Source organism: Pezoporus flaviventris, unplaced genomic scaffold (assembly GCF_033815535.1).
Source record: "Pezoporus flaviventris isolate CSIRO_AGI_PZ_B2104156 unplaced genomic scaffold, CSIRO_AGI_Pfla_v1 ptg000164l, whole genome shotgun sequence".
Taxonomy (NCBI): Eukaryota; Metazoa; Chordata; class Aves; order Psittaciformes; family Psittacidae; genus Pezoporus; species Pezoporus flaviventris.
The window spans coordinates 1,343,595-1,415,683 of NW_026892712.1; the positions used below are offsets into that span (position 1 = coordinate 1,343,595).

The following is a 72,089-nucleotide window of genomic DNA, read 5'->3' on the forward strand; positions in this document are numbered from 1 at the left end:
GAGGAATGTTGGGCAAAGGTGGGGGAAGTGGATTCTTCTCTTATGGGACCGGATCGGTGTGTGTGTGCTGTGGGAAGTTTTGGACGTTGGAAGTGAGACTGCCGTGGGGGGGAAGAGTGCCATGGGATGGCTCCGGTGGCTGAATTGGAACTAGACTGACACGGGACTTGGGGAATCTACCCTAGGAGATCCACTGGTTAAATTAAAACTAGGGACTAGAGGAAATAAAGTGGAATTTTAGTGGATACAGGAGCAACTTATTCAGCGTTAATTCAGAGGGAAAAGATTTTGTTACAGATGTGGGAGCTACTGGCCACCAAGAGAAAAAAAAAAAAAAGGCAAAAAGAGGCATTCTTTCTGAAACCCTTAAAGTACAAATTGGGAAAACAAATAGGAATGCTTAAAATTTTTATGCATGCTAAATTCTCTGAAATCTTTAATACAACAGAAAAAGCAAACAGGAGGACCTTCCTGAAATAGAAGAAATCCTTAATCCAGGTATATCTGGGAGTATGGCATCTGAAGTTCCAAGTAAGGCAAAAAAAATGCTTTGCCTGTTAAAAGTACAAATAAAAAAGGGGGCCTGCCTAATATCCCCTAAAATTGTAGGAAAGGGAATTAAAAAAAAAAAATCACTGATAAATTTTAAAATATAAATTCTTAATTGACTGTGAATTGGAATATAGTACTCCTATCCTGCCAGTAAAGAAAAGTTGCAGATTGGTTCAAGATCTCAGGAATCAACAAATTTGTAGAGGATATTCAGTAATAGCTAATCTGTACACTTTATTGACTAAATTGAATCAGAAATGGTTTGCCGTCTTGGATTTAAAGGACACTTTCTTTTGCTTACCATTGGCCAAAGAAAGTCAGAATTCATTTGCTTTCGAATGGGAACATCCTGACACAGTAAGGAAAACCCAATTAACTTGGACAGTATTACCTAAAGGGTTTAAAACAGTCCAACAATTTTTAGAAATTAGTTAGCACTGGAACCAGGATCATGGAAACCACCCACTCAGGCAGGGACTCTGTTACAGTATGTGGATGACCTATTAATTGCCACAGAAACAAAGGAAGAATGTGTCCAGAGAATGGTGGGATTATTGAATTTTCTGGGACTGAATGGGTATCGGGTAACCAGACAAAAGGCCCAACTAATCCAAACCCGAGTTTCCTACCTAGGATGACAAAGAAAACTTGGAACTGCTATTTGGAAGCCATTTGTCAAACTCCATGACTGTCAACCATCAAGGAGCTCCAGAAGTTCCTGGGAGCGACTGGATGATGCAGACTTCGGATGCATGATTATGGTGTTCTGGTAATATCCCATATGAACTGTTAAAAGAAACCCCTCTCTCTTTGGAATGGACTGATTCAGCAGAGGAGGGCTTATAGAAATTTAAAAGCAGAGCTAACGAGAGCTGCAGCTCTGTGACTTCTGGATGTGACTAAACCCTTTTGGCTATATTCCTATGAAGAACAGGGAATAGCTTTGGTGGTCCTTACTCAGAAACTAGGACCCTGTAAGAGGGCAGTGGTGCGTTTTTCAAAACAGCTGAATGAAGCGAGCAAAGGATGGCCCGGATGCCTAAGAGCTGTGGCAGCAGTTGTCATGAATATTGAAGAGGCCCACATATTTACCTTGGGACAAAAATTACTATACTAGTGTCCCGTGTTGTATCAGCATTCCTGGAACAGAAGGAAGCCCACTAGTTATCTCCTTAATGTTTTTTAAAATACCAGGCCACCCTGTTGGAAAAGGGCAAAGCCTTTATGATAAAACAATCATATAAAATAATAGAAATTATTATGTTTGAGAAATTTATAAATCAATAGTGGGGTTTTGTATATTAGAAAATAATGTAACTTTGCAATTTTGTATCACGGCTATTCTGTAACCAGTGTTGCAATGATAGTCTTAGTAGCAAAAACCTATGCATATGGGTGGATTTAGAAAGGTATGTACTGGAGACTATACCCAAGTAGAACCTATGCATAAGGTAGCCAGAAGAGCATACCAGAAGCTGATAAGAAAATGCTAGCATCCACACAAGGGTTGGGATATATCCAAATAAGGAAAAGGTGAAGAGGACAACCTGAGGAAGACTTCTTACTTCACCTGAGGAAGACTCCTTACTTCATCGGAACAACCACCAGACGACCACCAGAGGGGGCTGCGCAAGCGTAGAAGAGGCTGATGTTGTAACATTCCTGATGTGGCAATCCTTAATGCATATGCATTAGCTAATGTTGTAATCCTTGCTAAATGTGTATAAATTGCAAACGCAATGTGACGAGGTTGGAACCAGATTTGGGTGCGTACCCCTGGTTTACCAGTGCTGCAATAAAGCACCTCATATAACCATTCCGGTGGTTATGCGTTTGTTCCCACGCTAACATTTTGGCGACCCAGATGGGACCTCGCAGGCATTGCCGAGGTGGATCGCGTCTCGATCCTGCTCCAGCCGGCACCGAGAGATTCTCGGGGAGCCATCAACCACGACCGACCTCCGCTGCTCACAACAGACCTCTAACATGGTAAGAAAGGTGCTTTGGATTTGGGTTACGGGTCGTTTTGTAGTAAATGTATGGTACTGACCTTTGGTAAAGGTCTGGTAAAAGCCTGCCTGTTATACGCAGCGATAAAGCTGAGTTTGGCTGGGCTAGTAGTAAAGCCTGCCTGTTAGATGCGGCAAAAGCTGCGCTTGGTTGGGGCTAGAGAGCTCTCGGGGTAAAAGCCTCAGCGCCATCCATTAGACAGTAGCGAAAGCTCTGCAGGTTCGGCAAACGTGGTTTGGTATTGGTATTTGTGCTGCAGGATCAGCATCTGTCTGTATAAATTCTGTAACGTATCGGGGGGTGTGTGCGTGTTGTGAGAGAAACTTGTTTTAGAGATCTCTTTGTAGTTACAAAATGCCGCTGACTCCTAAGTCGTCTCCGTTAGGTTGCATCTTAAACCATTGGAAGGAGGGTGGATTTGGGCAAAGTATGCGGAAAAGTAAACTAATTGATTATTGTAATGTCTGGTGGACGCAATATGAACTAGAAGATCAGGAAAAATGGCCTGAGAATGGAACTTTACAGTATAATACTATCTTGCAGTTGATGTTGTATTGTAAAAGGGAAGGAAAATGGGATGAAGTACCATATGTGGATCTTTTCTTTACCTTAAGAAACAATGATAAGTGGCAGAAATCTTGTGGAATAATGGTTGTTAAGGCAAGCAATGCTGAAGAGTGTAAGGGGTGTGTTGGAGAAAAGGAATGTGTGAAATGCCTTGCCTTAGAGAATAGTCGGTGACATCAAAAGGATGAGGAAGATCTCGGTTTGTTAGTAGCTCTGCTAGTGACAAATCAGTAAAGGGGGGAGCAGGAGGAAAGCGATAGTGATCTTGAGAGTGAGGAAGGGTGTGAAAATAGGGGAGGTCAAGAAATAAATTCCTCTGTCACCCCAGTCTCACACAGAACTCGCCGGAGGGGAGGGCGAGAAGGAAAAGCACAGCCTCAAGCAGCTAGTGCGGTGCTTGCTCCTTTAAGGCACGGAGTCGGAACTGAGGGACCAGTGTACATTAAAGTACCTTTCTCTCCCGGGGATTTGGTTATATGGAAACAATCAGCAGGAACATAGAGAAAATCCTGATAAAGTAGCTCGAGTAATGAAAATGATTATGAAAACTCAAAACCCGGACTGGGATGATATACAAGTGCTTTTAGATACCCTTATGGACTCGACAGAAAAAGAGATGGTGCTGCGAAGTGCTCGGAAGAGGGTCCGGGAAGATATAAGACAGGGATTAGTAATGGGAAATATAGATCAAAACTTCCCGATGGAAGACCCGATGTGGGATTGTAACACACAAGGAGGAATGAGAAATTTACGGAGATATCAAGACTGGGTAGTTTTCGGAGTACAACATGCTATGCCCAAAATGATAAATTGGTCAAAATTGTATAATGTTAGACAAGAAAAGGCAGAATCACCATCTGCCTTTCTAGAGAGACTTAAAGAGACAGCAAAGAAATATGCGGATTTAGATGTAGAAACGGAACAGGCTAAAGCACAATTAGCCTTGATTTTCCTGGGGCAGTCTCAAGATGATATTAGAAAGAAACTGCAAAAACTAGAAGGGGCAGATTTGCGGAACCTGGACAGACTGTTAGAGGTGGCTTGGAAGGTGTATAATAATTGGGAAAAAGAGAGCTCCTGGAGACAACAACAAAATTTACTGGCAGTGATACAGGGAACAGAACAAGGTTTCCCTAACCCTAGGGGAAGGGGACAAGGAAATATGTGAGGACGGGGACGAGGCAGAGGATTTTATAATCCAAGGATGGGAATGAGCACAGAAAGAATAGGATATAATCAATGTGCACTTTGCAAGCAGTAAGGACATCGGAAAAATGAATGTCCATCGGGGGGGAAGCAGTTCATGTCTCCAAGAAATCCTTTTGCAGGATCTGACATAGCTAAATCAATGGTGTTGGGGGAATTTGATAATCAGAGCTGACTAAGCCAAGTAGAAAATAAGGAGCCCCTTGTAAAAACGCAACTAGGAGAGGAAGAAGTAAAATTTTTTAATAGATACAGGGGCCACTTATTCAGTTTTAAATGATTTGCACGGAAGAATAGGAAAGAAAACTACGACAATTGTGGGAGCCACAGGGAAAGAAGAAGTACAGCCATTCTTACAACCCCTAGATTTACGATTTAGAGGAAAAGAATTAAAGAATTGACACATGAATTTTTATATGTGCCTGAATGTCCCATTCCTCTATTGGGATGGGACTTAAGTAAATTGGATGCTACAATTGCTTTTGAAAACAGCAAATTGATAATGCAAATCCCTGAATCCAAAACAGGACAGATCTTAGTTCACAAAGACAAACCTATTCCACAAATTCCAAAAGAAGTGGAACAGGCTGTAATACCGACAGTTTGGGAAACTGAAATCCCGGGAAAATCAAAAGCAGCTCAGCCGATAGTAGTGGAATTAAAAGATGGAGCTAAACCAGTAAGGATTAAACAATATCCATTAAAACTAGAAGCAAGATATGGGATTATAAAGACAATTGAGAAATTTTAAAAATACCAAATTTTAGAAGAATGTGAATCAGAATATAACACGCCAATTTTCCCAATAAAGAAACCAAACGGTGAGTATAGATTAGTACAAAACTTGAGGGCAATAAATGAAATAACAAAAGACATCCACCCAGTGGTGGCAAACCCTTATACATTGCTAACATCTGTGAAGGAAAAATATAAATGGTTTACAGTAATTGATTTAAAGGATGCCTTCTTCTGCATTCCCCTTGACAAAATTAGCAGGAAACCGTTTTCATTTGAATGGGAAAATCCACAGAATGGATGGAAAACACAATTGACATGGACCAGACTTCCACAAGGATTCAAGAACAGTCCAACCCTATTTGGAAACCAACTGGCCAAGGAATTGGAAGCATGGACCACCCAAGGAAAAATACAGGTACCAAGATGACAATACCTTTTGTTACAATATGTAGATGACATTTTTATTGCAACAGAACAAAGGTCCCTGTGCATAAAGGTGACAATTGAAATTCTGAATCAGCTAGGCTTGAATGGTTATAAAGTCTCAAAAGGAAAGGCACAAATTGCATGCATGACTGTGCTGTATCTAGGATGTGAAATTTCACAAGGGCAGCGAAAACTGGGAATAAATCGCATAGAGGCAATCTGTGCCATCCCAGAACCATGAAACTTGCATGAACTAAGAATATTTTTGGGCATGACAGGGTGGTGCAGATTATGGATAATGGACTATGGACTTATTGCCAAACCTCTGTATGAAGCCCAAAAATCACATGCCTTTATTTGGGACAAACCACAGAAAGAGGCCTTCAAAAATCTGAAGGAGGCGTTAACAAAATCACCGGCATTGGACTCCCAGATTTGACAAAAGATTTTCAATTGTTTGTCCACGAAAGACAGAGGTTGGCATTGGGAGTATTAACTCAGAAACTCGGAAACTGGAAAAGACCGGTGGGATATTTCTTAAAACAACTGGATCCAGTGAGTGCAGGATGGCCCTCATGCTTGAGGGCAGTAGCAGCAACTGTCATTTTGATCCAAGAAGCTAGGAAATTAACTTTGGGAAAACACATCGATGTGTTTGTGCCACATATGGTAACCACTGTTCTAGAACAAAAAGGGGGGCATTGGTTGTCCCCTAGCCGGATGATGAAATATCAGGCAATCCTAATGGAACAGGATGATATAAACTTAAGAACTACTAATCTGCTAAACCCAGCAGCTTTTCTAGGAACTGACCTAGAAGAAGGAACTCTTGAACATGACTGCATAGAAGTCATCGAACATACATATGCAACCAGAGCAGACTTAAAGGATGTACCTCTTGAACGACCAGACTGGGAGCTCTTCACAGATGGAAGCAATTTTGTGGAGAACGGGACACGATACGCAGGGTATGCTGTGACAACGCAACAAGAGGTAGTCGAAGCCAAAGCACTACCTCCTGGAACATCGGCCCAACGGGCAGAATTAATAGCTCTCATGAGAGCATTGGAACTGAGCAATGGCAAAAAGGTAAATGTATGGACAGACTCAAAATATGCATTTGGTGTGGTACACATTCATGGAGCATTATGGAAAGAATGGCGACTTTTATCCTCACAAGGGACTAACAAAGTATCAAAAGGAAATTTTAGAATTAATAATTGCTGTGCAAAGACCTAAACAGGTAGCCATCATGCATTGCAAGGCGCATCAAGGAGGAACTTCAAAGATATCTGAAGGAAATACATTGGCAGATCGGACAGCCCGACAAATACACTCCTTGGAGGCCCCAATCTAGTGGACAGGTAGAAAAGATGAATCAAACAATAAAGAAACAGATCAGTAAAATATGTCAGGAGGCTAAAATAAAATGGCCACAAGCATTGCCTATAGCTCTGCTAAGAATCAGAATAAAACCCAGAAGCAAAATGTCAGTAAGCCCCTATGAGATCCTCTATGAAAAGCCATACCAGGTGCCGGAACCCAACCCTAATACCCATATTAAAGGGAATCAGGATGTTTATAATTATGTGCTGTCTCTCGGTAGAACCTTAGCTCGACTGCGGAGCACTCTGGCGTGGAATAGGCCACTGTCCCTGCAAAATCCAGCACATGACATCCAACCAGGAGACCAAGTATACATCCGGAACTGGAATGAAGAACCATTAAAAGAACGGTGGGATGGACTGTACCAAGTACTGCTAACTACATTTACAGCAGTAAAGGTAGAAGGGGTGGATTCTTGGATACATTATACATGAGTAAAGAAAGTTCCAAAGGTTTGGGAAACACAGATACTAGGCCCTACAAGACTAAAGCTGAAATGTAAATAAGATGTCTGGGTTCTGTTACAAAACTTTGATTGTCATTTGGTCACTAACACAGCTGACATCTGTTCCTATCCTAGGAATTCCTCAGAAAAATGTTGTGACAAAACTTAAAACAAGATGCCATTCTGACCTGCAAGTTCACAGAAACCATTCCGATAAGACCAACACTAATAAAGGTAGTTTGGGAAAAGGTAAATGGTCCTATAGGACTGAATCTGCAATTGGCCACAGAGAACTTGAAGTTACGGGAAAAAGGACTAAAAGATCAGCAAATTCAGCACAGATAATCCAATCATATCATTGAAATTCTGAGGAAAATTTAACGATAGGTCTGACTGAGGATTTCGCAAAAATGAAAAACACGAGCAGAATAACAGCATGTTTGCCGATACCCAAAGCGGCAGGATAACTGTATATTCAAGCCGACCAGATTTGAAAGAAACCTGGAACGTGCCCTGGAATTGGCTAAAGACAAAAGGATAAATATTTGGACTGATTCTAAATATGCATTTGGTGTGGTCCATGCACATGGTGCCATCTGGAAAGAACGGGAACCTTTGAACACACAGGAGAAACAGAATAAACATGCTATGACTACTGAAAGCTGTTCAGCTACCTGAAGAAGTAGCTATTATGTACTGTCAAGGATATCAACAAGGTGAAATTTGGCTGATTTTAACAATCTAAACTCATTCCCTTAATCCCTGACAGCAAACTAACAATTGAGAAATCTAAACCTAGATATTCAAAGGAGGGTAAATAATTGATTGGAGATCTCAAAGGAGAGGAAAACAAAGAAGACTGGGTTCAGATACCTGATGGGAGAATTATAATCCCCTAACCAACTCTGGACGCTAGTTCAGGAGGAACATAATAAAACTCATTGAGGTAGCAAGTCTTTGTATAAATACTTAGATGAACAAATTGAAGGAAGGAATCTATATAACATAGTTCAATTAGTGACAATATCAGCTCTGTCTCAAGAAAGTAGAAATCAAATTGGTACAACTGACAGCACTGGCACATAAATTTTTCTGAATTATCAAGACCAATATTTGTTAGTGTTAACAAATACTTTTTTAAGGTGTCCAGAAGCATTCCCTTGTAGAATAAATAATGCAAGACAAGTAATTGGAACATTGTTAAACAGTATAATACCTTGTTTTGGAAGTACCAAAGGCAATTTCTTCTGACTGAGGCTCGCCCTTTAGTGCAAAACAGTTACAAGAAATTAGCCAAAATTAGAGCTTGATTGGCAACTACATGTTCCATACAGACCTCAGGCCAGCGGGCAAGTAGAAAAGATGATCAAACAACAGATTAGTAAAATATGTCAAGATATTGATACCAAGCTTTATCACTGGCTCTATTAAGAATTTGAACTAAACCTCAGTCGAAAGAAGAGGCTATCCCATGTAAAATTTTATATGGAAGACCATATCAGTCCCAGTTCAAAGGAGAAAGTCTTCTGGAAGTGGGAGAAGGTTATCTCCTAGAGTTTCTGATCAATCTGGGAAAGCAATTAGAGGAAATAAGAGACTACTGGGGACAAGAGCGAGAGGCATGGATTATCCGACTCACCCTTTTAGATCCAGAGACTGGGTTTAGGTTAAGAATTTTTCAGGAGATACTCTACAGGAGAAGTGGAGCGGACTGTACCAGATAATGGAACAACCTTTCTTCAAAAACGAAGAAAGCACCAGAACCAGAGAAGACATGGCGGATCGAACCTTCAGGACCTTCACATATGAAATTGTATCAGTCATAATTTGGATTTATGTGATAACTGACATACCAGCTTGGGACCAATACTCATACCTAATTAATATTAATTGTTTTAATATTGATTACTTGTGGTATAACAAAATTTTCTTCCTGAAATTGTAAATGATCTATGATAAATTATGAAGATTGGAAAAAAGAAATGAAATATAAATATCAAGTAGAAACGGGAAACTATTTCAAAGACTCTGGATGGTAATGGCAGTATATAAAATGTTGCAGGAGAATTTTCAAAAGGACAGAAAAAGGGGTTATAATAGACATTTGTTGGTACTAACATGCACCTTTTCAGGTTGGCCAGAAGCCTTTCCAACTAGAAGCACACAAGCCTAGGAAGTAACAAAGATTGTTATAGGATGATCGTGGGGATTTCGAAAGTATGTGCTGCATGAACTTATCTGACCATTCTGAATCAAATTCATGCTAAGTTGAGAAAATTGCAGGAAAATATGCAGGAGCTTAGAATTGTTGGAGGTGGAATGGATGAATGGCTAAATAACTTAGGAGTTACTGGATGGTTCAGGGAAATACTGAAACAAGGCCTTTTAATCTTGGCTATAGGACTACTCATTTTAATGATTGTACCTTGTATAATACAGTGTATATCAAAATAACTTCATAAATAGATAGAAGGAACATGGATAGCTCTGTCATGAATAATATAGTAAAAGAATTAACTAACTTTATAGAAAAAGGGGGGATTGATGCAGAGAGTTGACCAATGTACAGGGGAGTTGTATAAGGGGGTTGTACGGGGGGGTTGTACAAGCCGGTTAGAGGAATTTGCTTGCTTAAACAAAAGTATTGTCTGTTGTTAATGCCTGCTAAGCAGAACAAAGACACCTGGTCCTATTGATAAGGAAAAGCAGACACTTGGTCCTATTGATAAGGAAAAGCAGACACTTGGTTCTATTGATAAGCAGCTATTGATAAGGAAAAGCAGACCCCTGAATCTACTGATAAGGGGGACAAGCAGATGGTTTATGGCTGGGATACCGACCAAACCCTAAGGCCAGACATGAAGACTAAAAGGTGAAAAGTGCAAGAAGAGGAAGACTCATTTACTTCATCTTGAGACCCCTGCCCATGACCAGAGGGGGCACTGCGCAGGTGCAGAGGACCTTCTAGCTCATTATAATACGAAGCGGGGATAGGACATGAATATGTATAGGCATGTTGTGCAACCTTATAAATGTAGAGGGAAACAACACTGAGGCACGCATGACTTTGAGGAATTATCCCCGTGCGTCTCAGCACTGAATAAAAAGCATACCTACTTTACAACTTTAACGAGTTGTGGAGTCAATCCGCGCATCAATTGTACCTTGCATAATACAGTGTATATCGAAATCACTTCATAAATCAGTAGAAGGAACATGGATAGCTCTGTCATATATAATATAGTAAAAGAATTTACTAACTTTGTAGAAAAAGGGGGGATGGATACAGGGTTAACCAATGTACAGGGGGGTTAGAGGAATTCACTTGCTTAGACAAAAGTATTGTCTCTTGTAAATGCCTACTAAGGAGGACAAAGACACCTGGCTCTATTGATAAGGAAAAGCAGACACCTGGTTCTATTGACAAGGAAAAGCAGACACCTGATTCTACTGGTAAGCAGCTATTGATAAGGAAAAGCAGATGCCTGAAGGGGGAGAAGCAGATGGTTTATGGCTGCAACACTGACCAAACCCTAAGGCCATACATAAAGACTAAAAGGTGAAAAGTTCAAGAAGAGGAAGACTCATTTACTTCATCTTGAGACCCCTGCCCATGACCAGAGGGGGCACTGTGCAGGCGCAAAGGACCTACTAACTCATTATTCTAGGAAGTGGGATAGGACATGAATATGTATAGGCGTATTGTGCAACCTCATGAATATATATAACTTTAGAGAATAAATGTAGAGGGAAACAACACTGAGGTACCCATGACTTTGAGGAATTAACCCCGTGTGTCTCAGCACTGAATAAAAAGCATACCTACTTTACAACTTTAACGAGTTATGGAGTCAGTCTGCGTATCAGGTAGGGGTCTTCAAGATGAAGTAAATGAGTCTTCCTCTTCTTGAACTTTTCACCTTTCAAGTCTTCATATATGGGTTTAGGGTTTGGTTGGTGTCCCAGCCATAAACCATCTGCTTCTCCCCCTTATCAGTAGATTCAGGCATCTGCTTTTCCTTATCAATAGCTGCTTATCAGTAGAATCAGGCACCTGCTTTTCCTTGTCAATAGAACCAGGTGTCCTTGTTTTGCTTGGTAGGCATTTACAACAGACAATACTTTTGTTTAAGCAAGCAAATTCCTCTAACCCCCTTGTATAACCCCCCTGTACACCCCCCCTGTACATTGGTCAACCCTCTGCATCATTTGGACTGATGAAAATAAAGATTATTACTTCTTTTAATTATAAAAGAAGCAGCAAACCACCCTACAGTTCTAATGCAAGGAGCCCAAGTCAGCAACTAAAACATTGAGAGCATTTCCTTGCCAGCCCAGCAAACATATCAGCTACCATTTCAGAGTCCCTAGGATTGACAATCTGATTGACCTGTCATGCCACTCAGTGCAGACTCAGAATTACTGTGTTCTGGCTCATCAAGCACAAAGAAATAACTAAACAAAACAAAACCAAACAAACAACAACACCCCCCCCAAACCCCCAAAACAAACAAAACCCCCCAAAAACAAAGAAAAAAACCCAAACAAGTCTAAACCACCAAACACTCCCCTCCCCCAAAACCAAAGGTGTTGCTCAGGTGAAATCTATTTGAACCAACACATTCTTGCCATATCAGTACAAGTGCTTTGTGATAGAAGCCACTCTAAGCACCCTTCAGTTCCCTGATGTCATATTAGAAATCAGTAGTGTTAGAGATGTGAGCAAGGTACTCTGCTTGTGCTGCTTCAAAAAGTTTGGAATGAGAAGAAAGTCCCAAAGCAATTCAACAGGACTAGCAATTCAACAGGTGCTGCTGATGCAGAGAGTTGACCAATGTACAGGGGGGTTGTACAAGGGGGTTAGAGGAATTTGCTTGCTTAAACAAAAGTATTGCCTGTTGTGAATGCCTGCTAAGCAGAACAAAGGCACCTAGTCCTATTGATAAGGAAAAGCAGACACTTGGTCCTATTGATAAGCAGCTATTGATAAGGAAATGCAGATGCCTGAATCTACTGATAAGGGGGAGAAGCAGATGGTTTATGGCTGGGATACCGACCAAACCCTAAGGCCATATGTGAAGACTGAAAGGTGAAAAGTGCAAGAAGAGGAAGACTCATTTACTTCATCTTGAAGACACCTACCCACAGGAGGAAGACTCAGTTACTTCATCTTGAGACCCCTGCCCATGACCAGAGGGGGCACTGCACAGGTGCAGAGGACCTTCTGGCTCATTATAATACGAAGCGGGGATAGGACATGGATATAGGCGTGTTGTGCAACCTTATGAATATATATAACTTTAGAGAATAAATGTAGAGGGAAACAACACTGAGGCACGCATGACTTTGAGGAATTATCCCCGTGTGTCTCAGCGCTGAATAAAAAGCATACCTACTTTACAACTTTAACGAGTTGTGGAGTCAATCCGCACATCACTGCATCAAATACTACTCATTCACCATGGAGCTGACTGCCCCATCCTCCATACAGTCAAACTTTAAAGTATTTAAAAGTATGACCAAAGCTACAGTCATGCAAATGGAGTTCAAGAAAGCCCAAAAGCTGTATTTATTCCATGGGTATCTTTTTAGCAAGATGGGGTACTTGTGGTTTGGGTTTGGTTTTTGTTTTGTTTTGTTTTGGGGGGGGAGATGTTTTTAAATCTTGGTTGCTTAGTGAAAACAGTAAAAACAAGTGTCTGATTATATTTAAGATTCATTCAATACTAACCAGAAAGAAATGTGGGTAGGAATACATTTATAGCAATACTTTAAGTAAAAAAAAACACTGGTTAATCAACTTGGAAGAGAAAGGGTTCAAACCAACAACCATCTCAAAAACTGTTCTCAAAACATTAGGACATGGTGAATTTGCTCATGGTACTTACATGATTGCATAAGGATCCTCTATTTTGGCCTGATTAAATAAATGACTGCTGCATAGCTTGACACTGTCCACCACTTTACTTTTGAATAGCTGAATATCTTTTTCATACCTGCAAGGGGGCAGTAAGTAATGTTAAGTAGTTGCAAGGCAGCACAGGTTTGCTCTAGAAGACTTGGCAAAGCCTCAACTTTAGTTCCTAGTGCAACCAACTCTGGACATAAAGACTGTGAACTGGTAAACAGTTTTACAATCCTCTTGTTTCTGCAAGTCTATGCAAAAAACTCCTAAGAGACCATGTCTATACACATAGAAGATACTTACAGCACTGCAGCCTCAGGGTTCAGAGGAGTAGTTGTATCAATCTTGTAGAAGACTCTGCGAGCATACATTAATACTTGCCATATGCGATTATGATTTCGCCTAGAAAGAACAAAACACAATGAAGAAAGGAACAAACGTTTTTCAAATCATAAATCAATGTAACCACTAAACTCCATTTCGCAAATGCTCTTTTCACATTCAGTTCACCAGATAAAGGATCTACTAGCAGATGGAAGACAGGCAGATCAAAAACCAAGCACTGCATTGGAAAAAAGAAATTCATTGTGACAGCTTTAATCCTAATGCTAAAACCACCAAGTGAAAGTCAGTCAGATGTTGCTTCCAAATACTAATTAATTTTAAAATAAAGCAACCTGAAGTGATTTATATCAGCTGTGAAACTGTAATCCAACACACCCATGGAGGGTCTGGTCCTCTCTCACATACTTATCACCAAATCAGAAAACTAATCCAGCTAACTGCACATGCAGTACCAACACAGGTAATAATAGAAGATCAGATCAAAGGAGTTTCCCTGGTTTAGCTATTTGACTGAAAGCTTTTCACATACTTGAGCTACAATCAATACTTTTGCCATCCTATGCATTTTTAAGCAAGCTGTGCAGTAACACCACAGTGTCTTCAGTTCTGTACAGCTAGTTTCCTCCAGTGTTTGTGCATTCCTCCAAAAGAACTTAGTTTCGGCAGGAAGGTTTGAAAGCCCTATGCTAGCAAAAGAATGATGGCTGTATGAGACACACTGAAGTCTAATCTTTGAAAGATACTGTTTCCTACTACTTCTGTCCAATATATTAAAGATGATAGCTTTACACAGAACTTGACACCAAGCAGACAGCTTCCCAACATAGCCACTTGTTCTCAGCTACAGCACCTATGCACCCCTAATCTTCCTCTTAAAGAAATCTGGCCAAAAGGGCCAGCTGCTCTGCTCTGGAGAGTCAGACTGCCACAAGATTTTTTCATTTTTATTTTTAATTGATGTAGGAACTTGGATACTTTTACTCATAGAGAAAAAGAGAAAGCAGAGATGGAAGGTAACACCATGCTGTCCATCTCCTCCTTTCTTTGTTTCACCAATGCTCTCCTCAAGTTCTTTTAGTTCTTTGTTTTAATGTAATTTAGAAGCAAGACAGGCAAGAAATCCTGCAGTACTACAGCAAGCACAGCAGAGGTGCCTGGATTTTATGTTCCACTGTATTGCTACTCAGAATTTGGATACTTCATTCAGTGTTTCAACCTTAACTTCCTTGCTGAGAAATTAGCAGCTCAAGAGCTGAGGTAAAGAACCAGTTGATTACTTAATACTCTAATGTACCTAACCTCAGGAAGTTCACTCTACACCAGGCTCAGTAATCAGAGTAACATGATTCCTCCACAGATGTTAGGAAATATGTACAAGATACTGCAAATGAGCCCAACCAACTGAAAAAAAAAAAAAGTTCAAGTGATGCAGAGAGTTGACCAATGTACAGGGGGGTTGTACAAGGGGGTTGTACAGGGGGGTTAGAGGAATTTGCTTGCTTAAACAAAAGTATTGTCTGTTGTAAATGCCTGCTAAGCAAAACAAAGACACCTGGTCCTATTGATAAGGAAAAGCAGACACTTGGTTCTATTGATAAAGAAAAGCAGATGCCTGAATCTACTGATAAGGGGGAGAAGCAGATGGTTTATGGCTGGGATACCGACCAAACCCTAAGGCCATACATGAAGATTAAAAGGTGAAAAGTGCAAGAAGAGGAAGACTCATTTACTTCATCTTGAGACCCCTACCCACAGGAGGAAGAGTCATTTACTTCATCTTGAGACCCCTGCCCATGACCAGAGGGGGCACTGCACAGGTGCAGAGGACCTTCTGGCTCATTATAATACGAAGCGGGGATAGGACATGAATATGTATAGGCGTGTTGTGCAACCTTATGAATATATATAACTTTAGAGAATAAATGTAGAGGGAAACAACACTGAGGCACGCATGACTTTGAGGAATTATCCCCGTGCGTCTCAGCGCTGAATAAAAAGCATACCTACTTTATAACTTTAACGAGTTGTGGAGTCAATCCGCGCATCACAAGGAAATGAGACACTAACTGGTCCACTAGCTTTAACAAGAAGTCATCCTTAAAACACTAGGAAACAAGAAAAAACTCAAGACACACACAACCACTTACCGGACAGTCTCCATCTGGGTAATTATCAGGAATTTAGATAGTAAATTTAAACACACCATCCTGGTAGGGCCCATGTCTTATGAATATTACACCAAACCACACTGCAAATGAGAAAGTTTGCTTGAGTGAAAGAATTTAAAAATACATATAAATAAAAATTTTAAAGTTGAGTTTAAACTTACTTAATGCTGATTGGTAAGATGGCTGCACATAGACACCTGGCAATTTCTGCTTTACAACCAAGGTACTGCAATTAGAATCAGCATTTAGAACAGCTCCACAACTACACTAAATCCACAGCAAGCTGACAACAGTAAACCCAGAGTGTACCACCAATAGCTTAACATAGGAGACTTCTTCCACAAATGTACACTCAATTCCCAAGGGCAGATTGCTCACAGGATGAGGTGGCAGAAAACTAGGAAAGCATATTCTTCCCATCTCACTTTTCCTACCCCTCTACTTAAAGAGTTACCAACAGGAAACATTGATTCTCCTGATAAAAGTGAAAGTAAAGAAATAGAAATAAATGCATCTACTAGGGAGAGAATTTAATGCATGTCTACTGAAATTTCCACTTTCATACTGACTCCCCAGTTTCAAAGTAAATAAAAAAAAAAAAGAAACTCAGTAAAATAATTTTGAATGCAGATTTGCAGTCAATTGTAGTTAATTCTGAAACATGACCAAACTTTAACTTCAATTTTAAACAAGTAGTTTTTCAGGTTTAGATAAGACTACTTTGCAGGTCAAACACAAATTACACTGACAACTGACAAAACGTAACAGAGGATAAAAGGGAGAGTCAAGAAGCAGGTATATTAGAGATCTGGATTGAGTGACTCCAGGCATCTTATCAGCAGGATGGACTAAGTAATTTTCCCAAACTTGCACTTATTTTCTATTTCACTTCTTCTCATGATAATCCAGTCATCAATAACCAGTGCATTACAAAATGATTTGCTACCTCTCCTTTTGCCTTTTAAGAAAGCCTGTTTGATAAACAACAGTATTGCTGGGGCAAAATGTGCTATTTTCACTATTTTTAAAATAAATGAGCACAAGAGGTGGTTAGTAAGTTTACCCAGCTGTAGTTGTATTATATGCAGATTTTACTAAACACTATAAATGATAAACCAAAGTTACTTCATAGGTTTTCCAGTTACTTGACATATAGATGCATTAAATCGAACTCTGCATGCTTGCACAAACAATTTTAAAGCAAAATACTAACATGGCTCCCTGTTTACCATTTCCATAATATTAACTTTTATTTCCCTATTAATGAAATTATTAAATTAGAGGAGTTTACATTATGCTACCAATATATTTTTGCATGCTGCAGAAGAAAAACATCTTTTTTTGAATTAAGTAGTAAGGGTCAGTTGCCTGAAAAAAAAAAAAAAAGAAGATATTAATGTTTGGAGAGTTCTCAAATTCAATGTAATGGTAAAATGCAAGAACTGAGACTGTCCTGGGTTCAGCAGTAGCAGTCATTTTTCTCAGTCTTAGTAGCTGCTGCAGTGCTGTGGTTTTGACTTGCAGCCTGGAAACAATGCTGATAACACCGATGTTTTTATTTGTTGCCAAGTAATGTTTACTCCAACCAAGGACTTTCTGAGTCTCATGCTCTGCCAGGGAGGAGGGGAAGCCGGGAGGAAGCAGAGACAGGACACCTGACCCAAACTAGCCAAAGGGGTATTCCATATCACAGCACATCATGCCCAGTATATAAACTGGGGGGAGTTACCCAGAAGGGCTAGATCGCTGCTAGGGTTGGGCTGGGTATCGTTTAGCAGGTGGTGAATGGTTGTATTCTCTTCCCTTGTTATTTCCCTTATTATTAATATTGGTGGTAGCAGTAGTGGTTTTGTATGATACCTTAGTTACTAGACTGCTCTTATCTCAACCCATGGGAGTTACATTCTTTCGATTCTCCTCCCCAACCCTTCGGGAGCGGGGGGAGGAAGAAGGGGATGGGGGAGTGAGCAAGCGACTGCATGGTTCTGAGTTACCAGCTGGGCTTAAACCATGACAGTTCTTTGTGGCGCCCAACATGGGGCTCGAAGGGTTGAGATAACAGCAGATCTGACTGGAGTGCATCTAATCATATTTGTGATAAGCATTCATTGTTTTGGATTAAAAGTCACTCATCACAATGCTGATTTATTGGCTCTCAAAGTTGTTGCTCTTGATCTCGGAGTTTCAGCATGTTGTACCTTACTTAGAGTTGGTATTTGCTGTTTTAGCCGTTTATCGGCTGGGGGACCTTGTTTCACTGTACTTTATGGTAAAGACTCACTGATCATGAAACTGCTCTGGAATGCGTTCCCAGTGTGGTCATCTTCTCTATACTTTCGGAAACATATAACGGTGTTTTTTTTGCAATTACACATCTTTCTTTTTCCTTTCCTTGGGGTGTCAACCTATGGAGAAGGTATTTCCTCACACCCTCTGCTCCCCCACCAGGCTATTTACAGTGGGAGTAGATTCTGGAGGAGTTAAAGATCCTGAATATCCTTTCAATCCCTCTGAAAGCACCCTATTCCTTTTGCTGTGGACCAGCTTGTTGCTGCATATGCTCTCTATGTTTTGCCTACGGTGTAACCAACCTGGGTTGCTGGGTTTTGTATTATTCCAGAACCAGAGATATGAGATACAGGAGTTTAAGCAGGACTAAGAATGAAGTACGTATGTAAAAAAAATCAGCCCAGCCTAATACCAGGGAAACAGGGAACTGATCTAGAAGCTTTATAACTGGTGCTAGATGGAATTCAGTTACTGACTCCACCTTGCAGAAAATACACTTCTTCCAGCATTATTAAGCAACTTTTCATCATAGAGATGCTTATTTACAGGCTATTAAGAGCCGTTTCTATCTCCAAATAAAGCATTAATGTAGCTCTAGTTCAACTACCCAATAACTTTCAGAGATTTGCCTGCACACAGATCTTTTATCTAGCTGTTTGCCAGTAAAAAGTCCTGCATTGGTGTTATCCTAAACTTATCGTTAAATTGTCTCCTGTCTCATTCACCTGTTAAAATACTATTTATGATGGAGAACTAATAACCTCAGAGCACCAGCTTCCCAGAGGAAAGTCACTTAAAAAGCTTTTCCAAGTGTTTTAGAGTTTATTTTTACACTCACTCCTTCCAACTATGCTACATGGAAGCGAATGATATCAGTACAGGAAATTTACCTGCAACTGATTATGCTCTCTTGTGCCTTCATTACCCAATTTACTATCCCACATTAATCACAAAAAAAAAAAAATACCAAACAAAACAACAACAAAAAAAAACACACCAAAACCCACCCAAAAAAACAACCAACCAAAAACCCCAAACAATCAAAAAAATTAAGATATAGACAAGTAACTGCACATTTAAGTTAGATTGCTTATCCTACTTTTTGCTATGGTGAAGGTCTGCAGCAGACAGGGAGAGCCAAGTCTTGATATGGGTTAAGTGGCATTTCTGCGTAGAAAAGCCATTCAATCTTAGACAGGGCTACAGCATCTACTATGAGGTTCCTACCAGTAGGGCATCTTACAGTGCTATAACTACTGAATCCATCAGCTTCCAAACAGAACCTGATACACTTATTTTACAAAATGCTAATAAATACATTCAAAATCACCATCCTGCCTCCTTAAGCAATCATCATTCACAGTGCCTCAACTAACAGCGTGCTGCTCAGTCTGTTATGTGCTCTACTAATTCCTGCTACTACAAGAAGAGAAAGTAACAGCAACTCTCCTAAGCAGCTTTCCTCCCATGGTCTTTTTAGAGGTATATTTACCTCTAGTGTTTTTCTTCTAATACAACAGCAATAAAAGTATAAAATAAAAAAAGGAAGAAAAAGAGACAAACTTGTGGAGAAACATTATTTTTAATGCTGTTCCTTGGAAAGGACTTTGAACTTCTACATAGTGCTGCATTGCTCAGGTCCTGTAACACCAGATCAGGAAAGCACAGCCTTATGCTGACATTCACCAGCACTAAGATACACAGGACAAGAGAACAGTCAAGCTCATGGAGTGCTTCATCATCCCTCTAATATACTTAAAAAGAAAATTATCACTAATTGTCGTGGTTTAAACCCAGTCAGGTAACTTGTTCACTCACTCCCAGTGAGTGGTGCCGAGCTGACAACAATCAAGGTCCGTGTCCGTCTCCCCCCCCCCCCCCCTGCACCGGGGCTCTCCCCTTCCCCGCTCCCGGAGGAACGGGGAGGAGGATCGAGAGAGTGCAACTCCTACGGGTTGAGACAAGAACAGTCCAGCAACAAATCACCACCGCTAATATCAGCTAAAACAATGATAAGGGAAAATAACAAGGGAAGAGAATACGATACCACCGGCCAAGAAAACGAGTTCCACCCGGAAGCCCCTGTCCTTCCGGGTAACTCCCAGTTACCCCCCACCCCGGGCATGACGTGCTGTGGTATGGAATACCTCCCCGGCTAGCCCGGGTCAGGCGCCCCGTCTCTGCTTCCTCACAGCTTCCCCTCCTCCCTGGCAGAGCATGAGCCTCACAAAGTCCTTGGTCAGGGTAAACATCACTTAGCAACAACCGACAACATCGGCTTCACCAACACTGTTCTCAAACTAGAAGTCAAAACACAGCACTGCACCAGTTAACACAAAGGAAAAAACATGACTGCTACTGCTGAACCCAGGACATTATCCACCCCTTATTCCATACCATTCACGTCGTGCTCAGATCCCACATTTTCAATACACCATCGCTCTCCCACATATATACATCCATATACATACAGACCAAGAGGAAAAAAAAATCATTTTCTTAGTGCATGGACCAATCCCTATAATGCTGCCGAGTCCATTCGGTCCATGATGTTCCAAGTTCATTCTCTGTTGGGATGATGGCTGGAGGAAAGTCAGGGCCAGTCGCTGGTGACCTGGAGACATCTAGTTGATGGGCTATAAAAGCATTACACAGCAGGCAACAGCATACAATTGAGTTCACTGGCTGTTTTCCCCTAAAATCAAATCCCCTTGAGGTATACATCGGACTTCCCCATCTTCCCACATTACCCACCAAGTATATCCAGGTCCCTGAGCAAAAGCAATCCCACGAGTGGGTTTGCCTTTACCTGAAGCAGGAATAACCCAGACTGTCTTCCCCAGCAAATTCTTCATATGCACCACGGGAACTTTGTCCCCCTCTACAATATGTAAAAGTTCTGACTGGGCTGGGCCAGCCCTGTTGGCAGATCCTCTGGTGTTGACCAACCAGGTGGCCTTTGGTAAATGTGTATCCCAATGCTTGAAAGTTCCCCCACCCATTGCTCTCAGTGTAGTTTTTAACAGCCCATTGTACCGTTCAATTTTCCCAGAGTCTGGTGCATGGTAGGGGATGTGATATACCCACTCAATGCCATGCTCTTTGGCCCAAATATCTATAAGGTTATTCCGGAAATGAGTCCCATTGTCTGACTCAATTCTTTCTGGGGTGCCGTGTCGCCACAAAATCTGTTTCTCAAGGCCCAGGATAGTGTTCCGGGCAGTGGCATGGGGCACAGCGTATGTTTCCAGCCACCCGGTGGTTGCTTCCACCATGGTAAGCACATGGCGCTTGCCTTGGCGGGTTGGTGGCAGTGTGATATAGTCAATCTGCCAGGCCTCCCCATATTTATACTTCAACCATCGTCCTCCATACCAAAGAGGCTTTAACCGCTTGGCTTGTTTAATTGCAGCACATGTTTCACACTCATGAATAACCTGGGCAATAGTGTCCATTGTTAAGTCCACCCCTCGGTCACGGGCCCATCTATATGTTGCATCTCTGCCCTGATGGCCTGAAGTGTCATGGGCCCACCGGGCCAAAAATAATTCACCTTTATGTTGCCAATCTAAGTCCATCTGAGCCACTTCAATCTTAGCCACTTTATCCACTTGTTGGTTGTTCTGGTGTTCCTCAGTGGCCCGACTCTTGGGTACATGGGCATCTACATGACGCACCTTCACCACCAGGTTCTGCATCCGGGCAGCAATATCTTTCCACAGTGCAGCAGCCCAGATGGGTTTACCTCTGCGTTGCCAGTTGCTCTGCTTCAATTGCTTCAACCACCCCCACAGGGCATTTGCCACCATCCATGAGTCAGGATAGAGATAAAGTACTGGCCACCTTTCTCGTTCAGCAATGTCCAGGGCCAGCTGGATGGCTTTCACCTCGGCAAATTGACTTGATTCACCCTCTCCTTCAGCAGTTTCTGCAACTTGTCGTCCAGGACTCCATACAGCTGCCTTCCATCTCCGATGCTTTCCCACAATACGGCAAGAGCCATCAGTAAACAAGGCATACTGCTTTTCACTTTCTGACAGTTTATTATATGGTGGGGCCTCTTCAGCACGCACCACCTCCTCCTCTGGTGACATTCCGAAATCTTTGCCCTCTGGCCAGTCCATGATGACTTCTAGAATGCCTGGACGACTGGGATTTCCTATTCGAGTTCGTTGTGTAATTAGTGCAGCCCATTTACTCCATGTAGCATCAGTTGCATGATGTGTAGAAGGAGACCCTGCCTTTGAACATCCAGCCCAGCACGGGCAGCCGGGGTGCCAGGAGGAGCTGTGCTTCAGTGCCAATCACTTCCGAAGCAGCTCGAACCCCTTCATACGCTGCCAGTATCTCTTTCTCAGTTGGGGTATAGCTGGCCTCAGATCCTTTGTATCCCCGACTCCAAAAGCCGAGGGGTCGACCTCGAGTCTCCCCTGGAGCTTTCTGCCAGAGGCTCCAGGTAGGACCGTTCTCCCCAGCTGCAGTGTACAGCACATTTTTTACATCTGGCCCGGTCCGGACTGGTCCAAGGGCTACTGCACGAACTATCTCACGTTTAATTTGCTCAAAGGCTTGTTGCTGCTCAGGGCCCCATTTAAAATCATTCTTCTTCCGGGTCACATGATAGAGAGGGCTTACAATCGAACTGTAATTTGGGATGTGCATTCTCCAGAACCCCACTGCACCCAAGAAAGCTTGCGTTTCTTTCTTATTAGTTGGTGGAGACATTGCTGTTATCTTGTTGATCACATCTGTGGGGATCTGTCTACGTCCATCTTGCCATTTTATTCCCAAAAATTGAATCTCCTGTGCAGGTCCCTTGACCTTACTCCGTTTTATGGCAAAACCGGCTTTCAGCAGGAGTTGGATTATTTTCCTCCCTTTCTCAAAGACTTCTTCCGCTGTATCGCCCCACACAATAATGTCATCAATGTATTGCAGGTGTTCTGGAGCTTGCCCCTGTTCCAGTGCAGTCTGGATCAGTCCATGGCAAATGGTAGGGCTGTGTTTCCACCCCTGGGGCAGTCGGTTCCAAGTGAACTGGACACCCCTCCAAGTAAAAGCAAACTGTGGCCTGCACTCTGCTGCCAAAGGAATGGAGAAAAATGCATTGGCAATATCAATCGTGGCATACCACTTGGCTGCCTTTGACTCTAGTTCATACTGAAGTTCTAGCATGTCCGGTACGGCAGCACTCAATGGTGGTGTGACTTCATTCAGGCCAAGATAGTCTACTGTTAGTCTCCATTCTCCATTAGACTTTCGCACTGGCCATATGGGGCTATTGAAGGGTGAGCGGGTCCTGCTGATCACCCCCTGACTCTCCAGTCTACGGATCAGCTGATGGATGGGAATCAGGGAGTCTCGGTTGGTGCGATATTGCCGCCGGTGCACTGTTGCGGTCGCAATTGGCACTTGTTGTTCTTCAACTTTCAGCAACCCCACAGCAGAGGGATCTTCTGAGAGACCAGGCAAGGTGGACAGCTGCTCAATTTCCTCAGTCTCCAAAGCAGCAATACCAAAAGCCCACCGGTACCCTTTTGGGTCTTTGAAGTACCCTCTCTTGAGGTAGTCTATGCCGAGGATGCATGGAGCCTCTGGACCAGTCACAATAGGGTGCTTTTGCCACTCCCTCCCAGTCAGGCTGATTTCAGCCTCCAGCACAGTCAACTCTTGGGATCCTCCTGTTACTCCAGAAATATAGATGGGTTCCACCCCTTGACAGCTTGATGGCATCAGGGTACACTGTGCACCGCTATCTACTAGAGCCTTATACTTCTGTGGGACTGATGTGCCAGGCCATCTGATCCACACAGTCCAGTAAATCCGATTGTCCCCTACCTCCACCTGGCTGGAGGCAGGGCCCCTCTAATGGTCGTCACAGCTTTGGACACTTAAGTCGTGTTGAAAGGGATTATTCTTCATTATCACAGGAGCTGGAGTAAAATCAGCTCTTCCACTCCATCTGGGAAACTGCTCACCAGAGACTGAAGCCGTAGCTCTCATGGGACGATCAGTCTTGGCCCTTGCTCCCCTCTTCAGTTCACTCACCCGTTCCTCCAAAGCTGAAGTAGGTTTTCCATCCCACTTTGTCATGTCTTCTCCGTGATCCAGCAGGTAAAACCATAGGGTACCCCGTGGCGTATACCTTCTGTATCTCCTCTCTTGAATAATAGGACGTCTTTTGTTAATAGCTGAGACGTGTGTTGGTACACGTGAGGAGCTGGATAAATCAGATACATCGTCCCTCAATTGTTCGAGGTCCTGGGACAGTTTTTTTCACAGCTGAGATGATGGAAGGAGTGAGATTGTCTTCGAACTCTTGGAGTTTATGAACCATTTCATCCACTGTTAGTGGTACTATGTCATTCCAGGTCACTGTTGCCAATGAATGGGCGTATGATGACGGTGCATTCCGTGTAAGTTTTCGCCACATGGGTCGTGTACATTCAACTTCATCTGGATCTATAGGTGTATCCCCGTTATTCGGCTTGATGTGATAGATCATCTCTACGATGGCCGATTCCCTCAGAGACTGGATGACTTTGTCTATAGTAGTCCACTTGGCCGAACGACTCGTAACATCGTCCTTGTACGGAAACCTTTCTTTCACAGCTGCCAAGAGCCTCCTCCAAAGGCTGAGGGACTTTTTCTCTCTTGCAATTGCTTTGTCAATTCCCCCTTCTCTAGCAAGTGATCCCACCTGCTTGGCTTCTGTACCTTCTAGTTCGTGACCATCGGCCCCATTGTCCCAGCATCGGAGTAACCAGGTGATGATGTGCTCCCCTGGTTGACGGGTAAAATCTTTTTGCATATTCCGCAGCTCGGTTGAGGTCCGAGGTCGAGAAGTTACCTCTTCTTCTTCTTCTTCGTCATGTGATGATGACTCCTGATCAGATTCTGGACCGGGTGGTGAATTCATTGGTTCTTCATCTCGCTTCACCCTTTTTGCCTCCTTTTTGCTTGTTCTCTTGCGTACAGGGGCAACTGATATTGGTACGAATTGGTCCTCTGGTTTGGCTGCAGTGATTATCACTGTGGTTTGAGTAGCAACTGTACTTGTTGCTGGGGGTGGTGAAGCTACCGTGCCTGGAGCTGGGGTAACCGCGCTGTCTGTTGCAGTTGAAGTTTGAGCAGCTGCTGTACTTGCCACTGGGGTAGCTGCGCAGTTCATTGCAGCCAAAGTTTGAGTAGCGACTGTCGCTTTGCCCTCAAATCCGCCGATATTCTTTTCCTTTTGAAGGTGCTGGATAGTGTTGAACAAGGCCCTGTAAGCATAGGCCAAGCCCCAGCACGTTGCCGTGATTTGTCCATGAATGACCACACACCTCATTTAAGTGTTTTACTAATTCTTCTGGATTTTGCAGTTGTTCGGTAGTGAAATTCCAAAATACTGGAGGGGCCCACTGACCTAGATACTTGCCCATACTATCCCACACACCCTGCCACTCATGGCTGTCCAGCCTCAGGGAAAATCTCTCGGTCCTCCTACATCGTCGTTTGACCCCAGACAAGACCCAAACCTGAATCTGCTTAGCTCTTGAAATCAGTAGTGGGAAAACACACTCTGTATGCGTGTTAGCATGGTGATTCCCATCACCATCAGCAAACAAGTCTCAACAGCATTAAAAGGCCATTCAAAAAATTCAAAACTCTCAAATGTAAATGGTTTGGGGGGATGACTGGGAGGGTAAAAGGATGTCTCCTTCACAGGTTGAGCACCTGAGAAGGAGAAAAAAGATGTGTAATTGCTAAGCACCTCCATCATATACCTCCCAAAGTATAAAGGTGGTGACCACACTGGGAACATAAGCCAGATCAGTTTCATGATCAATGATTCTATTGTATTACAAGTCATTGCCATAAAGTACAATGGGACAAAAACCTTAGCCCAAGCCCCACACTTGAAAAACACTAATACAGCCAATACCGGATGGACGTAAGATATGATATACTGAAACTGTGAGATCAAGAGGAAAAACCTTGAGAGCCAATAAATCAGCATTGTGACGAGTGACTATCAATCCAGTCAGATCTGTTCTTATTTCAACCCCTCGTGCCCCACGTTGGGCGCCAAAAAGAACTGTCGTGGTTTAAACCCAGTCAGGTAACTTGTTCACTCACTCCCAGTGAGTGGTGCCGAGCTGACAACAATCGAGGTCCGTGTCCGTCTTCTCCCCCCCCCCCGCACCGGGGCTCTCCCCTTCCCCGCTCCCAGAGGAACGGGGAGGAGGATCGAGAGAGTGCAACTCCTATGGGTTGAGACAAGAACAGTCCAGCAACAAATCACCACCTCTACTATCAGCTAAAACAATGATAAAGGAAAATAACAAGGGAAGAGAATACGATACCACCGGCCAAGAAAGCGAGTTCCACCCGGAAGCCCCTGTCCTTCCGGGTAACTCCCGGTTACCCCCACACCACGGGCATGACGTGCTGTGGTATGGAATACCTCCCTGGCTAGCCCGGGTCAGGCGCCCCGTCTCTGCTTCCTCACAGCTTCCCCTCCTCCCTGGCAGAGCATGAGCCTCACAGAGTCCTTGGTCAGGGTAAACATCACTTAGCAACAACCGAAAACATCGGCTTCACCAACACTGTTCTCAAGCTAGAAGTCAAAACACAGCACTGCACCAGTTAACACAAAGGAAAAACATGACTGCTACTGCTGAACCCAGGACATTATCGAAGATATCTCTTTGAAGAACTGCACAATAGTTTTTAAAATGAATTTGCATGCATATTTTTGAAAACCGAGTTTATTCTGTTTAATAAAAGAAGGATGATAAATTAAATATAGAATCCCCAGGAAGGTTAATGGGGGTTTGCACCAAAAGTGTTTGGGCAGTTTTGTAATTTTCACTTGCATTAAGAAAAATAAAAAAAGTTAGAATATTTCATAAATATCTGAGAGTTTATGTTTATGTGAAGGAAAACTTAATTCCTCAGGGAATTAATTTTCCTCAAAGGAGATGAGTTGAACATTGTAGTATTAAAATACAAAACCCAGCTACATTTGCTGAAATATCAGCAATCAAATGCAGTCTGTATGTGATTGCATCAAATAGATAACTTGGCCCAAAAGTGTTAGCTGGGAGTAAAGACAAATAAGCAGTACTTCCTCAACAGACAGGCAACAAAAAAAAAAGCCATTATGAAATATTAGTGTGTGTGTTGTGAGACCAGTATTTTGCAGAAGCTGTCCTGTTTGTCGGTGTTGCCCTAGTTGCTGTAGAATACACACATATAAGGATTTTTTTCTGTGCAATTTTTATATTTTAAAAAAATCTGAATTCATTCCAACTCATGTGTAGCACTGAGAAACACAAAGTTTATGAAAGGAGTTAAATTTCATGTTTTATATTTTGGTAAGGTAGTGTAAACATTTTGCAAGTTTCCTAAATATTTGGAATGCAGCATTTTACAATGGAGAAATTGTGGCATCTTCAGACTGATTCTCAGCTTCCTGCTTCCTGAACACTTTTCCTGAATTCAGGGAAGTTTTCCTCTGTTCAGTTTGCTCAGGACTGGGCTCAGTTAATTGGGCAGAAATTCAGCAATGGGAATATTTAAAAGAAGCATTTGAATGAAGGCAGACAGGCATCCTGTAACAACTAATTCATCCACATAACATGTCTTTGAACTGTCTAAGGCATACCTAACTGTTTACATACTACTAAGAGTAAATACTCTGAACAGAAGGGACAGAGTTGCTGTGAATAAAAAGAAAGATTACAAGACAGCCCATCTGCTAGAGAGTACCTGTCACCTTTAGTTACAAGCTGGAGACAGCCCTACCTTGTAGCAACTAGAGAAACCAGTTTATTATTCAAACAGAAGAGAGGAAGAAGCTAACTCAGACCTCCACTTTCTGTCTGATATTGTGCCAAAACATCAGTTTCAGGGAATCTTGTGAGGGTAGAACAGTGAGGATGAGTCTAAACACTAACAAGAAAATAGCTAAAAGAATCTACAGCTTCAGTAGAGTTAAATGTCTAGCCATTTTAATAGCTTAATAGCTTTGAAAGGGATTGGACACACTAGCTGTTGGGTGTAGACAAGAATTCTGCTAAGGAAAAAGTACTGCTGGCAATGGGGATGAGAATTATGTTCATAGGTAAGGTAAACTTGCTATCCTTAAAAATCCTGATTATGATGGTTTGACTTCGCGAACAAAGATTTGGAAAAGGCTTTACCCACGCTTACTACAAGCACACTGATGACTAAAAAGGCCAATGTGGGATAGGCAAATCCGGCTGCAAAAAGCACAGCGAAAGTTCTCTTTGGGTGGTATAAGCAAGGCACAATTCTTTCGACATTGTCCTTTCTCTTCGAGACTAATTCTGTGTGTATTCTCAAAGGAGACAACAGCATTATGTATGGTGTGTTTCCAAGTCTCCTGATTGGAGGCCAAGGTGGACAGCTGACGGTAGTCAATATGGCCAAGGCTGAGATATTGTTTCAGGGAGTCCTTATATCTCCTATTTGGGGCACTTCCCTTGCAGCAGTCAGTGGCTAGTTCACCATAAAACACAATCTTAGGGAGGCAGTGATCCTCCATCCTGGAGATGTGCCCTGCCCAGCACAGCTGCGATTTCATCAATGTGGCCTCAATACTAGTGACCCCTGCCTGTTCGAGGGAAGTAACATTTGACACATAGTCAGTCCAGTGGTTGTTTAGAATTGTACGGAAGCAGTGCTGATGGAAGCGTTCGAGGAGTCGCAGGTGATGGCAGTAGATTCAGACCCATATAAAAGAGTAGACAGTACAATGGCTCTATAGACACTATTCTTTGTACTTTTCTTCAGGTGTTTATTGCACCAGACTCTTTTATGGAGTTTTCCAAAGGCTCTATATGCCTTTGCTATTCTGTTATCTATCTCTTTGTTGACCGTGGCATCCAAGAAAATAATGCTTCCCAGATAGCTGAACTGCTGAACTGACTTAAGCTCTGACTCAAGAATGGTAATGTGGGGATGATGGCAATCTTCTTGTGGTGCAGGTTGGTGGAGAACTACCGTCTTCTTCAAGCTGACTTCCAGCCCAAAAAGCTCAGCTGCCTCTGCAAAGCAAGATGTTAAACGCTGCAGAGCTGCTTCTGTGCGGGCAACAAGGGTGGCATCATCAGCAAAAAGCAGTTCATGGACAAGGTGATTTAGGGTCTTAGTGTGGACCTTCAGTTGCCTTAGATTGAATAGGCTCCCATCGGTACGATATCGAACATAAATGCTGTTTTGTTCGTTGAGTTCTATCGTAGCCCTTTGGAGAATCATGCTGAAGATGATTGTGAATAAAGTTGGTGCAAGAACGCAACCCTGTTTAACACCATTGGTTATTGAGAGGGGCTCAGAGAGTGCATCACCATATCTGACTTGGCCATGCTGATCCTCATGTAACAGAATAATCATTTTGAGGAACTTGGGGGGACAACCTAATCATTCCAAGATCAGCCACAGGCCTTTTCTGCTCACAGTGTCAAAAGCTTTGGTGAGGTCAAGGAAAGTTACATAGAGCCCCTTATTCTGTTATCTACACTTCTCTTGCAGTTGTCTGAGAACAAATACCATGTCTGCGGTATTTCTATTAGCTCTGAAACCACACTGACTTTCAGGTAGAAGTTCTTCTGTGATAGCGGGTACTAATCTGTTCAATAGTATTCTTGCAAGGATTTTTCCAGCAATGGAGAGCAGAGTTATACCTCAGTAGCTTGAGCAGTCTGACTTTGCACCCTTTTTCTTATACAGAGTGATGACAATTGCATCACAAAAATCTGATGGTAATTTACCTTGTTCACAACAGCGCACAAGTAGCTCGTGAAATCTAGCATGAAGAGCTTGGCCTCCATGCTTCCAGATTTTGGGTGGGATTCTGTCGACTTCAGCTGCTTTGCCAGTTTTCACCTGTTGTATAGCCTTAAGAGTCTCTCTCATGGTAGGGGCTATATCCAATTCGTTTTTCACCAGATGTTGTAAAATGTGCTGGATTCCTGTGCCTTGGACTACACGGATAGCACTAAAGTGTGTTTGAAAATGTTCAGACCAATGATTCATGATGGAGATTTTATCTGTAAGAAGCGTTTGGCCATCTGCACTAAGGAAGGGGCTTTGAACCTGGTATGTGGGTCCATACACTGCTTTCAGAGACTCATATAATACCCTGTGGCCACCCAAAACTGCGCATAGTTGAGTCTTTTCTGCTAGGTTGAGCCACCACTTGTTATGGATGTCTTGAAGTTTCTGTTGGAGTTTACTGCATGCAAGACGAAAGGCTGCTTTTATTAAATGGCAAAATGGCTAAGCGAGGTGTGTTTGATGAGCAGATCTCTTCTTTGTCAGCAATTCCTGGACCTCCTGGTTGCTATTATCAAACCAGTCTTTGTTTTTCTTTAAGGAGAACCCAAAGGATTCTTCGGAGGACTGCAGGATGCTATTTTTAATATGTTGCCAAAGCGCTTCAGGAGAAGAATCTATAAGATGGTCTGCAAGCCTAGTTTGAAGGATAGCCTGAAAGCTGTCCTGCACTGCGGCTATTTGAAGATAATTAACTTAGAGCCTCCTCTTCGGAATGCCGCCCCTCTTAGGTTTGGGCTTAAAGTGGAGGTTAAGTTTGCAATGTACAAGGCGGTGGTCTGACATTCTGCACTAGGCACCACTGGGGTGTGAAAGGCATTGTAAACATTTCTCTGGCGCACCAAGACATAATCAGTGAGGGGCCAATGTTTAGATCAAGGATGCATCCAGGTTGTCTTCAGGCTGTCTTTCTGCTGGAAAATAGTATCGGTGGTGGTAAGCTGCTGCTCTGCACAAAACTCAAGCTAGAGGTGTCCATTATCATCACTGCAGCTACCAACACTGTGCTTGCCTAGTACTCCTTTCCAGGCTTCAAAGTTCTTACCTACTCGGCCGTTGAAGTCACCAAGATATGATCTTATCTTCTATAGGAACCTTTTGAGTGAGGCGACACAGGTCAGAGTAGAATTTGTCTTTTTCTGCAGGGTCATCTTTCAGAGTTGGAGCATATATGCTGAAAAGAACAACATGTTGCTTATTGTGTAGTGAAAGGCGTAAGGAGATAATACAATCGGAATGACCTATCGACAAATTTTCAAGTTTAGAGACAATGGAGTTTTTAATCATGAAGCCGAATCCAGAAAGATGACTTTCAGTTTTGGATTTGCCTGACCAGTAGAGTGTATAGCCGGCACCATGTTCTTTAAGGCTACCTTCCTCATGAAGGCGAACTTCACTGAGAGCAACAATATTGATGTTAAGTCGTGACAATTCGTGGGCAATTGTTCGCTGTATCAAGCATGGTTCTGATGTTCCAACATGGGAGTATCAATCTGGACACACCTTTGGAGGCAGGTGTATGCCTTTGTCTCTTTGTCTTTGATCGACAGCAACAGAAGATTACCATTGGCTGCGGTTAGACAACCAGGTGGAGGGGGAGATGCGCTATGGTTAGGCCACCTTTTCAAGCCTCTCTCCATATGGAGCAAGCAGTGCTGTCATTGGAAAAAGGCTGCTTGGCCATTCAGGGTGTAGCCAAACAAGACTGTCATCTCCTGGGTCAATCTCGAGGGACCAATGTCCTGAACTGCCTGCATGCAGGGTTGGGTCTGTGGCTTCCAGTGCACCTTATCACCTGCCGTTTCATCCCTCGCCTGTTGCTACAGGGCTTTGCAAGTGTGGGTAAACCCTTCGGGCCTGCGCAGTGGATTTTTTAGGTGAGGCACAGCATGAGCAGAACTGGCCCCACCCTTTACACCTGAGGTTTATCTGACAGGACCTAATGAGCTTGGACAGTGACAGCAAAATCCTCAGGTTTGTAGCTCCATCTGCCCAAGTTTGAAGTTAGAGTTGTCCTTCTCCTAGGATGGTTGCCCGAAGGCTAGTGAACCCATCCTTCCCATGGACACACTTTGTCTGACCCTTCATTTGAGACCTGTCTGGCATGGGAGACCCTGCCGGAGGCATATGCCACCACCAGCATAGCTCCCAACCTCACGAGGGCACGCAAGCTCTTTCCCCACGACAACGAGGTGTCTGTGAAAGAGATAAATCCTGATTATAGTAATTTAAAAAACATCAACCTGTTTGTCAGCTGTCGTGGTTTAAACCCAGTCAGGTAACTTGTTCACTCACTCCCAGTGAGTGGTGCCAAGCTGACAACAATCAAGGTCCGTGTTCGTCTCCCCCCCCCCCCCCCCCTCCCTGCACCGGGGCTCTCCCCTTCCCCGCTCCCGGAGGAACGGGGAGGAGGATCGAGAGAGTGCAACTCCTACGGGTTGAGACAAGAACAGTCCAGCAACAAATCACCACCGCTACTATCAGCTAAAACAATGATAAGGGAAAATAACAAGGGAAGAGAATACGATACCACCGGCCAAGAAAACGAGTTCCACCCGGAAGCCCCTGTCCTTCCGGGTAACTCCCAGTTACCCCCCACCCCGGGCATGACGTGCTGTGGTATGGAATACCTCCCCGGCTAGCCCGGGTCAGGCGCCCCGTCTCTGCTTCCTCACAGCTTCCCCTCCTCCCTGGCAGAGCATGAGCCTCACAGAGTCCTTGGTCAGGGTAAACATCACTTAGCAACAACCGAAAACATCGGCTTCACCAACGCTGTTCTCAAAACTAGAAGTCAAAACACAGCACTGCACCAGCTAACACAAAGAAAAAAAACATGACTGCTACTGCTGAACCCAGGACATTATCCACCCCTTATTCCATACCATTCACGTCGTGCTCAGATCCCACATTTTCAATACACCATCGCTCTCCCACATATATACATCCATATACATACAGACCAAGAGGAAAAAAAAATCATTTTCTTAGTGCATGGACCAATCCCTATAATGCTGCCGAGTCCATTCGGTCCATGATGTTCCAAGTTCATTCTCTGTTGGGATGATGGCTGGAGGGAAGTCAGGGCCAGTCGCTGGTGACCTGGAGACATCTAGTTGATGGGCTATAAAAGCATTACACAGCAAGCAACAGCATACAATTGAGTTCACTGGCTGTTTTCCCCTAAAATCAAATCCCCTTGAGGTATACATCGGACTTCCCCATCTTCCCGCATTACCCACCAAGTATATCCAGGTCCCTGAGCAAAAGCAATCCCACGAGTGGGTTTGCCTTTACCTGAAGCAGGAATAACCCAGACTGTCTTCCCCAGCAAATTCTTCATATGCACCACGGGAACTTTGTCCCCCTCTACAATATGTAAAAGTTCTGACTGGGCTGGGCCGGCCCTGTTGGCAGATCCTCTGGTGTTGACCAACCAGGTGGCCTTTGGTAAATGTGTATCCCAATGCTTGAAAGTTCCCCCACCCATCGCTCTCAGTGTAGTTTTTAACAGCCCATTGTACCGTTCGATTTTCCCAGAGGCTGGTGCATGGTAGGGGATGTGATATACCCACTCAATGCCATGCTCTTTGGCCCAAATATCTATAAGGTTATTCCGGAAATGAGTCCCATTGTCTGACTCAATTCTCTCTGGGGTGCCGTGTCGCCACAAAATCTGTTTCTCAAGGCCCAGGATGGTGTTCCGGGCAGTGGCATGGGGCACAGCGTATGTTTCCAGCCACCCGGTGGTTGCTTCCACCATGGTAAGCACATGGCGCTTGCCTTGGCGGGTTGGTGGCAGTGTGATATAGTCAATCTGCCAGGCCTCCCCATATTTATACTTCAACCATCGTCCTCCATACCAAAGAGGCTTTAACCGCTTGGCTTGTTTAATTGCAGCACATGTTTCACACTCATGAATAACCTGGGCAATAGTGTCCATTGTTAAGTCCACCCCTCGGTCACGGGCCCATCTATATGTTGCATCTCTGCCTTGATGGCCTGAAGTGTCATGGGCCCACCGGGCCAAAAATAATTCACCTTTATGTTGCCAATCTAAGTCCATCTGAGCCACTTCAATCTTAGCCGCTTTATCCACTTGTTGGTTGTTCTGGTGTTCCTCAGTGGCCCGACTCTTGGGTACATGGGCATCTACATGACGTACCTTCACCACCAGGTTCTGCACCCGGGCAGCAATATCTTTCCACAGTGCAGCAGCCCAGATGGGTTTACCTCTGCGTTGCCAGTTGCTCTGCTTCCATTGCTTCAACCACCCCCACAGGGCATTTGCCACCATCCATGAGTCAGTATAGAGATAAAGTACTGGCCACCTTTCTCGTTCAGCAATGTCCAGGGCCAGCTGGATGGCTTTCACCTCGGCAAATTGACTCGATTCACCCTCTCCTTCAGCAGTTTCTGCAACTTGTCGTCCAGGACTCCATACAGCTGCCTTCCATCTCCGATGCTTTCCCACAATACGGCAAGAGCCATCAGTAAACAAGGCATACTGCTTTTCACTTTCTGACAGTTTATTATATGGTGGGGCCTCTTCAGCACGCACCACCTCCTCCTCTGGTGACATTCCGAAATCTTTGCCCTCTGGCCAGTCCATGATGACTTCTAGAATGCCTGGACGACTGGGATTTCCTATTCGAGTTCGTTGTGTAATTAGTGCAGCCCATTTACTCCATGTAGCATCAGTTGCATGATGTGTAGAGGAGACCCTGCCTTTGAACATCCAGCCCAGCACGGGCAGCCGGGGTGCCAGGAGGAGCTGTGCTTCAGTGCCAATCACTTCCGAAGCAGCTCGAACCCCTTCATACGCTGCCAGTATCTCTTTCTCAGTTGGGGTATAGCTGGCCTCAGATCCTTTGTATCCCCGACTCCAAAAGCCGAGGGGTCGACCTCGAGTCTCCCCTGGAGCTTTCTGCCAGAGGCTCCAGGTAGGACCGTTCTCCCCAGCTGCAGTGTACAGCACATTTTTTACATCTGGTCCGGTTCGGACTGGTCCAAGGGCTACTGCATGAACTATCTCGCGTTTAATTTGCTCAAAGGCTTGTTGCTGCTCAGGGCCCCATTTAAAATCATTCTTCTTCCGGGTCACATGATAGAGAGGGCTTACAATCGAACTGTAATTTGGGATGTGCATTCTCCAGAACCCCACTGCACCCAAGAAAGCTTGCGTTTCTTTCTTATTAGTTGGTGGAGACATTGCTGTTATCTTGTTGATCACATCTGTGGGGATCTGTCTACGTCCATCTTGCCATTTTATTCCCAAAAATTGTATCTCCTGTGCAGGTCCCTTGACCTTACTCCGTTTTATGGCAAAACCGGCTTTCAGCAGGATTTGGATTATTTTCCTCCCTTTCTCAAAGACTTCTTCCGCTGTATCGCCCCACACAATAATGTCATCAATGTATTGCAGGTGTTCTGGAGCTTGCCCCTGTTCCAGTGCAGTCTGGATCAGTCCATGGCAAATGGTAGGGCTGTGTTTCCACCCCTGGGGCAGTCGGTTCCAAGTGAACTGGACACCCCTCCAAGTAAAAGCAAACTGTGGCCTGCACTCTGCTGCCAAAGGAATGGAGAAAAATGCATTGGCAATATCAATCGTGGCATACCACTTGGCTGCTTTTGACTCTAGCTCATACTGAAGTTCTAGCATGTCCGGTACGGCAGCACTCAATGGTGGTGTGACTTCATTCAGGCCACGATAGTCTACTGTTAGTCTCCATTCTCCATTAGACTTTCGCACTGGCCATATGGGGCTATTGAAGGGTGAGCGGGTCCTGCTGATCACCCCCTGACTCTCCAGTCTACGGATCAGCTGATGGATGGGAATCAGGGAGTCTCGGTTGGTGCGATATTGCCGCCGGTGCACTGTTGTGGTCGCAATTGGCACTTGTTGTTCTTCAACTTTCAGCAACCCCACAGCAGAGGGATCTTCTGAGAGACCAGGCAAGGTGGACAGCTGCTCAATTTCCTCAGTCTCCAAAGCAGCAATACCAAAAGCCCACCGGTACCCTTTTGGGTCTTTGAAGTACCCTCTCTTGAGGTAGTCTATGCTGAGGATGCATGGAGCCTCTGGACCAGTCACAATAGGGTGCTTTTGCCACTCCCTCCCAGTCAGGCTGATTTCAGCCTCCAGCACAGTCAACTCTTGGGATCCTCCTGTTACTCCAGAAATATAGATGGGTTCCACCCCTTGACAGCTTGATGGCATCAGGGTACACTGTGCACCGGTATCTACTAGAGCCTTATACTTCTGTGGGACTGATGTGCCAGGCCATCTGATCCACACAGTCCAGTAAATCCGATTGTCCCCTACCTCCACCTGGCTGGAGGCAGGGCCCCTCTAATGGTCGTCACAGCATTGGACACTTAAGTCGTGTTGAAAGGGATTATTCTTCGTTATCACAGGAGCTGGAGTAAAATCAGCTCTTCCACTCCATCTGGGAAACTGCTCACCAGAAACTGAAGCTGTAGCTCTCATGGGACGATCAGTCTTGGCCCTTGCTCCCCTCTTCAGTTCACTCACCCGTTCCTCCAAAGCTGAAGTAGGTTTTCCATCCCACTTTGTCATGTCTTCTCCGTGATCCAGCAGGTAAAACCATAGGGTACCCCGTGGCGTATACCTTCTGTATCTCCTCTCTTGAACAATAGGACGTCTTTTGTTAATAGCTGAGACGCGTGTTGGTACACGTGAGGAGCTGGATAAATCAGATACATCGTCCCTCAATTTGTCGAGGTCCTGGGACAGTTTTTTCACAGCTGAGATGATGGAAGGAGTGAGATTGTCTTCGAACTCTCGGAGTTTATGAACCATTTCATCCACTGTTAGTGGTACTATGTCATTCCAGGTCACTGTTGCCAATGAATGGGCATATGATGACGGTGCATTCCGTGTAAGTTTTCGCCACATGGGTCGTGTACATTCAACTTCATCTGGATCTATAGGTGTATCCCCGTTATTCGGCTTGATGTGATAGATCATCTCTACGATGGCCGATTCCCTCAGAGACTGGATGCCTTTGTCTATAGTAGTCCACTTGGCCGAACGACTCGTAACATCGTCCTTGTACGGAAACCTTTCTTTCACAGCTGCCAAGAGCCTCCTCCAAAGGCTGAGGGACTTTTTCTCTCTTGCAATTGCTTTGTCAATTCCCCCTTCTCTAGCAAGTGATCCCAGCTGCTTGGCTTCTGTACCTTCTAGTTCGTGACCATCGGCCCCATTGTCCCAGCATCGGAGTAACCAGGTGATGATGTGCTCCCCTGGTTGACGGGTAAAATCTTTTCGCATATTCCGCAGCTCGGTTGAGGTCCGGGGTCGAGAAGTTACCTCTTCTTCTTCTTCTTCGTCATGTGAGGATGACTCCTGATCAGATTCTGGACCGGGTGGTGAATTCATTGGTTCTTCATCTCGCTTCACCCTTTTTGCCTCCTTCTTGCTTGTTCTCTTGCGTACAGGGGCAACCGATATTGGTACGAATTGGTCCTCTGGTTTGGCTGCAGTGATTATCACTGTGGTTTGAGTAGCGACTGTACTTGTTGCTGGGGGTGGTGTAGCTACCGTGCTTGGAGCTGGGGTAACCGCGCTGTCTGTTGCAGTTGAAGTTTGAGCAGCTGCTGTACTTGCCACTGGGGTAGCTGCGCAGTTCATTGCAGCCAAAGTTTGAGTAGCGACTGTCGCTTTGCCCTCAAATCCGCCAACATTCTTTTCCTTTTGAAGGTGCTGGATAGTGTTGAACAAGGCCCTGTAAGCATAGGCCAAGCCCCAGCACGTTGCCGTGATTTGTCCATCTCTGGTATGGCCAGAATGACCACACACCTCATTTAAGTGTTTTACTAATTCTTCTGGATTTTGCAGTTGTTCGGTAGTGAAATTCCAAAATACTGGGGGGGCCCACTGACCTAGATACTTGCCCATACTATCCCACACACCCTGCCACTCATGGCTGTCCAGCCTCTGGGAAAATCTCTCGGTCCTCCTACATCGTCGTTTGACCCCAGACAAGACCCAAACCTGAATCTGCTTAACTCTTGAAATCAGTAGTGGGCAAAACACACTCTGTATGCGTGTTAGCATGGTGATTCCCATCACCATCAGCAAACAAGTCTCAAGAGCATTAAAAGGCCATTTAAAAAATTCGAAACTCTCAAATGTAAATGGTCTGGGGGGACGACTAGGAGGGTAAAAGGATGTCTCCTTCACAGGTTGAGCACCTGAGAAGGAGAAAAAAGATGTGTAATTGCTAAGCACCTCCATCATATACCTCCCAAAGTATAAAGGTGGTGACCACACTGGGAACATAAACCAGATCAGTTTCATGATCAATGATTCTATTGTATTACAAGTCATTACCATAAAGTACAATGGGATAAAAACCTTAGCCCAAGCCCCACACTTGAAAAACACTAATACAGCCAATACCGGATGGACGTAAGATATGGTATACTGAAACTGTGAGATCAAGAGGAAAAATCTGGAGAGCCAATAAATCAGCATTGTGACGAGTGACTCTCAATCCAGTCAGATCTGTTCTTATCTCAACCCCTCGTGCCCCACGTTGGGCGCCAAAAAGAACTGTCGTGGTTTAAACCCAGTCAGGTAACTTGTTCACTCACTCCCAGTGAGTGGTGCCAAGCTGACAACAATCAAGGTCCGTGTTCGTCTCCCCCCCCCCCTCCCTGCACCGGGGCTCTCCCCTTCCCCGCTCCCGGAGGAACGGGGAGGAGGATCGAGAGAGTGCAACTCCTACGGGTTGAGACAAGAACAGTCCAGCAACAAATCACCACCGCTACTATCAGCTAAAACAATGATAAGGGAAAATAACAAGGGAAGAGAATACGATACCACCGGCCAAGAAAACGAGTTCCACCCGGAAGCCCCTGTCCTTCCGGGTAACTCCCAGTTACCCCCCACCCCGGGCATGACGTGCTGTGGTATGGAATACCTCCCCGGCTAGCCCGGGTCAGGCGCCCCGTCTCTGCTTCCTCACAGCTTCCCCTCCTCCCTGGCAGAGCATGAGCCTCACAGAGTCCTTGGTCAGGGTAAACATCACTTAGCAACAACCGAAAACATCGGCTTCACCAACGCTGTTCTCAAAACTAGAAGTCAAAACACAGCACTGCACCAGCTAACACAAAGAAAAAAAACATGACTGCTACTGCTGAACCCAGGACATCAGCGTATTGTAAGGCTGACAAAGTGTCCTGGGTTCAGCAGTAGCAGTCATTTTTTCTCCTTCTTAGTAGCTACTGCTATGCTGTGGTTTTGACTTTCAGCCTGGGAACAGCGCTGATAACACCAATGTTTTTAGTTACTGCTCAAATATTTAGTCTGACCAAGGACTTATTGAGCCTCATGCTCTGCCAGGGAGGAGGGGAAGCCGGGAGGAAGCAGAGACAGGACACCTGACTCAAACTAGCCAAAGAGGTATTCCATGCCACAGCACTTTATGCCGAGGATGTAACTGAGAGTTACCTGGAAGGGCTAGATCGCTGCTCGGTCATGCTGGGTATCAACAGGTGGTATTGTATTCTCTTCCCTTGTTATTTCCCTTATCATTATTATTATCAGCGGTAGCAGTAGTGGTTTGTGTTATACCTTAGTTACTGGACTTTTCTTATCTCAACCCATGGGAGTTACATTCTTTCGAATATAACTCGGGGGGGGGGGGGGGGTGACGAAAGTGGGGGGCGTGAGGGAGTCTACTGCGTGGCTGACTTGCCGACAGGGTTTAAACCATGACACAAAGCACTTTTAGGGGGCCTAATTTTCCTTTCTCTTTGTAATGCCTATTGTTTGTACATACAGATTATATATTAGGTAATGCAATACCTATTGTCTTTGGAAACCTATTTTTTATGCCTACAGCCAGGTCAAGTTTCACTCCTTCCAGGTAGAGTGGTCACAGTCAGTTTTCATGGCTCTTATAAAGTTTTTGTTTTATCTAGTATTCCTTGTAGAACAGGCAAATTGGGTTTATACACGTAGCTGGACGTCTTGACATTGATTTTTGAAGGTTCATTAGATAAATGATAACATCATAGATTGATGTGTCTTTAAAACAGTGCCTAGCACAGAACCACTGGGGGAATCAAAAATATTGACTTACCATGTTTGTGCAGAAGGCCTGCTGGATATCTGCATTAATGTTTCCATCAATTTAGGTGTTCTTTAATTATTCTAATTGTACAACTTGCAGCTGGAAACAGACTTCATTAGGACTTCTGGCTACGTAGTCACACCTTTCACAGAGAAGGAATAGCATTGGATAACAGTAACGTATATACTCACCACATATTGAATTAAGTAATTCTTTTTTTTTCCTTCTTTCTTTATCATGGGCTAATTTGCCTGTATAACATGGTTGTAAAAAATACATGCTGGCAAAACTAAGTTGATGATTTTGTTCATGGTTAACCCCTCACCCTGGTACCATCAATAGATTGAAAACATTTGTATCTGCAAGTGTTTGTTTAATTAAGACTTCCTAAAAATCTTTGCTATGGATTCATTCCATTATTTCATTGATTAACTGCACTGGATCATATACTTGCTCTTTAGTGGAAGGCAACAGTTTCAGCCTGCTGTAATTTACCCACAGATGTGAACAGTAAGCAATGTTCAGCATCCATGTCTGTCAAAGTGTCTTGTGTTTTAATGAAGTACTGGCTGCAATTCCCTGCATTACATGAGAAAAGCCAGTTATCTCCTGGTGGTGTGACCAAGCATAAAGGTTTTCTTCCGCTTACTCATAAAGCAGCTGCTTACCAGGGAACGTTTGAAAGTTGTGCTTTGTTAAAATCTAGAGATTTGAGTCAGAGCAGCAAATTAACACAGATGACCTTCATCTTTCATTTCCATGCTTTTGTATTATTTTTTTATTTTTCAGTACTGGAAAATCATGTAAACCTGGATTTTTTTTATAATATCATGTCATATCTCTACCTGGCAGCTTCACATTGTGGAGTTTGATGCATGACCTAGTATTAATATGTATGTCTATCTGATAAAAGCATCCCACCACTGCCTCTGAAGATTTTTCTCAGGGAAATAATTCAGTAACAACATTCTGAGTGCTCAAGAATTGGACTTTCTGGCTACATTTGTGCAGCCACATATGCCCTTGTTTGTCAGGTCTTTGTAATTTTTTTTTGTAGAGAGAAGTTATTTCCTTATATCAGTGTGATAGCAATATGCCATGTAATACCTTCTTTTACAATTCCAGACACAGGTTTCTGTGTTGTAAGTGGGAATCTGACCACTCCAACATGCAGGGACCAGCTGCCACAAGGTCACACAAGTGTGATGTGCACTTCCGCTTGCTCACCCCTAGGTAGGCTTAGTGCTGGTTTTAAAAATGCTCATGCCATCTCTCACATTTTTAGGTGCTACCATTAGTAGCAAAAAGAGGTGGTGATTGACAGGAAAATTATGGGTAAGTTTAAAGCAAAGGAAAAAACCTAGCCCAGCATTTTCTCCTTTTGTCCTGACATTTGAGTGACAATCCAGATTGGTCCATAGTAACAGACACTATTTCAGTGGAAAATTTTAAAACATTATGCATGCCATATTGAAGTGTTTCATAGTAAACAGGGCATATATTCTTCATTTTTGCATGCAGCTCTTTCTTGACATTTCCAATATGCTATGTGTACTGTGGATAGTCTCCTAGTAAACACCAGTGGGCTCTTTGTTGCCATTGTGAAGGGAGGGCTCAGAAACTCCCCCATCACAAAATCGCTACTCTTTTCCTCCCTTTTTTTATATAAAACTAAAAATTCTCCACTTGGGCTAGTTTAAAATTCTAGCTCAGTTGAGACTTCTGTGTTTAGTTAAGCTTATATATCTGCTGGCATGCTTTGTTCATTTAAGCCAAACCCTCAACTTTAACTTGGCAAAGACACTGATTTTGTTGGGTTCCCTGCACCCTGCTCTATGGGCTACTACCAAAACAACATGCAAAGGAAAAATGACTGTGTTCTGATTACTTTTCAGGGTTTTTCATGGCAACAGTAAGTCCTTTATGGCCTTTATGGTACCTTAGCATGGCAATTTTGCATGCCTCAGGTTATTTGTAACTGCATAAATGATAAAATTAAATCACAAAGAAAAAGTTCTTGTTCTGAAAGCCAGAACAAGAGCTGTATATGTTCTCTGAGAACTTATACAACTTCCGTCTTTTTATTTTCAGAACCCATTTATGTGCAAACAGTAGGTTCTCCTGTTTGCTATATAAGTAATTGTAATATTTATGATATAGATCACAGAATCACAGTATCCTAAGGGTTGGAAGGGAACTCAAAAGATCATCTAGTCCAACCCTCCTGCAAGAGCAGGGTAACCTAGAGTACATCACACAGGAACTTATCCAGGCGGGCCTTGAATATCTCCAATGTAGGAGACTCCACAACCCCCCTGGGCAACCTGTTCCAGTGATCTGTCACGCTCACAGGAAAGAAATTTTTCCTGATGTTCACATGGAACCTCCTATGCTCCAGTTTACATCCATTGCCCCTTGTCCTATCACTGGACATCACTGAAAAAACCCTAGCTCCATCATCCTGACACTCACCCTTTATATATTTGTAAACATTGATGAGGTCACCCCTCAGTCTCCTCTTCTCCAAGCTAAAGAGTCCCAGCTCCCTCAGCCTCTCCTCATAAGAGAGATGTTCCATTCCCTTAATCATCTTTGTAGCTCTGCGCTGGACTCTTTCAAGCAATTTCCTGTCCTTCTTGAACTGTGGGGCCCAGAACTGGACACAACATTCCAGATGTGGCCTCACCAAGGCAGAGTAGAGGGGGAGGAGAACCTCTCTTCACCTACTAACCACACCCTTTCTAATGCACCCTAGGATGCCATTGGCCTTCTTGGCCACAAGGGCACATTGCTGGCTCATGGTCATCCTCCTATCTACCAGGACCCCCAGGTCCCTTTCCCCTTCACTACTGTCCAGCAGGTCAGCCCCCAACCTGTACTGGTAAATGGGGTTGTTCTTCCCCAGATGCAAGACTCTACACTTGCCCTTGTTGAATTTCATCAAGTTCCTCTCTGCCCAACTCTCCAGCCTGTCCAGGTCTCGCTGAATGGCAACACAGCCTTCTGGTGTGTCAGCCACACCTCCCAGTTTAGTATCATCAGCAAACATGCTGAGGATACATTCAGTTCCCTCATCCAGGTTGTTGATGAAAATATTAAACAGCACTGGTCCCAGCACCGACCCCTGAGGGACTCCACTAGTCACAGACCTCCAGCTAGATTCTGCCCCACTGACCACAACTCTCTGCCGCCTTCCTTCCAACCAGTTCTTGATCCACCTCACTACCTGATCATCAAGCCCACACTTCCTTAGCTTATCTATGAGGATGCTGTGGGAGACAGTATCAAATGCCTTACTGAAATCAAGAAAAACCACATCTACCGCTCTACCATCATCCATCCACCTAATTACTTGCTCATAGAAGTCTATAAGGTTGGTCAAACATGACTTCCCCTTGGTAAAGCCATGTTGGCTGCTCTTAATGACCCCCTCATCCTTGATATGTCTAGAGATGGTGTCAAGAATAAGTTGTTCCATCACCTTTCCAGGGATGGAGGTAAGGCTGACTGGTCTATAATTACCCGGGTCCTCCTTCTTGCCCTTCTTATAGACCGGCATGACATTTGCCATCCTTCAATCCTCAGGCACCTCTCCTGTTTCCCACGACTTACCAAAGATGATGGAGAGTGGCTCAGCAATGACCTCCGCCAGCTCCCTCAGCACCCACGGGTGTATTCCATCCGGACCCATCGATTTATAGATGTCCAGATTACTTAACTGATCCCTAACCCAATCCTCATCCACCAAAGCAAACTCCTCCTTTATCCTGACTCCTTCTGGGGCTATAGGAATCTGGGTCCCCCAGGGAGAGTCTTCAGGAGTAAAGACAGAGGCAAAGAAGGCATTCAACACCTCTGCCTTCTTTATATCCTCTGTCTCCAGGGCACCCACTTCATTCAGCAGTGGGCCTATACTGCTTCTTGTGTTAGTTTTATCCGCTATGTATTTGAAGAAGCCCTTTCTATTGTCCTTGACCTGACTTGCAAGATTAAGTTCCAAGGAGGCCTTAGCTGTCCTAATTGCTTCCCTACATCCTCTAACAGCTGTCCTATATTCCTCCCAAGTGGCCAGCCCCTCCTTCCATAATCCATAGATTCTCTTCTTCTGCATGAGTTTGCCCAGCAGTTCCTTGTTTAACCATGCTGGTCTCCTGCCTCCCCTACTTGACTTCCTACCCATTGGGATACTCTGATCCTGAGCTTGGAAGAAGTGGTCCTTGAATGCTGACCAACTATCTTGAGCCCCTTTACCACCTAGTACCCTTTCCCATGAGACTTCCCTTAGCAATTGATTGAAGAGGCCAAAGTTGGCCCTTTGGAAATCCAGAAATGTGGCCTTGCTAGGTATTCTATTCCTCCCACACAAGATCCTAAACTCCACCATCTCATGGTCACTGCAGCCCAGGCTGTCATTGACCGTCACTACTTCAACCAGCCCCTCCTTGTTGGTGAGTACCAGATCCAGCAGCGCTTCTCTCCTAGTTGGTTCGTCCACCATTTGCATTAAGAAGTTATCATCGATGCACTGGAGGAACCTCCTAGACTGTGAATGACTGGCTGTGTAAGTCTTCCAGCAAATATCGGGGTAGTTAAAATCCCCCATGAGGACCAAGGCATGTAGTCGTGAGGCTGCTTTCAATTGCCTGTAGAAAGCCTCATCAACTCCTTCGTCCTGATCAGGAGGTCTATAATAGACCCCCACAACTGTGCCACCCGTTCCAGCCTGTCCCTTAATTCGCACCCACAGACTTTCCACTTGGTCCTCATCTGCCCCTGGACAGAACTCAATACATTGTAGTCTCTCTCTCACATAAAGAGCAACTCCACCACCTTGCTTTTCTGATCTATCTTTCCTAAAAAGGACATAGCCATCCATAACCACATTCCAGTCATGTGAGCTGTCCCACCATGTCTCTGTAATGGCCACCAGGTCATAACCTTTAGACCGCACACAGACTTCTAACTCCTTCTGTTTATTCCCCATGCTGTGTGCATTGGTGTACAGGCATTTCAGGGAGCAAGCAGAGCACGCTAGTGGCACCCTTGGAAGGCGGGAGGCCTTCTGGTCTTCATTAATACTAGAACACTGCCCCACTAGTTCAAACCCAGCTACAACCCCCTCACACTTCGAATCTAACCTAGAGCTCTGTGAGTGAGCTCTACTAACTCTTGCCCAGGTGCCCTTTTTCCCCTGCAGGACAGGGTTTAAACAACTACCCTTTCCCTCAAATGAAACAACAGATTGGGAGTTCTCCCTAGTCTGCCATCCTTCAAGCCCTAGCATGTTTCTCTTGGGCTTGTCCCTAACAGGCCCAGTTATCTCCCCTTCCCCCTTCCCCCTTCCTACCTAGTTTAAAGCCCTATCAATGAGCCCTGCTAACTCCTGCCCCAAAAACCTTCTCCCCCTCTGGCACTGATGTATCCCACCTGCCACCAGCAAACCAGGTATCTCATGTAGCAGCCTATGATTGAAAAACCCAAACCCCTGCCTTTGGCACCAGTCCTGTAGCCATACATTAATCTGCAGTCTCTTCCTATTTCTTTCTCCACCTATACTTGTAACAGGTATGGAGGCAAACACCACTTGCGCTCCAGACTCTCTAACCAGCCGTCCCAGGGCCCTGAAGTCTCTCTTCATTGCCCTTGCCCTCCTTGTAATAATTTCATCGCTGCCAACCTGAAAAAACAGCAGCGGATAGTAGTCAGAGGGCTGCACCAGATCAGAGAGTTTCCTTTTAACATCTCCAATCCGAGCCCCAGGTAGGCAGCAGACTTCCGTGTGGGATGGATCTGGTCGACAAATGGGCCCTTCTGTTCCCATCAGAAGGGAGTCACCCACCACAATTACTCTTCTTTTCTTCTTCGTTGAGGAATTTCTAAGTCATGGGGTGCGTGACAAGCCCTGGGTGACTCACTAGATGGATCTACCCCTCCATCTCCATTTACCTGGCCCTGTAGTTCCAAGACCTCATACCTGTTACTCAAGGGCAACTGGGAGGAAGGAAGGGATTGTGAGGGTTTTTGCTTACCTCTCCGAGGAGGGACCTCCCTCCATACTTCCTTGTCCCTTAAGTTCACTTATGTGATTACAGATATGTAATATGTATCATATATGAGAAGTTTCTAGCCAAACTCCGAATGGAATTGTGCTGGACAGGGTAGAAAGGACTTCCTTGTTGCCTTTTCTTAGTTTCTGGTACAAAATCATTCATTTCTTCTGTTAATTTAACCCCAATGATTGCATGACTTTAGGGTTCTTGTTGTGGGAGATCCTGGGAATCTCTCAGATGACTGGCAACATCCTAGAAGGGTGTTTGTTTCAGAACACACCTAGAATTGAAATTTAGATTTGGTAGGAAATCAGAGTAGGAACACAAGTATTTGCCTGACAGGTCCATAGAAGACTAAATGACTAAGGTGGCAGACTGCTCTGTAGGTTTTAGCAGCAGAATGGAGGTGGAACAGTGTTGCAGAATGGCTCTAAGAGCAAGGCCATGGAGCCTTAGAGGCCTGTGCGAGCAAGGCAAGGGGCAGGCCCCACAGGTAACCGGATACCGGAGGTGGGAGGAGAATGTGGAGGAAGCTGTGTGGGTCTAACCAATACTGTTGTGCCTAGGAGGAGTGGCTGAATACCACTTCTATATAAGTGAACTGTGTCGCAAATAAAGTAGAAGTTTGCTTATCACCCATATTGGGTTGGCCTGTCTGTTTCTCCTTGCCGCTTACAAATGGTGCCCGAACAGGGACCATGGACTAATGGGCCCCGGCTACCAGGGACCCGGAATACAGGGCCCCGGTTAGCGGGGACCCGGATTACAGGGCCCCGGTTAGCTGGGACCCGGAATACAGGGCCCCAGTATAACGGGGACCTGGAATACAGGGCCCCGGTTAGCAGGGACCTGGAATATAGGGCCCCGGTTAGCGGGGACCCGGAATACAGGGCCCTTGTTAGCGGGGACCCGGAATACAGGGCCCCGGTTAGCGGGGACCCGGAATACAGGGCCCTGAGTAACAGGGTCCCGGAACGGCGAGTGAGCAGCCGGAGAGCGCGGGCAATGCTGCTGCGGTGGCGTGACGGACCCAGGTGCTTGGACTAACCGAAAGGAGTCCGCCGCTGGGGCGAACCAGACACTGCTGCGTCGGGAGGCCGATCCGGAGACCGAGGTTACAGGACGACCCAGAAGAAGAAGATCCAGGAAAGGCCGGCCATGAAAATGGACTGAGAGGTAGCCCTGGACTTATTACAGTGCTTTTTATAAAAGCGGGGAATTGAGCCTGAGGCTGTAAAGCAGCTAGCAGGTCTAGTGGCTGTAGGGAAGGCTAAGGGATTTTTTGTAGATCCTAATACAGTTTTTGAGGAGAGTGAGTGGTGAAAGTTTGGTGATGAACTGTTTGACTCGATGCTTAATGATGATAAAACGGCAAAGAAATTCGGTAAACCATGGAGAGAAGTAATAAACTGTATAAAAAGATACAAGGCGGAAAAGAAAACTGCTGCGGTAGCAACAGAGAAACTAGGAACAGACGTCCCCGGTCAGTTGAAACTGGGGGAAGATTACAACTCGTTTCCCCCAACTCGTGGGAGCACAGGGTTTTCCCTCCCCTTCCTTTTCTCCCCCTCCATCAGAAGGTGCCGCGGAGGAGGTGTAACCCCCTGCTCCCCCACCACCCCAGTTCCGAAAGTAGGGACTTTGAAAAGGACAGAGAAAGTATATTAGAAGGTATACGCATGATAAATGTCGAGGAATCCGAAAGAAAGAGCATGGTGCCTCCGCGCCGGATCGATTGCAGCGCCATTTTGAAGCACGCAGTAGAAAATAGAGATTATGCACTAGCGGGAGATTTAAAGGAACTGTGAGCCCTTCCAACCCACTATGCCCTAGAGTGGAAATTTTTAACTCAGTTACTGAGGAGCCAGGTCTGCACATGGCTATATACCGAACGAGAGACATCTGATAAGAAAGACATAGCTGCGAGCAACGGAGACCCTGAGTTCGATGCAGGATCAGCCCCCGAATCCCCTGAATCCGAGCCAGATTTATATCTTCTGTTTCCAGACTCTGACTCTTCGTCTCCCGGGTGGGTCTGCTCAGACAGTACATTTTTTACATCTGGTCCGGTCCGGACTGGTCCAAGGGCTACTGCATGAACTATCTCGCGTTTAATTTGCTCAAAGGCTTGTTGCTGCTCAGGGCCCCATTTAAAATCATTTTTCTTCCGGGTCACATGATAGAGAGGGCTTGCAATCAAACTGTAATTCGGGATGTGCATTCTCCCTATAAAGGGACCACAGGGTGACAGAAAAGTAGTGTTAAAGAACTGTCATGGTTTAAACCGAGCTGACAACAATCGAGGTCCGTGTCCCCCCCCCACCGGGGTTCTCCCCCACTCCCGGAGGAACAGGGAGGAGGATCGAAAGAGTGCAACTCCCACGGGTTGAGACAAGAACAGTCCAGCAACCAATGTACACAAATCACCACCGCAACTATCAACTACAACAATGATAAGGGAAAATAGCAAGGGAAGAGAATACGATACCACCGGCCAAGAAGACGAGTTCCACCCGGAAACCCCGTGTCCTTCCGGGTAACTCCCAGTCACCCCCCACCCCGGCCATGACGTGCTGTGGTATGGAATACCTCCCTGGCTAGCCCGAGTCAGGCGCCCCATCTCTGCTTCCTCCCGGCTTCCCCTCCTCCCTGGCAGAGCATGAGCCTCACAAAGTCCTTGGTCAGGATAAACATCACTTAGCAACAACTGAAAACATTGACTTCACCAACACCGTTCTCAGGCTGGAAGTCAAAACACAGCACTGCACCAGCTAGCACAAAGGAAAAAAAAAAACAAACATGACTGCTACTGCTGAACCCAGGACACCACTTATGCGTTAAAATCCTCTTATACTCAAGCTGTATATGTTATGATTTTTTTCTTGCAATTGACAGGGGGAGCCCATACAGTTTCTCTGTGATACTCATGTACTAGAAGTTGGTAAATATAAGTATGTCCAGGTTTCTATCGACCCTGGAGACCTCTGTAGATACTGCTGGCCACTTCTTCCAGCACAGGCTGGCCACCTGTGTCGGAATGAGTGTGCATTTTGGTCAGTATAAAAGCGCAAGCCTCATAGGATGTGGGAGAGGCAGAGCCTCTGCGGGGACGCCCGCTAAGGTTGAGCCTGCCACCTCCCACTGCAATGATGCTTCTCTGAGCTGGTTTGCTGTTAGTCTCCACAGGGTCCTTGTGCCACGTTCTGTACGTGGAACTGTAGTGGGAGTAATGATTGTCTGGATTTTGTGCTTCAAATATTGTAGTTGTGTGGCGTGTGCTTGTGGGATCCCATACGCATGTGTTTGTGTGTGCTGAGGGCAGACGGTGTTCTGTGTATTTTTCTTGTTGTTGGGTTCATGTAAAAGCTTTCAACGGGTAGCTGTTTAACATTTTGGGCATGAAAGGGTTAAAGTAAAGCTGCAGTTGCCGGCGGGTATTTATGGTTGCTGCTGAAGCAGGCAGGCCGCTATAGTTGCTGTCCAGCAGGACGGCTTCTGCAGGGATTAAAAAAAAAAAGGGGGGGGGGGAGAGAGAGAGTAATGATGCTGCATTTAACCTGTCTACTTCTCAAGAACTGAAGAACTGATAACCTGGGGGAGGGGGTATATTTGTGTTCCTCCTGCCTACAGGTCCATGGTGACTGCCTGCAAAGTTTGTGAAGCCTTGCCATGAGCTGGACAGACTAATGGAGTAACCTGATGCCTCAGCTACAGGAGCTGACCGTGAATACCCCAAGCAGAATGAGATAGAGGAAGAGAAAGAACGATTAACTGCAAAACATCACTTGGGGGCAACTGAAAAGTAACATCCTGAATATGTGTGCTTGTAAAGTAGCTATTATTAGAGGTTGTGATTTTGTGTATAAAACCACCTGTATTTACTAGCTAGTTGCTAATAAGAAACTACACCTTGTATTGTATAGATTTGTGTCCTGGGTTCAGCAGTAGCAGTCATGTTTTTTCCTTTGTGTTAACTGGTGCAGTGCTGTGTTTTGACTTCTAGTTTGAGAACAGTGTTGGTGAAGGCGATGTTGTCGGTTGTTGCTAAGTGATGTTTACCCTGACCAAGGACTCTGTGAGGCTCATGCTCTGCCAGGGAGGAGGGGAAGCTGTGAGGAAGCAGAGACGGGGCGCCTGACCCGGGCTAGCCAGGGAGGTATTCCATACCACAGCACGTCATGCCCGGGGTGGGGGGTAACTGGGAGTTACCCGGAAGGACAGGAGCTTCCGGGTGGAACTCGTCTTCTTGGCCGGTGGTATCGTATTCTCTTCCCTTGTTATTTTCCCTTATCATTGTTTTAGCTGATAGTAGCGGTGGTGATTTGTTGCTGGACTGTTCTTGTCTCAACCCGTAGGAGTTGCACTCTCTCGATCCTCCTCCCCGTTCCTCCGGGAGCGGGGAAGGGGAGAGCCCCGGTGCAGGGGGGGGGGAGACGGACATGGACCTTGATTGTTGTCAGCTCGGCACCACTCACTGGGAGTGAGTGAACAAGTTACCTGACTGGGTTTAAACCACGACATTTTTTCACTTGTAAAAGAGATTAAGTTAGAGTATGGAAATTTGCAGTAGCTGCTAGGAAATGCTAAGGCAAAAGCTAGAAAGATTTTAATACAATGGTAGTGTTATAAAGCAGGTGATAGAACAAATTAAGAGTGTGGGAGAATTCCACTGGTAAGAAATTTCCTTGGCTAGTCCCTCACTGCCATCAGCATCTTCAACATGCTGCTGCTGCACCCTGTAATAGTTACTCTGCTAATGTAAATGTGTGTGTGCCTTGCTGTAGTAGCGACTTGTTACTGGATAAAACAATAGGGGGGAGATGTGGAGACAGTGTTCTCACGGGAGAATGCATAATTGGTACATAAACTTTGAACAGTCCTGAAAGATACAGCAAGGCCCTGAGAGGCCTGAAGAAGCTTAAGCAAGCAAGATAAGAGGCTGGAATTCACCAAGTTAATGAGAACTGTGGACTGTCGGCAAGCTTTCAAGATTGAGATCTCACACCTGTGTTTAACCAATTATATGTTAGTCATTAAGGGTCTTCAAGACATGTATCCAATCATAATATGCCAAATCACTGTAAGTGCTTCAGCCGGGGCCTTGGCTCAACTAAGCAGACTGAGTTGCTGAGTTGCTAAGCAGACAAATACTACATCGAAGGCAATTTCCGATTTGTTGTTTAAATGTTGACTCTGTAAGACATGCAACACTGCAGAACCTTTTGTTGTTGGAACAGGGACATGGATGTGAAGAGTTTGATGGAATGTGTTGTATGAATCTTTCTGGTCATTTTAATTCGATACATGCACAGCTGAAAACCCTGGCTCAGCTTACCCAGCAACTGCAAGTGAGCAGTGACCTAGGGATAACTAAATGGTTGTCCTCATGAGGCATTACAGGTTGACTTAAAACACTGCTATTTGAAGTACTGCGCTTATGTATCATTGTTAGGTTAATCATTGTAGCTATTAGACTTGCTTATAGTTGTGTGATAAAACAGGTGAACAGAATAACCCACAATGCCTTGCTCGCACAAAGAAAAAGGGGGGAATTGTTGCAGAATGGCTCTAAGAGCAAGGCCATGGAGCCTTAGAGGCCTGTGCGAGCAAGGCAAGGGGCAGGCCCCACAGGTAACCGGAAACCGGAGGTGGGAGGAGAATGTGGAGGAAGCTGTGTGGGTCTAACCAATACTGTTGTGCCTAGGAGGAGTGGCTGAATACCACTTCTATATAAGTGAACTGCGTCACAAATAAAGTAGAAGTTTGCTTATCACCCATATTGGGTTGACCTGTCTGCTTCTCCTCGCTGCTTACAGAACAGAACGGGAATTGTTCCTCAGTTTGATAGGGCTTTCTCAATTACACAGTCTTAGCATCTATGTGGTATTATTTCTGTTCCTTGTCTGGCTTGGATTTTTTGCTTAGCTTCAGTCTGCTCCTTTTCTTTGGTACTGAGAACTTACTGTGATTAGAGAACAGAGCAAATACTCAGTCAGAATGGGTTTTGTCCAGTTCTTTGCCAGTAATTGAAATGATAGGAGAAAACCTCCATGTGTCCTTTCTTATTTCATCTACGGATGGGCTGATTGGACCCACAGTTTGTGAATTACAGTGTGGTGCAGAAAATTAATTTGCTTTAGATAGCCAGACCCTAGATGGCTTTATACTAACTGCAGTTGGGTACTGGTGAAGCATAGCTATATAGCATGGGTCCCCTTCCTGAGGTGCCAGTTTACTTTGCAAGCTCAAACATATACTATATACTGCCCCCTGCTAGCTAAACTGTTAAGTGTATCCTGGATAGCTCAGGGATGCTTAGAGGAATGGGATCACACCTTTGGATTGTGAATTAGGCTTTAGTAGTTTATATTCACAGAAGTAAAGAGCAATACAGTTTCAGCATGTTTCTGGAAAACAGACTGGGATGGTTTCTCATCGTTCTAAAGTCCAGTTACTTTGTAATCTTAAGTAATTTATCTGTATCTCTACCGGAAAATATAGATAGTAGTAATCAATATTGATATACTGGGCAGATGTGAGTTTCAGAAAAAAATGACAACATTTGGGATATTTTCTGTAAGGACAAAAAGTCAAATTCTTAAAAAATTACTGTAACCTTCAATTCAAAAGGTGCTTTTGTTGCAGAATGACTCTAAGAGCAGGACCATAGAGTTCTGGAGGACTGTGCAAGCAAGGCAGGGGGTGGCCCCTACAGGTAGCCAGAGACCGGACATGGGAGGAGAATGTGGAGGAAGCTGTGGGGGGGCTAACCAATACTGTTGTGCCAAGAAGGAGTGGCTGAATACCACTCATATATATGTGTGGACTGCGTCACAAATAAAGTAGAAGTTGCTTATCACCCATATTGGGTTGGCCTGTCTGCTTCTCCTCGCCGCTTACATGCTTTAGCACAGGCTAATGAAAGTATTTTATGTTCCCCAAACATGTATGAGTTTTAAGAGGTCTTTGGGACATATTTAGCTGAAATTTCCAAATAGAAGTTACTTGTTTTGAATATGTTGAGAATTTTTTTTCTACAATTTGGAAATGTCTTTCCAAAATTTTCAAAGCTTTCAATAAAATGAAACTGACCTTTTCCACCAACTTTTATGGTTTCAAGAAATTAGGATTTTCTGGGGAAAACATGTTTCATTGAAAAGATCCCAGGTAAATCTATTGAAGATTTATTATTTATCATGGACCAAGTCTTGCTTTCTGTACCTACATAAATAGTTAATGAAAGTGCTTCCAAGCATAAAGCATGAACTATTTGAACCAATGTTATAAAGTACTTTGAGCTGAGAGAAATAGAAGCTGGAACATGGAAGTTACATTATAAGCAGAGTTACTTTTGTTCTGTAGAAAAACTTTTAATTGTCAAAGACTTTAAAACGGAAGTATTTTATTTCCCTTTTGAATCTTACAAGACTTAACTTCTGCTCACATCACTAATATTTTATTGCAGTTGTCAAAACCTCAGTGCTGGTGTTTTGATTACTGAGATATAAGTGGAGATCAACTGAACAATTAAAACCTCCAAATAAAATGTTGTGGCTTGTCAAACTAAGCATGAGCTCCCAGTGGAAAGAATTTATTTTTAAAGTGGAAATTTTGGTGCATAAATATCTTTAACAGCTTACAGTTTTGCTGACTGGAGTATACAAATTCTTTCACAAAGCATGACATCTTGGTCTTTTATGGATGGTGAACTTACTACATTCATATAATAGATATCCAAACTCATGTATCATTGTGTAACATCAATTAAAATATATTATTTTAGAAGAAAAAAGCACTTATAATTGATGAAACTGGCACAAGTATATGAAGCACTTACTTTGAAATCTGAATAGAAAGAACACTTTGAAGTAAGGTCTACATTAAAAAGCAATGGTAATCCAATATTTTGAGGAAAAAAATCTGTAGGGTTAATCTTGCTGTCACATTAATATAATTTCTCCTCAAAGTTGGTGTTTACCATTTGAATAGGTAAATTCTGAACATGCTTCCTATATAATGCTGAACACTGTATAAAAGTGAATGGGAGTCTTGTCTAAACAAGAACAGCAGAATAAGGCTGTGTACATTAATATGAGGCATTGCAAACTTAAGGAAGTATGTTTGGAAGAAGTAGACTAAAGCTCCATGAAACTTTCTTGTTAAATATATCAAATGGAAACATGTACAAGCTTTCTCAATAGATAGGGACCACCATTAGTAAATGTAATTGGGAAAAAAAGTGTACAAGATCCTAAGTACTTGGGAAGAAATCCTAAACTAAGATCTTGGGTGCTGTCAGTAGATTAGCAATTTCCAGGTTAATTTTAATATGGAATACTATAGAATAAAAGTCTCCTAAAATAAATACTTCATATCCACACATTCTTTGATTACTGAAACTGTACAGTTCAAATGCAAACTATGACTATCCTTCTACCTAGTATGTTAGCCAAAAAGTGACATTGAAAAGTTTTCTGCAAAGAAGCCAGAATTTTCACAGATGTGAGTAGATTTTTGTTATTTGCTGTATTTTCTTATACTATTGGTGAACTTGGTCTTCCAGCAAGGAATTTGATAGGTTATTCTACACCAGTGAAGAAAACACTGTGCAACAGCACAACCTAAAAGTAAGTAATCAGAAACCTATGTGGAATTTCTGCACCCTAAAACATTGTCTTGTGAATATGTTTTTTTAAGTTCTTTTATTTGCCCTCCATTTGAGCCCATATACATGCCTGTTAGGAGTTATTAGAGGCTGTAGCAGGCTAAGATAGTCCCTGTTGTGATAGCTGGGACACAGGCTGGCTCTGTCCCTTTTGTCCTACAGACAGTAGTGTAGATTTTTCTGAGTGTTTGGTCAGGGCTACCCCAGAAGCCATCTGTAAATGGGATATACTTACTCTGGAAGAAAGATCCAAAGGTGTGGAAATGCATGCTGATGCAAGTTGATGATTCCATTCACCTCAAAAGACTTCACTACCTGCATTTTTCCCCTTTCAATTACTCCATCTCTCTGTAGGTAAGCAGATATCTTTTCACCTGGAAATGTAACTGTTGTTATTTAAGCCCAGCCAGCAACCCAGAACTATGCAGCCACAATGTTGGATCATTGCCTGGTGATGATATGGCAGAACTCGCCTGGTTTCATCAAACTTCATTCTTTCTTGGAATGATGGTTGGAGGGAAGTAAGGCCCAGTTGCTGGAGACCTGAAGACATCTAGTTGGTGGGCTATAAAAGTGTTACATAGCAGGCAACAGCATACAATTGAGTTCATTGGCTGTTTTCCCCTAAAATCAAATCCCCTTGAGGTTGAAACAAGGGGGCACAAAATCACAAAATGGAATATAGAAACCTTTAGAATTAGATTTAAGTAATGTTAAGTTTGATGGCTTTGTAACAGTAGCAATGGAAAATTACTGAGGTGCATGATACATAGAGAAAAAAATAGAGTACAGCTAGAGAACATACTGAGAATTCTCACAAGATAAATCGTTATAGTTGTGAGGTAGTTTAAGAAAAACAGTCTAGAAGAACAGGACACAGGGATAAGGAGTATCTGGGGACCGCAGGTGTCCAGGATGGGCTACAGTTAAACTAACTGATAAGTAGGAGGATAGGAGGATTATTATGTCTCTGGTGCTAACAAACCAATTAAACTGGTATGAGCATCTACTGCACGTGCTTCAAAGGCTGCCAGAAGTGATGAAGATTGTTGGAAGAAGTAAATGACCCTCAGAGACCACCACCACAATTCTGTACGCATGCGGGGAACTTTCTGGAAAATTATGTAATCCATACGTAGCCTCATGAATATGCATGTATGCCCAGTGGCTATAAAAGGACGGCTTGTGTGGCAATGGGGAGACACGTTAGGGGGAGCTATCCCCCGTGTCTCCCGGCGCCACAATAAAGAATACCTGCTTGCCAGCTTGAAAACTTTGTTGGCAAGTTTGCTCCTGGAGTTTTCTCCAAATCAATTTGGCGACCCAGATAGGTCCCTCTCTGCTGCAGATAGGACCTGGGATGCACAACCCGCTGAGGACAGGGCTCCCTAGGGCCCTCGGGATTTTTTCCCAGAGGGACCCCTCGACTCATTTGGATCGCTGCGGGAGCAGACAAGGACCATCTCATAAAAGGTATTCTTTTCTTTTATATAGTTTGTAAGGTGCAGGGGGCATCTCGGTTTGGTAAATTGGTTTGGTAAGCGTACGCATGGTTTGGAAGCCTTCCGTAAATCGAGATAGGAAATCTCATAGGTAAAGGCGTGTACCCTGATGCTAGCATCCGTTTGGTATACACCCACAAGAAGCAAGGGGCTTCTTGTGGTTTGGGTCCTGCAAGACACAGGGGGTGTCTTGTGAAAATGGTTTTGGATTTTACTGGCATACACCCATAAGAAGCAGGGGGCTTCTTGAGGTTTGGGTCCTGAAAGATGCAGGGGGTGTTTTGTGGAAATGGTTTTGGATCTTGCTGGTATTTATTTTGTGGCTTGTTACATAAGGATTTTGATCTTGTGATTTTGGTATCAGTGACAGACTGTTATAATTGAGCGGGGGCATCTTGTGGTTTGGGTCCTGCAAGATGCAGGGGTTGTCTTGTGGAAATGGTTTTGGGTCCAGTGTGCTATCAACAGACCATAAGGGATTTGATTCAGTGATGCTATCAGCGTGGGTCCCTGAACAGGTTAGTTGAATCACCCTCCGATACAGTGGGCTGTCCAGTACGTCCCACAGCGGGACGCAGACAGGCTGGTCGGGCACAAGGGTCTCGTCCTTCTTGGGACACTAGCAGACTGGTCAACTCTAAAGGGTTCCAGGAAACCCCCCTATTAATGTTACAATATGGTCTGAGCCATAGGGGTTAGGATGTATTCCTTTTGATTCTACTGGTATTTGTCTTATTTTGTGGCTTTTTACAGTAATGATTTTGGTATTGGTGACAGGATGTTATAACTGTGTTATTAACTGTTGTTTGGTTGGTTGAATTTTAGTCTCTGTCTTTGTCTCAAGTGTTGTAACTGTGTGGAGTGTGTCTGTGGGATCCCGTTTGTGTATGTGTGTGTGTGAATGTGAGATTGATACTGAAAAATCAGCAGAGTGAAGACATCTTGAAAAAGAGTCTTTTGGGTGCATTTTGGCACACTGGAAAGAACTTGGAGAGTCTCCTGGGAGCTCGGTAAATAAGAAAACATTGGTAAAATATTGTAACCGATGGTGGCTTTGTATACTTTGGAAGATCAGGAAAAATGGCCTAAAAATGGCACTCTGAACTATAATACATTGTTACAATTAATGTTGTTTTGAGGTGGCAAGGAAAATGGGATGAAGTAATGTATGCAGATATGTTTTTCACTTTAAGAAATCACACGGAGTGACAGACTGAATGCAAAATTAATATAGCTCCACCAGATTCCTTAATTTTGGCTTTGGAAAATGACAGGGAAAAACTGAAAGTTAAGCTGCAGATGTTCAGTCTGTGATACTGGGGAAAGATGTTTAAAGTTAAAAAAACTTTAATCAGGAAGATAGGTTGAAAATTATGTATCACAGGTACCTCTGAGAGAAGCAGCCTCTGTATCCGTCCTATTTGATATTGATAAGGAGGAAGAGATTGGTGTCACTGGCAACAAGCGCCACATTCACATTCAGAGTTAAGAAGGGGTTAAACCAGAAGTGCTGTTGCAGAGGCAGGCATCTGCAGCCCCTGCAGAGCAGGGTGAACAGCTGTGAATAAAAAAAAAGGGAAAACCAAGGGGGAAAGGGGGGGAGCTCGGGAAGCTCCTGTCCTTGAGCAGGGGAGGAGGGATGATGGGCAGAAGTGGGGGAGTGGGCTCTTCTGTGGAACCCGATCGGTGTGCGGGCTATGGGGAGTTTGGACGTTGGAAGTGAGACTGCCCTGAGGGGATGGGGGACGGGGGGGGGGGGGTAGTGCCATGGGGTGGCTCCGGTGCCTGAATTGGAACTAGACTGACAGGGACCTGGGGAATCTACCCTAGCAGATCCACTGATTAAATTAAAACTAGGGACTAGAGGAAATAAAGAGGAATTTTAGTGGATACAGGAGCAACTTATTTGGTGCTAAATCAGAGAGGAAAGAATTTGTTACAGATGTGGTAGCTACTGGCCCCCAAGAAAAAGCAGGGAAAAAAAAAAAAAGGCATTCTATCTGAAACCTTTAAAGTACAAATTGGGAAAACAAATAGAAATGCATAAATTTCTATGCATGCCAAATTCTCTAAAATCTTCATTGGGGCGAGAAGCAGCATTTAAAGAAGGCAAAATGGAATTTAGAGTTAAAAACAGTCAATTAATTGCAGTTTTGAGTTTATCTTTAATTCAACAGAAAAGCAAAAAGAAAGACCTCCCTGAAATAGAAGAAATCCTTAAGTAGGTACATGTGGGAGTATGGGCATCTGAAGTTCCAGGTAAGGCAAAAAAATGCTTTGCCTGTTAAAGTGGAAATAAAAAAGGGGGCCCTGCCCAATTAGAATAAAACAGTATCCCTTAATATCAGAAGATCAAAGGGAATGAAAAAAAAAAATTGATAATTTTAAAAATATAGATTATTAATTGAATGTGAATTGGAATATAATACTCATGTCTGGACAGTAAAGAAATATGATGGGAAAAGTTGCAGATTGGTTTACGATCTCAGGGTAATCAACAAAATTGCAGAGGATATTTGTCTAGTAGCAGCTAATTTGTATGATTTATTGACTAAATTGAATAATAATCAGAAATGGTTTGCCGTCCTGGATTTAAAGGACACTTTCTTTTGCTTACCATTGGCCAAAGAAAGCCAAAATTATTTGTTTTCGAATGAGAAAATCCTGACGCAGGAAGAAAAACTCAACTTGTACAGTATAACCACAGGGGTTTAAAAACAGTTCAGTGATTTTTGGAAATCAGTTAGCACAAGAATTAGAATTATGAAAGCCACCTGCTCAGACGGGGACTCTGTTACAATATGTGGATGACCTGTTAAATGCTACAGAAACAAAGGAAGAATGTGTCCAGTGAATGGTAGGGACATAGGGTTATTGAATTTCTGGGACTGAATGGTTATTGGGTATCCAGACAAAAGGCCCAACTAATCGAAACCCAAGTTTTCTACCTAGGGTATGAAATAACAGGAGGAAAGAGAGAACTTGGAACTGCCAGAAAAGAAGCCATTTGCCAGACTCCATAACCATCGACTGTCAAGGAGCTCCGGACAATCCTGGGAATGACAGGATGGTGCAGACTTTGGATCCATGATTATGGTGTTCTGGTAAGACCACTATGTGAACTGTTGAAGGGAAACCCTTCCTCTTTGAACTGGACTGATAAAGCAGTGGAGGCTTTTAGAAATTTAGAGTTAATGAGAGCTGCAGCTCTGTGGCTTCTGGATGAGACTAAACCGTTTTGGCTATATTCCTATGAAAAACAAGGAATAGCCCTGGGGGTCCCTGCTCAGAAACTAGGACCATACAGAAGGGCAGTGGCGTATTTTTCAAAACAGCTGGATGAAGCGAGCAAAGGATGGCCCAGATGCCTAAGAGCTGTGGCGGCAGTCATCATGAATATTGAAGAGGCTCGCAAATTCACCTTGGGACAAAAGATTACTCTGCAAGTGTCCCATGTGGTATCAGCAGTCCAGGAACAGAAAGGAGCCCACTGGTTATCTCCTTCACGTTTTTTAAAATACCAGGCCACCATTGTAGAACAGGATGATATAGAAATCATGGTCACTAACATTGTGAATCCAGCATCCTTTTTGCAGGAACAGTCGACAGAACCACTAACACACGACTGCTTGACCACCATAGAGACTGTATATTCGAGCCGACCAGATTTGAAACAAAAACCTCTGGAAGATGCTGATTCTTGGTTTACTGATGGTAGTAGCTTCATGAAAAATGGTAAACGAAAGGCAGGATATGCCATTACCATCACTTCACAGGTAATAGAAGCTAAACCTTTACCTGCCCACACCTCTGCCCAGAAGGAAGAAATAATAGAATTAATGAGAAGCCTGGAATTGGCTAAGGATAGAAGGATAAATATTTGGACTGATTCTAAATATGCATTTGGTGTGGTACATGCACATGGTGCTATCTGGAAAGACTGAGGACTTTTGAACACACAAGGGAAACAGATTAAACATGCTACAGAAATTCTACAATTACTGGAAGCTGTTGAGCTACCTGAAGAAGTAGCTATTATGTACTGTAAAGGACATCAACAAGGTGACTCTGATCAGGAAATTGGAAATAATTTGGCTGATTTTGAAGCCAATCGAGCAGCTGAACAATCTAAAATCATGTCCTTAATCCCTGACGGCAAACTAACAATTGAAAATTCTAAACCTAGGTATTAAAAAGAGGATAGAAAATTGATTGAGGATCTAAAGGGACAGGAAAATAAAGAGGGTTGGGCTCAAGTACCTGATGGGCAAATTGCAATCCCCTATAACCAACTCTGGAAGTTAGTTCAGGAAGAACATAATAAAACTCATTGGTGTAGCAACTCTTTGTATAAATATTTAGACAAAGAAATTGTAGGAAGGAATCTATACACCACCGTTCAATTAGTGACAAAACAATGTCAGTTATGTCTTAAGAATAATCCTAAAACTGAAAATAGAAACCAAATTGGGACAACTGGGAGAGGAACTCATCCGGGACAGCAGTCGCAAACAGATTTTTCTGAATTACGAAGAAAAGGGGGTTATCAATATTTGTTGGTGTTAATGGATACTTTTTCAGGCTGGCAGGAAGCATTCCCTTGTAGGATAAATAATTCAAGACAGGTGATTAAAACATTATTAAATGAAATAATACCTCGTTTTGGAGTACCAGCAGCAATTTCTTCTGACTGGGGTTCACACTTGAGTTCAAAATCATCACAAGAAATTAGCAAAAAATTAGAAATTGATTGGAAACTACATGTTCCATATAGGCCTGAGGCCAGTGGGCAAGTACGAAAGATGAACTGTCTGCTTAAACAACAGATTAGTAAAATATGTCAGGAAACGAATTTCTATTGGTACCAGGCCTGACCACTGACTCTATTGAGAATTCGAACTAAACCCTGGTCGAAAGAAGAGGTCAGTCCATTTGAGATTTTGTATGGAAGACCATATCAGTCCCAGTTTAAAGGAGAAAGTCTTCAGGCAGTGGGAGAAGGCTATCTCCGACAGTTTCTGATCAAGCTGGGAAAACAATTGGAGGAGATAAATAAGAGAATAGTAAGGACAAGAGCAAGAGGTTTGGATTATCCGATTCACCCTTTCAGATCTGGAGACTGGGTTTATGTTAAGAATTTTTCAGGAGATCCTCTACAGAAGTGGAGCGGACCATACCAGATATTACTGACCACCTTTACAGCAGTGAAGATAAAGGAACAACCTGCTTGGATACATTATTCAAGAATTAAGAAAGCACCAGACCCTGAGAAGACATGGTGGATCAAACATTCAGGACCTTTACGTATGAAATTGCATCAGTCATAATTTGGACTCATATGATAACTGGTGCACAAACTTGGGACCAGAATTTATACCTGAAATTAGTGCAGAATGTTGCTAATGTTTTTAATCGTACTGACTGTTGGGTGTGTGCACAGTTGCCTAAATCAGGAGAAAGCCTGGATCTCCCTTTAATTGGAGTTTCAATTCTTAACACTGTCTCATGGACAAATTTGTGGGTGAACACTAGCAATCTGTATTCGAAGGAAAGGTTAAAATTTGGAATAGTTAATCCTAATCCAGATAATAAATATTACACCTGTGCACAAAGATGTATTACACCAAGAACCAGGGTAGGAAATCTTGCTTAAATGCCACAGATGTAGGTCACCATTCAAATTGCAATCATACTATTAATATAGATGGTATCATAGTTCAGTGATGGCCCGTTCCTAAAGGGAAAGGATGGTATTGGTTATGTGGAGAAAATGCTTATAAGTCTGTAACCCCAACTAGAAGGGGGCATGCACCTTAGGTGCTGTAATACCCAATTTTACCATTATCGACAAGTATCCTTCTGAGACCTGGATCAGAAGTTCTGTTAAACGGATTAAGTGAGGGTTTAACCCTATTATTGAACGGCACAGCGCATTTCATAGTTTTGTAAGAGGGCTAATTCCATCTTTGGGAGTAAGTGAATTAGAAAAGGCAATTGTAAATATCTCAGCAACCATAGAGGAAATGGAAAGTAAAAACATTGATATAATTCAGGCAGAACAACAAGAGATAACCAGACTGTCTAAAGTGGTATTACACTTCCGAATGGCTCTAGACATGTTATTGGCATCACAAGGAGGGGTTTGTTCCATAATCAGTGAAAGCTGTTGTCCCATATAGACCAAAGTGGCAGAATCAAAACAGATCTGGAGGAAATTTGGAAACAAACTAAGATGTTTCATGAAATGGCCATGGATGACACCTCCTGGGGTTTTGAAGAAATATGGAAAAAGTTAACTTCATGGTTACCCAATCTCTCCTGGTTGAGGCAACTGGTTGCAGGAATATTGATGTTAATTATTTTAATATTGATGACTTGTGGTATGATACAGTATTCCCTCTGGTATTGTAAATGGTCTATGATTGGAAAAGGAATGAAATTAAGCACCAAGTAAAAATAGGAAATTATTTCAGAAAGAATTTTGATTGTAATGGTAATATATCAAATGTTGTAAAAGAATTTGCAAAAGGACAGAAAAAGGGGGGAATTTGAGACAAAGGGGGGGCACAAAATCACAAAATGGAATATAGAGACCTTAAGAATTAGATTTAAGTAATGTTAAGTTTGATGGCTTTCTAACAGCAGCAATGGAAAATTAATGAGGTGCATGATACATAGAGAAAAAAAATAGAGTACAGCTAGAGAACATACTGAGAATTCTCACAAGATAAATAGTTATAGTTGTGACATAGTTTAAGAAAAACAGTCTAGAAGAACAGGACACAGGGATAAGGAGTATCTGGGAACCTCAGGTGTCCAGGATGGGCTACAGTTAAACTAACTGATAAGTAGGAGGATAGGAGGATTATTATATCTCTGGTGCTAACGAACCAATTAAACTGGTATGAGCATCTCCTGCACGTGCTTCAAAGGCTGCCAGAAGTGATGAAGATTGTTGGAAGAAGTAAACGACCCTCAGAGACCACCCCCACAGTACTGTACGCATGCGGGGAACTTTCTGGAAAATTATGTAATCCATACGTAGCCTCATGAATATTGTATGTATGCCCACTGGCTATAAAAGGACGGCTTGTGTGGCAATGGGGAGACACACATTAGGGGGAGCTGTCCCCCATGTCTCCCGGCGCCACAATAAAGAATACCTGCTTGTCAGCTTGAAAACTTTGTTGGCAAGTTTGTTCCTGGTGTTTTCTCCGTATCAAGGTACACGTCAGACTTCCCCATCTTCCCACATTGCCCACCAAGTATAATCCGGGTCCCTGAGCAAAAGCAATCCCACAAGGGGGTTTGCCTTTACCTGAAGCAGGAATAACCCAGACTATCTTCCCCAGCCCTGCTGGCAGATCCTTTATGTTGCCAATCTAAGTCCATCTGAGTCACATCAGTCTTAGCAGCTTGATCCACTTGTTGGTTGTTCTGGTGTTCCTCAGTGGCCCGACTCTTGGGTGCATGAGCATCTACGTGGTTCACCTGCACCACCAGGTTCTGGACCCGGGCAGCGATATCTTGCCACAGTGCAGCAGCTCAGATGGGTTTACCTCTGCGTTGCCAGCTGCTCTGCTTCCATTGTTGCTACCACCCCACAGGTCATTTGCCACCACCCATGAGTTAGTATAGAGATGAAGTACTGGCCACTTTTCTCATTCAGCAATGTCCAGGGTCAGCTGGATGGCTTTCCCCTCAGCAAACTGGTTCAATTCACCCTCTCCTTCAGCAGTTTCTGCAACTTTTCACTGGGGACTCCATACAGCTGCCTTCCATATAGAATGCTTTCCCACAAAATCGCAGGACCCATCAGTAAGCAAGGCATACTGTTTTTCACTTTCTGACAGTTTATTATATGGTGGGGCCTCTTCAGCTCCCATTACCTCCTCCTCTGGTGACATTCCAAAATCTTTGCCCTCTGGCCAGTCCATGATGTCTTCTGGAATTCCTGGATGACTGGGATTTCCTGTTCGAGCTCACTGTGCAATAAGTGCAGCCCACATACTCCATGAAGCATCATTTGTGTGATGTATAGAGGAGACCCTGCCTTTGAACATCCAGCCCAGCATGGGCAACCGGGATGCCAGGGGGAGCTGTGATTCATAGTCAAAACTTTCGTAGCAGCTCGAACCCCTTCGTAGGCTGCCAGTATCTCTTTTTCATTTGGGGTATAGCTGGCTTCAGATCCTCTCGACTCCAGAAGCCGAGGGGTCAGCCTCAAATATCCTCTGGAATATTCTGCCAGAGTCTCCAGGTAGGACCATTTTCCCCAGCTGTGGTATGGTGTACATTTTTTACGTGTAGCCTGGACTGGACTGGTCCAAGAGCCACTGCATGAACTATCTCGTGTTTAATTTGCTCAAAGGCTTGTTCTTGCTCAGGGCCCCATTTAAAATCATTCTTCTTCCAGGTCACATGACAGAGAATGCTTCCAATCAAACTGTAATTTGGGATGTGCATTATCCAGAACCCCACAACACCCAAGAAAGCTTGTGTTTCTTATTAGTTGGTGGAGACATTGCTGTTATCTTGTGGATCGCATCTGTGAGTATATGGCAACGTCCACCTTGATATTTTATTTCCAAAAATTGAATCTCCTGTGCAGGTCCCTTTTCCTTACTGCGTTTTTTGGCAAAACTGGCTTTCAGCAGTATTTGGATTATTTTCCTCCCTTTCTCAAAGACTTATTTCGCTGTGTCACCCCACACAATAATGTCATGAATTTATTGCAGGTGTCCTGGAGCTTGCCCCTGTTCCAGTTCTGTCTGGATCAGTCCATGGCAGATGGTAGGGCTGTGTTTCCACCCCTGGGGCAGTCTGTTACAAGAGGTAGGTTTTCCACCCCACTTTCTCATGTCTTCTCTGTGATCCCTCGGGTTAAACCTGTTCAAATGCTATCCTGTATAGTAAATGCATTGGTTCTTCATCTTTCTTTGTTCTGTGGGTTGCTTTTTGTGCCTCTCTTTTGCTTTTCCCCTTGGGCACAAGGGCAACTGATATTGGCAGGAATTGGTCCTCTGGTTTAGCTGCAGTGATTATCACTGTGGTTGGAGTGACTCCAGTATCTTTTGTTGGGGTTGGTGCAGCCACTGTGATTGGGTGTTGAGTAGCACCAGCAGCTGCGCTTTCTGTTGCTGTTGGGGTTTGAGTAGCTGCTGTACTTGTCCCTGGGGTTGGTGTAGTTTCTGTGCTTGGAGTTGGAGTAGCTGTGTTGTCTTTTGTAGTCAGAGTTTGAGCAGCTGCTTCTCGTGTTTTAAGCCCTGCTGGCAACCCCCCTGCTATTTTTTTTTACTGAAATCAAATTAAGTGCTATAGAAAAAAATGCAAGTAAGATGTCTGGAAAATAGAACAAGTTATTAAAAAGGCATAGAGAATTAAAGAAAGCTGTTACTTCATTTCAACTTTTCATTTTTTATGATTTCATTTATTCTCTCCTTAGTCAAAGGAAAGGATTTTCTATATCCATAGTAATAATGAAAATAAAGGGAATTACTCCTGACAGATGAAATATAGGCATATTTGAAGACTTGCATTATAATTAATAATTTGCAGAAATAAAATTTTAAAATTATCAAAATGAAAAGCTGTCTGAATTCTCCACTGTTTTAGGTCAATGCTGAATTAAGTGCACTTATTTGTATATAGTTAAGACTTTAAATTAATTGTATAGATACATCTTCAAATAAAACAATATGATAGTAATTTGTAAAACTGCTTTTCCTTTCACGTGACATCTTTAAAAATTATGGATAAAATATTTATAAACTCCTTAAGTAGGATAAATGGCATTTTCACGTCTCTCCTAATATTGGTTCTCATCTGAACTCACAGCTTGGTTACTTCTAGAGGTGTATTCAGCTGAACATTTTAAAGTGAAGATAGTTTTAAAGAACAGAAAGCCAAACAATTAAATATAACTAACATCTTCTCATTAGTTTTTAGTATGGAACTATGGTTTAGTCTTTAAACTCAGAAGACTGCAGCAACATTAAGTTTGATGAGATGCTCCAGGTTGTATTCAAATTTGGGGACAGTTTCAGGGGTTACACAGAAAGTCCATAAAAGTTTGTGTGGGCTCTCTCACCATTATTCAGAATTTGTTTCTTTCTCACAAAGTGAAAGCATGTGTTTAGTATATTTGTATTCTAAAGAGAGTGCTTAAAACTGCCTGCCATGTGGTTGCAGATTATTTCCAAGAAAACTTTCTTCCTGGTGACGTGTTCCTATCTCTTGGTTTATGTTGCAGAATGACTCTAAGAGCAGGACCATAGAGCCCTGGAGGACTGTGCGAGCAAGGCAGGGGTTGGCCCCCACAGGTAACTGGAAACCGGACATGGGAGGAGAATGTGGAGGAAGCTGTGTGGGGCTAACCAATACTGTTGTGCCAAGGAGGAGTGGCTGAATACCACTCCTATATATGTGTGAACTGCGTCACAAATAAACTAGAAGTTTGTTTATCACCCATATTGGGTTGGCCTGTCTGCTTCTCCTCGCCGCTTACAAATGGCGCCCGAACAGGGACGCAGAGTACAGGGACCTGGTCGCTGGGGACCCGGATACAGGGCCCCGATTAGCGGGGACCCGGATACAGGGCCCCGGTTAGTGGTGACCCGGATACAGGGCCCCGGTCACTGGGGACCCGGATACAGGGCCCCGGTCCCTGGGGACCCGGATTACAGAGCCCTGACTAGTGGGGACCCGGATTACAGGGCCCTGACTAGCGGGGACCCGGATACAGGGCCCCGGTTAACGGGGACCTGGATACAGGGCCCCGACTAGCGGGGACCCGGATACAGGGCCCCGACTAGCGGGGACCTGGAATACAGGGCCCCGATTAGCGGGGACCCGGATACAGGGCCCCGGTTAACGGGGACCCGGATACAGGGCCCCAGTTAACGGGGACTCGGATACAGGGCCCCGGTTTAACGGAGACCCGGATACAGGGCCCCGGTTAGCGGGGACCCGGATACAGCGCCCCGACTAGCGGGTACCCGGATACAGGGCCCCGGTTTAACGGGGACCCGGATACGGGGACCCGGATACAGGGCCCCGGTTAGCGGGGACCCGGATACAGGGCCCCGGTTAACGGGGACCCAGAACGGTGAGTGAGCGGCGCCTGTGGCAGCGGCCAGGAAGCGCGGGCAATGCTGCTGCGGTGGCGTGACGGACCCAGGTGCTTGGACTAGCCGAAAGGAGTCCGCCGCTGGGGCGAACCAGACACTGCTGCGTCGGGAGGCCGATCCGGAGACCGAGGTTACAGGACGACCCATAAGAAGACGATCCGGAAAAGGCGGGCCATGAAAATGGACCGAGAGGTAGCCCTGAACTTATTACAGTGCTTTTTATAAAAGCGGGGAATTGAGCCTGAGACTCTAAAGCAGCTAGCAGGTCTACTGGCTGTAGGGAAGGCTAAGGGATTTTTTGCAGATCCTAATACAATATTTGAGGAGAGTGAGTGGCGAAAGTTTGGTGATGAACTATTTGACTCAATGCTAAGTGATGATAAAACGGCAAAGAAACTCAGTAAACCACGGAGAGAAGTAATAAACTGCACAAAAAGATACAAGGCAGAAAGAAAACTGCCGCGGTAGCAACGGAGTAACCAGGAACAGACGTCCCCGGTCGGTTGAAACCAGGGGAAGATTACAACTCATTTCCCCCAACTCGCGGGAGCACAGGGTTTCCCACCCCCCTACCCCCCCCTTCCTTTTCTCCCCCTCCATCAGAAAGAGCCGCGGAGGAGGTGTAACCCCCTGCTCCCCCACCACCCCAGTTCCGAAAGTAGGGACTTTGAAAAGGACAGAGAAAGTATATTAGAAGGTATACGCATGATAAATGCTGAGGAATCCGAAAGAAAGAGGGCGGTGCCTCGGCGCCGGATCGATTGCAGCGCCATTTTGAAGCATGCAGTAGAAAATAGAGATCATGCGCTAGCGGGAGATTTAAAGGAGATGCGAGCCTCTCCAACCCACTATGCCCTAGAGTGAAAAAATTTTTAACTCGGTCACGGAGGAGCCAGGTCTGCACATGGCTACATACTGAAGTTTTGATCAGGTGTCCTGTCTCTGCTTCCTCCCAGCTTCCCCTCCTCCCTGGCAGAGCATGAGGCTCACAAAGTCCTTGGTCAGTCCAAACATTTGAACAGTAGCATTCATTTTTTATCCTTCTTAGTAGATGTTGCAGTGCTTTTTTTACTTTCAGCCTGGGAACAAGGCTGGTAACACCGATGTTTTTAGTTGTTGCTTGGTATGCTTACTCTAGCCAAGGACTTTCTGAGTCTCATGCTCTGCCAGGGAGGAGGGGAAATCGGGAGGAATCACAGACAGGACACCTGACCCAAACTAGCCAAAGAGGCATTCCATACCACATCACGTCATGGCCAGGATGTAATTGAGAGTTACCCGGAAGGGCTAGTGCACTGCGGGGTAGGACTAGGTATCGGTCGGTGCTCGGTCAGGATGGGGGGGGGCGGGGCCAGTTTTGCCCAGTATATAAACTGGGAGCAGTTACCCAGAAGGGCTAGATCACTGCTTGAGTCAGGCTGGGTATTGGTCAGAGGGTGGTGAGCAGTTGTGTTCTCTTCCCTTGTTATTTCCTTTATCATTATTATTACTGGTGGTAGCAGTAGTGGTTTTGTGTTATGCCTTTGTTACTGGACTGCTCTTCTGTCAACCCGTGGGAGTTGCATTCTTTCCATTCTCCTGCCCATCATTCCAGGAGCGGGGGGAGGAGGGGGGGGGAGTGAGCAAGTGGCTGCATGGTTCTGGGTTGATGGCTTGGCTTAAACCACAACAGCAAGTTAGAATAGAAAAGGATATTTAACATCCCTGTATAATATTGTCCTGGGGTCAGCTGTAGCAGTTATTGTCCTCCTTAGTAGCTGGTGCAGTGATGTGTCTTTGACTTTAGTCTGAGAAGTGCTGCAAACACACCAATGTTTTTAATAGTTGCTAAGTAATGTTTACTTTTATCAAGGACTTTTCAGTCCCATTCGCTGCCAGTGAGGAAGGGCGCGGGAAGTTGGGAGGAAGCAGAGACAGGATACCTGACCTAAACTAGGCAGAGGGGCATTCCATGCCACAGCACGTCATGCCCAGTGTATAAACTGGGGGGAGTTACCTGGAAGACCCAGATGGCTGCTCGGGCCGGGCTGAGTATCAGTTGGCAGGTGGTGAGCAATTGTATTGTGCATCACTTGTGTTTATTGTTTTCTTTTCCTTTTCCTCTTATTTTTATAATTACACAATAAAGGTTAATATAAGAGAAAGGAACTTCTTGTGTCCTTTATTCTTTCACTCTTATTACCCAGAGCTGGAATGTCTCTGAAGTTTTGGGGCTTTGTTTTACAATCCCCACTCTGTAGCTGAAGATACTGTGCAGCAAATCTTTATCCTTTTCCACAGTGTGTCAACTAAATAGTTTAGAAAGACTGAAGTATATTTTTACAGATTTTAATTTTGTAGCCAAAAAAGCCACTGAAAATTTATTTTCTTTTCTCTACAGATAAAGCAAAACAAAATACTCTTTCAAAAACTTCTGTGAGTTTTTCATGTATTTCTACAAATACATGTGAAACATGCTGGTGCACCACTTAAAAACTCTGCAGTTGGAGTCCACCAGTTTGTTTGCTGTTATTTCAACATTTGGAGGATATTGACAATTGAAGTTTTTCTCATATTTATCTGATTTGCAATTAGAGTAATAATAGCAACTCTGGCATTTTCAAGATCAGGGAACTGTCACTTAAACGTCTTCAGCATCAGGTTTATTAATCTCTCTTCTACCTCTCCATGGAAGAGCAAAATGTACTCTGCAGGCCACTGTTAAAAGATGGACTCTACTATAGATTCACTTTGTAGAAGTGCGCACAAAGATAACACTGTCTCTTTCCAGGCTGTTCTACTGTGTTACCAGTGATGACGCAGGATATTTTAGCAGCCCCTCATTTCCTAGGAATGGCTGACTCTGGAGGCATAAAAAAAACACAGCATTTCACTGGCTACTACAAAGAAGAAAAACAACTGTTACAGCCAAACCCAGGATAGATGGACGTGCTGTAAAATAGATGTAGGCACAACACTGTTCTCAGTAGTATACCTGATGACCTTAAACCTTAATCAGTGATTGGAAATTTTCACTTGTTTCCAGCTACTGTGACCAAGCAGGTGCCCAGAGTAGAAGAAAACTTAACATTAGGCATATTGCAATTTCTGAAATAGATAATGCTGGAATGGGCACACAGATGGAAAACAGCTACTTTAAAGGTCTCTCACCCATATTCCATATTATTGTGAATTACATTTATCCTTTCTACCTTTTAAATTTTAATGAAGAGAAGTGAAAGTTCAGTTTTTCAAATAACAGGGGTGACTTTTTCACTCCTTTTTAGGGACTTAATCCTGATATCCTATCCATGTCCAAAACGGAAGAATGTGTATTTGCAGCATCTATTTGAGATTTTACTTTAGCTTTTCTGTGCTTTACTGAGCAATTCAGTTTGATTTTTTTTTTTTCTGTGGCAAATTGAAGTTACAGAACATCATATCTTGTTACTCCACATTGTATTAGCTGGCTAATTTAATTGCTAATAATTTAGCTAATGTTGTAAATGGATAAAGCATTTAAGTTCAGTACCCTTGCTAAATTTCACTTTGAGGAACTATATTCATCTTGCTTCATTCATTCCATAGTTTCTTTTGGATGTTTTTTATTGTTATTGTTACTAGCTTATGTCTATTATGAATGCTTTCTGGAAAAGCATTTGAAATTTTGGCCTTGTTGAAATAGAATCATCAAATCATAGAATAGTTAGGGTTGGAAAGAACCTTAAGATCATCAGGTTACAACCCCCCTGCCATGGGCAGGGACACTTCGCACTAAACCATGTCACCCAAGACTCCGTACAACCTGGCCTTGAATACTGCCAGGGATGGAGCATTCACAACTTCCTTGGGCAACCCATTCCAGTGCCTCACCACCTTCACAGTAAAGAACTTTTTCTTTATGCCTAATCTGAAATTACCCTTTTTAAGTTTGAACCCATTATGCCTGGCCCTATCATTACAGGCCCTAAGGAAGAGTCCCTCCCCAGCATCCTTATAGGCCCCCTACAGATACTGGAAGGCTGCTATGAGGTCTCCATGCAGCCTTCTCTTCTCCAGGCTGAACAGCCCCAACTTTCTCAGCCTGTCTTCATACAGGAGGTGCTCTAGCCCCCTGATCATCCTTGTGGCCCTCCTCTGGACTTGTTCCAACAGTTCCATGTCCTATGTTGAGGACACCAGAACTGTACGGAGTACTCCAAGTGGGGTCTCACAAGAGCAGAGTAGAGGGGCAGGATCACCTCCTTTGACCTGCTGGTCACGCTCCTTTTGATGCAGACCAAGATACGGTTTGTTTTCTGGGCTGCAAGCGCACACTGCCTGCTCATGTTCAGTTTCTCATCAACCAACACCCTCAAGTCCTTCTCTGCAGGGCAAATCACTGGAATTTTCGGCTTTGATTTAGGTGGCATCAGGTTTTAATTGTGATGCATTCGGCATCTCATATTTTCTTTGCGCTTTGCATGACAGTTCAGATAGATAGCTGAGAATGCACTGTGTTCTCTTGTATATGCTCTGGCAACTAAAAATATCATCTTGAAATGGCATAGGATAATCCTAACCCTGGGATTAGAGTAACTAAACATAGTTTGCATAATAATTTCCAGTCAGAGGAAAGCTTTGAAGGACAAGGATGAAAAAATCCTAACCTGCAAACTAAGTTTTATGTAGCAGGTACCTGTGCTATTAGGATCTGTGTTCATACAACAGAGCTCTGTGTTGGAACAGTAAAAAATTAACCATATTTGATCAGACCTACATTTGCAGAGTCATTGTGAAT

The 72,089-nt window shown here is 43.9% G+C and overlaps 2 protein-coding genes across 2 annotated transcripts; one reads left to right on the forward strand and one right to left on the reverse strand.

The window, feature by feature from the left end:
* Window positions 1-5,797: 5,797 nt before the first annotated feature.
* LOC133283321 (uncharacterized) lies at window positions 5,798-6,856 on the forward strand. The gene is given in 3 exon segments (XM_061480005.1): window positions 5,798-5,921; window positions 5,924-6,686; window positions 6,688-6,856. Coding segments are annotated over 3 exon segments (1,056 nt in total).
* A 6,353-nt stretch (window positions 6,857-13,209) lies between these two features.
* LOC133283322 (AKT-interacting protein-like) lies at window positions 13,210-29,877 on the reverse strand. The gene is given in 6 exon segments (XM_061480006.1): window positions 13,210-13,326; window positions 13,539-13,639; window positions 13,711-13,797; window positions 15,728-15,828; window positions 15,910-16,015; window positions 29,818-29,877. Coding segments are annotated over 6 exon segments (567 nt in total). The 3' UTR covers window positions 13,210-13,214.
* Between the last annotated feature and the right edge of the window lie 42,212 nt (window positions 29,878-72,089).